The sequence below is a fragment of the Erinaceus europaeus genome, unplaced genomic scaffold (assembly GCF_950295315.1).
Source record: "Erinaceus europaeus unplaced genomic scaffold, mEriEur2.1 scaffold_846, whole genome shotgun sequence".
In the NCBI taxonomy this organism is placed as follows: domain Eukaryota; kingdom Metazoa; phylum Chordata; class Mammalia; order Eulipotyphla; family Erinaceidae; genus Erinaceus; species Erinaceus europaeus.
Genome location: NW_026647694.1, coordinates 1 through 55,392, shown reverse-complemented (window position 1 = coordinate 55,392; position 55,392 = coordinate 1). Strand labels below are relative to the sequence as shown.

The following is a 55,392-nucleotide window of genomic DNA, read 5'->3' as shown; positions in this document are numbered from 1 at the left end:
AGACCACAACTCAGTCCAGAACTCCAGCTCAACCCAGTTGAGAAAATTCTCTAAAGAACAAGGAATATCAAAGATCACTTAGGACTGCAACAAGACAAGACTGAGACTTCTTTGGGAAACCACCAAGTCACTAGTGAGTGAAAACATGTGTGGCTTGTGGACAGAGAGGAGCCTAAGGAGAGATCCCTAGGGCTAAAACCCATATCTATTCCCAAGAAGCTGTTAATAGTCTGGCAGTTTGCTAGCTGAGGAGCCACTTTCAGTATGTTTTACCAATAAAATACTGCTGAAGGGAGGAGAGGACTCCACTAAGACTCACCAAATGCACTGTGAGTCTCCATTGCTGCTACCCTTAGAAGCTGGAGCAGCAGGGAGGAAAGCCCTGTGCTGATATATGGAGGCAGAGTACTGACCAGGAAACTCAGGAGAAGATCTACACACTGGTGATGTAGTGGTGGGGTTGTATAGTGGAAGCCTTTCCACACTGTTCTCCTGATGAGAACATGGTGAATAATTGCCTCAGAACCTACAGATTATAAACAGTACTTGTTTAGAAACTCACAGGGCCCATCAGTGCTGCCCAGCTTGTCAGAAACTGAATTGAGCCCAGAGCTTTGGATCCTTGGGGTATGCGAGTCTCTTTGCATAACCACTGTGCTCTCTCTCCCCCACCCTACTTTATCTCTTGGTCAGGAGTGAGTGATTAAGCTAAGAAGCCTGCTTATAGTTTAAAAGCCCTCAGGCTACCATAGCCTACAGGAAAGAAAAAGAACAAAAGAAGCTTTAACAACCACTGTGCTCCAACTCAGGGATTGAAATAATATTGAAACAACTGTTAATTTCCACAACTGTAAATGCTTTAAGTAACTTACTTAGACACAAGTCAGTCAAGGCAAGAGTGATCAGTGGACTGAAAAGTACTGAGAGAAGGACCTCATAACACACTATAATAATGGTTAAATCAAGGAGAAACATTGGAGAAATGAATCAGGACAAAAGTACAGCTAAAAAGCCCCCCAAAGGTAGAAACACAGACAAATGAGATCAACATCCAAACTCTAGCTAAGGAATTAGTCACAGGAATGAGGAAAGAATGTGAAAGAATTGTCATCAGAAATGCAGAAACAACAAATGAGTCTCTGAAAGAAAGCACTATCTCAAAGTAATTAGAGAGCTGGAAGCTGAAATAGCTGAGCTAAGACAACAACTAGCTGAACAAGCTAATACAGTATCAGAAGAGGGCAACAAAATAGCTAAGCTACAGAAAACAAGAGAGGGGAGAAAGAATAGAATGAATGAGACTGAAAACAGAATTAGCAAGATTGAGGATGAATTAGAGACAACTAAAAAAGAAGAAATCTCAAAGAGAGATTAAGAGATACTGAAAACAACAACAGAGACCTATGGGATGACTTCAAAAGAAATAATATACGCATTATAGGCCTATCAGAGGAAGAAAGAGTGGAAGGAGAAGAAAGCATTCTTCAGGACATAATAGCTGAGAACTTCTCTAGTCTAGACAACATCAAAGACATAAAAGCTCAAGAAGCCCAGAGGGTCCCAAACAGAATTAACCCAGACTTAGAGACCAAGACACATCATATTTAGAATGGAAAGGAATAAGGATAAAGAAACGATCCTGAAGGCTGCAACAGAAAAACAAAGAGTAATCTACAGAGGAAAACCCATAAGATTAGCAGCAGACTTCTCCACACAAACACTACAGGTCAGAAAAGAATGGCAAGATATCTATTGAATGCTCAATGAGGAAGGCTTTCAATCAAGACTACTGTATTCTGCTAGAGTGTCGTTCAGACTAGATGGAGGCATAAAAACCTTCTCAGACAAGAGACAGGCTGGGAGTATGGATTGACCTGTCAACGCCCATGTTCAGCGGGGAAGCAATTACAGAAGCCAGACCTTCAACCTTCTGCATCCCACAATGACTGTGGGTCGATACTCCCAGAGGGTTAAAGAATAGGAAAGCTATCAAAGGAGGGGATGGGATACAGAGTTCTGGTGGTGGGAATTGTGTGAAGTTGTACTCCTCTTATCCTATGGTTTAGTCAATGTTTCCTTTTTACAAATAAAAAATTAAAAAGAAAAAACTTTTCAGACAACAGTTGAAGAAATCAGCTATTACCAAGCCTGCCCTGAAGGAAGTTCTGAAAGGTCTCCTATAAACAATCAGATCATCATAACTACACCATATATCAAAACACTCTAGAAATCTACAATAATGGCATTAAAATATCTTCAATCTATAATATCAATAAATTTCAATGGCCTGAATTCACCTATTAAAAGGCACAGAGTAGGAATATGGATCAGAAAACACAACACAACCATATATGGTCTGTAGCAATCCCACCAAACTCAACAAGATGACACACAGACTCAAAGTGAAAGGATGGAAAACTACCATACAAGTCAATGGACCACAAAAAAGGGCAAGAACAGCTATGCTCATATCTGATATGATAGAACTTAAAATAAATAAAATTGGGAGTCGGGCTGTAGCGCAGCGGGTTAAGCGCAGGTGGCGCAAAGCACAAGGACCGGCATAAGGATCCCGGTTCCAACCCCGGCTCCCCACCTGCAGGGGAGTCGCTTCACAGGCGGTGAAGCAGGTCTGCTGGTGTCTATCTTTCTCTCCTCCTCTCTGTCTTTCCCTCCTCTCTTCATTTCTCTCTGTCCTATCCAACAACGACAACAACAATATAATAACTACAACAATAAAACAACAAGGGCAACAAAAGGGAATAAATAAATAAAATAAATATTTTAAAAAATTTTTTTAAATAAATAAAGAAAATTTTAAAAAATAGGGATTGGCATTACCTAGTGCTCAGAGGATCAATCAATCAAGAAGACTTAATGATTATCAATATCTACATGCTCAAGGAGAAGCCATCTAAATACATCAAACATCTACTGAAAGAGCTACAGCAATATATTAACAGCAACACAGTAAGAGTAGGGGGCTTAAACACCCCCCACTCTCTCAACTTGACAGATCATGCAGGCAGAAAATCAACAAAGAAACGAAGGAGCTTAATGGAGAAATAAATAAACTAGAACTATTGGACATTAGCAGAATAAAAATGGCGATTTCACCATTTTCAGCCCATCTTGGATGGAGCTTGAAGAAATTATGTTAAGTGAAATAAGTCAGAAACAGAAAGATGAATATGGGATGATCTCATGCACAGGCAGAAGCTGAAAACAAAATCAGAAGAAAAAACACTAAACAGAATTTTGACTGGAGTTGGTGTATTGCACCAAAGTAAAAGACTCTGGTGTGGGTGAGGGGTGGGGGGTAAAGTTCAGGTCCTAGAACTCAGGATAGCAGAGGACCTAGTGTGGGGTTGTATTGCTCTGTGGAAAAACGAGAAATGTTATCCAAGTGCAAACTATTGTATTTACTGTCGACTGTAAAACATTAGTCCCCCAATAAAGAAATTTAAAAAAAGAAGGAAAAAAAAAAACAGCTAAAATGTGTACAAGTCTGCCAGTGCAAGCAAACATTGATGAGGACACAAAAAAAGATCAGTATTTGAGCTTTTTAGCAAAGAAAAAAAAAAAAATCAGTGTACTGAACAAATGCAAAGGACTCTGGGAGGTTTGTTGTTTATTTTTCTTTCCTTTTTTTTTTTTTGAGTAGGGAGAGGGCTTTGGGCTTCTGGTGCCTGGCCTGGTGGTAAAGGTGAACATAAGTTGTGGGAAAGAATGTTTTGCAGCTACCTATCATGAGGAGATGAGAAATAAGAGACTGTGCCCCTGTGTCAACAGCTGTACTGAATCCTCCCTCCAATAACGTAATTTTTTTTAAAGAAGCAAAGAAAAAAAGTTAAGACAAGACGTCAAACACAAGCAATTTATTTGAATCTGGCTCCTAGAAACACTAGTTTTAAAAAGGGAGAAAAAGAACTATGTAAGAAATGAGAGAGTGGTCCGGGAGGTGACACAGTGGATAAAATATTGGATTCTCAAGCATGAGGTCCCAAGTTCAATCCCCAGCAGCACAGGTATCAGAGTGATGTCTGGTTCTCTCTCTCTCTCTCTCTCTCTCTCTCTCTCCCTCTCTCCTTTCTCATGAATGAATAAATACATTATTAAAAAAAAAGAAATGAGAGGTATATGACAAATTATGAACAACCAAGCAAGTTATCACTATGAGAGTGAAACTTAATCTCATGGGGGACTCTGCCTCAGAGGGGTCTTACCCAGTGGGTGAGGGCACTGGAGAATTTATTTCCCAACTTCTTTCAATCACCATTTGAGAACTACTCCTAAAGACAATAAATAACCGTCTAGTATTTCAATCTGCCAGTTGCATGGGTTCTAGCCTTCAGAGAAAGTCCACAGACAAAAAGATATGCCGGGGGAGTGGGGTGGGTGATGTGGCAAGCAGTGGCACACCTGGTTAAACACACACATTATAGTGCAAAAGGACCCAGGTTCAAACCCCTGGTTCCTACCTGGAAGGGGAAAGCTTCATGAGTGGTGAAGCAGGGCTGCATGCGTTTCTGTATCTTTCCCTCTCTACCTCCCTCTTTCCTCTCAGTTTATCTCTGTCTCTATCCAATAATAAATAAAAATTTTTTTAAAAAGAGAGATGCAGGCAGGAGAAGCTTCATGATGGTGAAGCAGGGCTGCAGGTGTCTCTCCCTCTCTATCTCCCTGCCCTGCTCAACTAGTCTCTGTCTCTATTCAACAAGATAGATAGATAGATAGATAGATAGATAGATAGATAGATAGATAGATAGATAGGCAGATAGAAGGATAGATGGAAGGATACAGGTACTAGCAGCTGAAACGGAGGGGTTATAAATTACAATTCTTAGTGACCACGCAAAGGAACATCTCTCTGTCTGTCTCTCTTTACATCCCCCTTCCTCTCAATTTCTGGCTGTCTCTATCAAATAAATAATAATAATTTTAAAAGGCTGGAATATTACAGATGAAGATTTGGGGATCTCGGTTTTGGAAAATACTAGTAGGTCTATTTTATATATATTCCAAGAGGCCCATGACTTTACTAGTTTTTGCCTGAACCTGACATCTAATATACAGGTGGACCCAAGTTATTGTCTGGGGGAGATAATGTCATGGCTGGAAAAAGGGCTAGAAATCTGGATCAGGGAAGAGAGTAGCTCCCAAATATGGGGAAAGTGCTGTGCCGTTTCTTATTTAATATACTTCCAAGCAAACTGAGTCAATATAATTCCAACATAACAAAGACTCAGAATAGCCAATTCATGAAGATCAAATGAAATAAACATACAAAGTATATAATTCAGTAGAAAGATGATTAATACACACTTAGAATAACAGAGGGTTGATTGACATTTCTGGCAATATACCAGATTGGAATAACTGAGAGCACCCACCACTTCAAAAGGATAAAAAGCATTTAATAAATGGTCTTTTGAATATGCAATTTGATACACAAGAAAATACCCAGGAACACAATCAAATATCAAATTTGTTTGCCTTGATGAATTTTGTTGGGCTTAACTGACAAGGGGTTATCACTTTAATATCCGTGTTTGAACAGGCAATAAAGTCTTGGAACTATGAAAGGAAGATGGAGCAGAAGTCTTAATCCAGAATCAGAACCTTCAAAGGCTAAAAAGTTCAGTAAAACTTATCACTATGCCAAAAGAAAGAAAAGAAATCATCAAAGACATGTAACAAGTTAATTTCTTGGTCTTGTCTTGTGCTAGGAATTTAACTGATTCTAGAATCAATACTACTCCAAAAGTTCTGACTGTGGACCTTTTCTTATCTGTGTTTGCAGCTCAAATTTATACTGCCTTGTGTTCTGGATATATCCATACTAACAATAGTTAGTAAAAAGATTCATATAAGGGAGTCCTGGCGGTAGTGCAGCGGGTTAAGCCCACGTGGCGCAAAGCACAAGGACCAGCATAAGGATCCTGGTTCGAGCCCCCAGCTTCCTACCTGCAGGGAAGTCGCTTCACAGGCGGTGAAGCAGGTCTGCAGCTGTCTATCTTTCTCTCCCTCTCTCTGTCTTCCCCTCCTCTCTCCATTTCTCTCTGTCCTATCCAACAACGACAGTATCAATAACAACAGCAATAATAACTACAACAATAAAACAAGGGCAACAAAAAGGAATAAATATTAATATATATATAATAAATAAATATTTAAAAAGAAGCAAGTCACATATTCTTGTCAATAACAACAATAACTACAACAATAAAACAACAAGGGCAACAAAAGGGAACAAATAAATAAATATATTTTTAAAAAATTACTGAAGTCATGGGCCCCTAAAACAGACTTCCTAGCTTCTTTTCACCCTAAGATCCCTATTCACACTTCCTCTATTCCTGCTCTCTGGTTCCTATTTATTAAACATTTTGTTCTGCTTTACGTCTTAATGCCATCACCATCTTAATGCACCACCATCAGCCAGAGCTGAGCGGTTCTACGGTAATAAGTACATAAACAAATAAACAAAATGCACACAAATGCACGCCTATTATAATTTTATGTAGTACTCAGATACATAGTTACAATGCACATGTGAATATAGTGACATATAAATCCCATGAAAAGATGACAGCTTCCTAGTGCATTTGTTTTCTGTAACCACTATAACAAATTACCACAAAATTGGCTAGTTGCAACAATACATACTTACATGGTTCTTGGGATCAGAAATCATTATCATTGGCCAAAGTCCACATGACTGTGTTCTCCCTGAAGTCTCTGGGGTAGGGAGTGGGGGAAAACCATTTCCTTGTTGTTTTTTGTTTTTCAGTTTCTGGAAGTTTCATTCCTTGGTTCATAGTCCTATCCTTCATCCTTTAAAGCCAGCATATTGTTTCAGTGGTGACTCTGCCTTCCTCTTTCATGTCAAATTGACATCTGCTTCTCTTTATGAAAGACACTGTGATTGCATTTATGCGCCACTAGATGACTCAGACTAATCTTCCCACTTTAAGATTCTTAGGTTGCATCCTTATAAGAAGCATAGTCACATATTCTTGTTATTAAGGCATTGACATCTTTGGGGGGAAGGGTCATTCTTCAATTTAACTGCACATTGATGGATAGAAGATACAACAAAAAGATGGAATGAAATAAAATAAAACATTTCCAGTAGCTAAATGTAGATCACAGAAACATGAATTACTTTTCCTTATATGTTGATGCAGGTTTTTGAAATGGACACATTTGTTGTTAAAATTTCGGACGGCTCTTGCTGGCCGAGTAGCTTCACGGGCGGGTAACAGAGACGCGGAGACAACGGCTGGGCAGGGAAGCTGTATTTCTTTATTCAGGAACAACGATTCATAAACTAAGACAAACTAATCACCAAACAGAACTCTGCTGTCTCTTTGCAGCGGCGCAAGCACTCTCTCTCTTACTCTCCAACTCAGGAACTCAGGAACCCTCCAACTCTGGCACTCTGGAACTCTGGCGGGTTTCCTAGGGGCGGGGCCAAGCGGGCCCGCGAAAACTAACTGGACTGATCTAATTCTCTTGGTGGGGGAGGGCTAGAACAAACCAATGTAAAGCATACGACACACATTAAAATATTTTATTTATTTTTAATAAGCGAGACAAAGGAAGGAGAGGGATAGAGATAGAAAGACTAGAGAACTACTTAGCTCTGGCTTATAGTGGTGCTGGGGACTGAACATGAGACCTCAAAGCCTCAGACATGGAAAAGTTTGCATAATTGTTATTTCTCCAGGCCAAATGAACACGGTTTATAATAAAAAATTCTTGTTGTAAATAGGATTTTGAAGTGGAAATAGAGGCCTGGCTAAGCACTCACATTACAGTGTGCAAAGACCCAATTTTAAGCCCCTGGTCCCCCACTTGCAGGGGAAAAGCTTCATGAAGTGGTGAAGCAGGGCTGCATGTGTCTCTCTGTCTCTTTCCCTCTCTATCTCCCTCCACTCAATTTCTATCTGTCTCTATCAAATAAATAAATAAATAAATTTTTAAAAAGTGGAAATACACCTTAATGTATTGGGGGTGTTTTTCCTAAGGAGGGGGTGTAGGATTTCACCAACCACCAATCATGTTTGTTGAATTCACCTGATGAACAGAGGAAGTCATTCAAAATATGTCAACTCTGAAACATAAAAGTTATTTGTAATGATAAAGACAAAGAAAGAAAAATATACACTGCAACAGAAAGCCTGTTGTGGATCCCTTCCTGCTAGAGGTACTTTTATTGATATTTTGTTGTAATAAACTATCCTTAAACAAACAAACAAAAAAGTTATTTGTAATTATAAAATCAGAATAAGTTGACTACTTATGACTTTATCGGGAATTAAGCCATCCAAAATCAAAATAAAATTCCTATGTAGGGGGAGTAGGGCGGTGGCACAAAGCACAAGGACTGGGGTAAGAATCCCGGTTCAAAATGTGTCCTTCCCCAGAGCCCCACCCTACTAGGAAAAGAGAGAGACAGGCTGGGAGTATGGATTGACCAGTCAACACCCATGTTCAGCGGGGGAAGCAATTCAGAAGCCAGACCTTCCACCTTCTGCAACCCACAATGACCTTGGGTCCATACTCCCAGAGGGATAGAGAATGGGAAAGCTATCATGGGAGGAGATGGGATATAGAGATCTGGTGGTGGGAACTGTGTGGAGTTGTACCCCTCCTATCCTGTTTTGTTAATGTCTCCTTTTTTAAATAAATAAAAATAATTAAAAAAGAATCCCGGTTCCAGCCCCCGGATCCCCACCTGCAGGGGAGTCACTTCACAGGAAGTGAAGCAGATCTGCAGGTGTCTATCTTTCTCTCCCCCTCTCTGTCTTCCCCTCCTCTCTCCATTTCTCTCTATCCTATCCACCAACAACGACATCAATAACCACAACAATGTTAAACAACAAGGGCAACAAAAGGGAAAATAAACAAATAAATATAAAAAAATTAAAAAAAACTTCCTATGTAGGGGTTAATCTTGAAACTATGATGCTGTAGTTGTGATAAGATACTTGACAAAACTCACTTTCACTCAATTCACATCCTGGCTTTGATTCACCCCAAATATTGCTCATATATACAATGCTTATAGTTCCCTCTCAAAAAATGCTAGTCTGACCAGTTGGGTTGTCTGTTCTCAAAGTGCCCTCGTGCCACTAGCATCCATAATCGGATTTAGACACTTTGTCTATAAATGAGGTGTATTTGACATGGTGTCACATTGGTTTTCTTGGAGAGTATGGTGAAGAACTGAAAAAGTCACATATCCTTCAAGTGTCATTATTACTCGTTAAGTAATACATTTTAAAAATAAATATTCTGGGGGTCGGGCAGTAGCTCAGCGGGTTAAGCGCACGTGGCACAAAGCGCAAGGACCGGCAGAAGGATCCCGGTTCGAACCCGGCTCCCCACCTGCAGGGGAGTCACTTCACAGGCGGTGAAGCAGGTCTGCAAGTGTCTTTCTCTCCTCCTCTCTGTCTTCCCCTCCTCTCTCCATTTCTCTCTGTCTTTCTCTCCCCCTCTCTGTCTTCCCCTCCTCTCTCCATTTCTCTCTGTCCTCAACAATGACATCAATAACAACAATAATAACTACAACATCAATAAAAAATAAGGGCAACAAAAGGGGGGGAAAAGTATAGGAATGCTTCCAGTGGAGGGGATGGGATATGGAACTCTGGTGGTGGGAAATGTGTGGAATTTTCCCCCACCCCCCACCCTGTGGTTTTGTCAGTATTTTCTATTTTTTACTTTGTAAATTAAAAAAAATACAACATAAAAACTGAGGAAGGGTCAAGATAACCTGAGCTGTGATAACGGTGGAGTTCATCCTGGAGGGTGTGTAGTGGTTACAGGCATCTATCTTTACAAGACTTTTGAGGGTAGAATGACTTTAATAAGACAGACAGACCTACAGTCTGTAGATTTTACTCACCATAAATTTCTCTTAATGACTTAACTAAAAAAAAAAAAAGATGTTTTAAGGTTAGGCAGAGCTGTTTTGTTTGTTTGTTCATTTGTTTTTTTTTTTTAGAATTGGAGTCACTGTGAAATTACTAACACTTTGGTAAACCGCAACTCAAAAAGCCTATTTTCAGAGAAGAAAAACAGGCGGAAATAGAAGGGGATTTTGATTTAGAGCAGTGGTAAGAAGACGAGCTGCATCTATACAGCTCTAAAGAGCAGTTTGTTAACTAAATGGTTTCTCGATGGAAGGCTGATGTTTATCAGTATGTACTCCTCAGAAGTGCAGCTTGTTAATCTACAGGGAAAGATATCTGGGCACTTTTGTTCCCCAAATGTGGTAAGGAGGAGGGAAGCTTGACAGCTACTCTTGGATCTGTATTTATAAAACAATAATGAACTGTACTTCTGCTTCTGGCTAATCACAGACCTTTCTTTCTAAGATACAGAGTCATGCAAGTTTACACATGCCCACATGCCCATTTCACCTGATTCTGGCACAGCTGTCAGGAGATACATATCAGCAGATGTCAGTGTTCTGAAAGAGCTGGTTCACAGGGCATTCATTGCATACTTCAGTCCTCAGAAAACATCACCCCACTGTTACTGGGAACTGCAACTGTAATCCTGACAATTCACACACACACACACACACACACACACACACACACACACACACACACACACACACACACACACACACGTACGCACGCATGCACGCACGCACGCACGCGCGCGCGCAGTGAACAACAAAAATGGAAGCACCCAAGCCCGAATAAAACCAATGAGTCAGGAAGTTGTTATGGTTGGGTCCCTGCACCTCCACATGCCTCCTGCTTGTTGAGGTTTGCCTTGACTTGTCCACCTCAAAGAAGAAACTAGAAAGAGGCTTGCTGACCACAGACTCCCCAGGACTGAAAGTTGACCAATCATTACATAACTGGACTGACTTGAAGCCCCAATTTGCACAGTGGATGTGATGGTGAACTATCCTGCCTTTCTTTGTACTTAGACCTGCTGCCCAAACTGGGCAACTTGGGCAGACAACTCAAATACTTCTTGGCCTTTGCCCTGGGACCACAATTCTCAAAACCAGGTCCTTGCTGAAGTTTAAAACTGGAGGTGTGTGTGTTTTAATATTTATTTATTTTCCCTTTTATTGCCCTTGTTTTTAATTGTTGTTGTAGTTATTGTTGTTGGTATTGATGTCATTGTTGTTGGATAGGACAGAGAGAAATGGAGAGAGGAGGGGAAGACAGAGAGGGGGAGAGAAAGATAGATACCTGCAGACCTGCTTCACCACCTGTGAAGGGACTCCCCTGCAGGTGGGGAGCCGGGGGCTCGAACAAGGATCCTTACACCGGTCCTTGTGCTACGTACCACACACGCTTAACCTGCTGCGCTACCGCCCAGCTCCCTGGAGATGTGTTTTATATTGGGTTGATCTCAACTGGGCTAACTACCACCTTTATGTGGAGATTTCACTTTATGATTCAGGCCATTTGTAGTATAATTACAGTGTAATGTTACTGCACACAATTCAATTAGCCATAAAGGGTGGAAGGAGCGTAAAAAGCACTTTGACATGGATTCAGGGGACTAGATGCTGTGGAGTGGAAGCAGCTGAGAGTCCCTGCAAGAAGGGAAGGGAAGGGCCACTTTTCCTGGGTGAGGGTACAGAAAGTTCTTGAAGATTTCTGCACCAAGGGTGGAGTCCAGAATATATCTCAGTTCTGGACCTATTTGATACCCAGATTCATACCATATTTCAAAGATGTGTTATCACAAACACCTGTGGATTTATTGAGTTGTCGGAGAAGTCATGATGCACTTTTTCATAGAAAAACAGAAAATTGGGGGCCGGGTGGTGGTGCACTGGTTAAGCACACAAAGTACTATGTGCAAGGACCCAGGTTTGAGTCCCCACTCTCCATCTGTGCCTGGGATGCTTCATGAGTAGTGAAGCAGGTTAGCAGGTCTCTCTCTCTCTCCCTCTCTCTCTCAAGTGTTTATTGTTGAACAGAGACAGAGAAATTGAGAGGAGAGGGGGAGATAGAGAGGAAGAGAGACAGAGAGACACCTGCAGCACTGCTTCACCACTTGTGAAGCTTTCCCCTTGCAGGTAGAGACCAGGGGCTTGAATGTGGATCTTTGTGTACTGTGATGTGTGCACTTAACCAGGTGCACCACCACCTAGCCCCAATGTCTATCTTCCCCTCTCCCTCTCTATCTCCCTCTCCCCTCTCAATTTTTCTCTGTCCTGTCAAATAGAATAGAATGGAAAAAAATAGTCACCAGGAGCAGTGAATTCGTAGTGCCAGCACTGAGCCCCAGCCGATAACTCAAAAACAAAACAAACAACAAAACAGAAAATACGTCATGACTTTTCCAACAACCCAATAATTTAGGTGGGTTTACTAGCAAGTGTTTCCTGTTCTTACTTCTTTAAGTTGCACTTTTGACTGTTGTCACTCTCTGTTCTATCCCCTTTTCTGTGCTAGTGCAGAGCTGTTAAGTAGCCTCCATGTTTCCACCAGTTTGAGTTATGATGATTATTATGTGTATACAAATGCACACTATGATCTGTCAGGATTATTATAATAGCCATACAAATGACAAGGTGGTAAGGAAGCAAAGTGACAAGTCCAAATTTCCTAACTACTAGTAGTTGCACTCAGAAACTGCAGACACTATTGTTGTTGCTTCTAACTTTATTTATTTATTTATTTATTTATTTGGTAGGACAGAGAGGAATTTACAGGGGTGATATAGAGGGACAGGGATAGACACCTGCAGCCCTGCTTCACTATTCATGAAACTTTGCCCCTGCAGGTGGGGACCAGGGGCTTGAACCTGGATCCTTGTGCATTGTAATGTAATGTGTGCACTTAACCAGATGCACCACCGCCTGGTCCCCACTACTATGATTTTTCTACTCGCTGAAAGTAGAACATTGGAACCACACAAAGTGAAAAAGTGATTACCACGATTTTACATGGCAAAATTTTAAAGTGCCTCCAGACTGCTAAAACAATCTACCAAACCATACAGAATATTACTTAAAATAACACTAATGCAGGGGCAGAGTCAAGATGGCGACTTGGAGACAACACCTGGTGTGAGCTCCAGAAAGAAGCAGCTTACAGCCTGGGACTCTCTGGAGAGGCCACCAGGTTCAAGATGCTACCATGATGCCAACTGGACTTCTCTGGACACACAACCCCACTAATGTGTCCTGGAGCTCTGCTTCCCCAGAGCCTCGCCTCACTAGGAAAAGAGAGAGGCAGACTGGGAGTATGGATCGACCAGTCAACGCCCATGTTCAGCAGGGAAGCAATTACAGAAGCCAGACCTTCCACCTTCTGCACCCCACAATGGGTCCATGCTCCCAGAGGGATAGAGAATGGGAAAGCTATCAGGGGAGAGGAAGGGATATGGAGTTCTGGTGGTGGGAATTGTGTGGAGTTGTACCCCTCTTAGCTTATGGTTTTTGTTGGTGTTTCCTTTTTTATAAATAAAAATTTTTAAAAAACAATAACACTAATGCAAAGTAAAAACAGAAAAGTTCTCAAGGGAAAGCAGGCAAGTGCTTGTTGATTGGGTTGTACACTGCCTCTATCACAGCTGCCGCAAAACTAGTACTGAGTAATACTGAATAACAATGCTTTTTGCTTTTTATCCTAGAAGAGAAAAATTCAGAAGCTGTAAACAGATTCTAATGTACATATTTCATAAACTCTCGAACATTCACACAAAAAACAAAAAACAAAAACACCTGGGGATTGGAACTGGGCATTGGCACACCCCATAGGTAGGTGCACAGCACACGTGCTACAGAGTTCAAGGACTTGGGTTCAAGCACCTTGCCCCCAACCTGAAGGGTGGGAAGCTTCACAAGTTGTAAAGCAACGCTACAGGTGTGTGTGTGTGTGTGTGTGTGTGTGTGTGTGTGTCCTTCTATCCCCCCTCCATCTTTCTCACTCTCTGCCTCTCTTCCTCCCTAGCTCCCCCTTTCCTCTCAATTTCTCTCTATCCAGAAATAATAAAAACATTTTTTTTTAAAATCATGGTTAGTTGCTCAACAATTTGTTTGGCTTCGTATGTTAACTCTCTTTTCAGTCACCAGGTTCCAGATGCCATCAGGATGCCGGCCAGGCTTCCCTGGATTGAAGACCCCACCAATGTGTCCTGGAGCTCAGCTTCCCCAGAGACCCACCCTACTAGGGAAAGAGAGAGGCAGACTGGGAGTATGGACCGACCAGTCAACGCCCATGTTCAGCGGGGAAGCAATTACAGAAGCCAGACCTTCCATCTTCTGCAACCCACAAGGACCCTGGGTCCATGCTCCCAGAGGGATGGAGAATGGGAAAGCTATCAGGGGAGGGGGTGGGATATGGAGATTGGGTGGTGGGAATTGTGTGGAATTGTACCCCTCCTACCCTATGGTTTTGTTAATTAATCCTTTCTTAAATTAAAAAAAAATCAGGGGCTGGAATATGACTTACCCAGTAGAGCACATACTTCACCACATGCAATGACCTGGACTGGAGCCCCTAATCAACACTGAAAGCACCTACGTGGGAGAAGTTTCAGTATGCAGTGGGTCGATGCTGCTGTGTGTCTCCTATCTATCTATCTATCTATCTATCTATCTATCTATCTATCTAAAAAGAGTCCGCAGAAGGCTGGGCAGTGGCACATTTAGTGAAGAGCACAGGTTCAAGCCCCTGCTCCTTGCCTGTGGGGGTGAAGGGGGTTCATGAGTGAGTGAAGCAGGTCTGCACATCTCTCTCCCCTTCTACCTGTTCTCCCTCTCAATTTGTTTTGTCAAATTAAAACACAAGAAAGAAAGAAAGAAAGGAAGAAAGAAAGAAAGAAAGAAAGAAAGAAAGAAAGAAAGAAAGAAAGAAAATGGATTCATAGCAGTGGATTCATAGTGCTGGCACTGAACCCCAGCAACAACCCTGGTGGCAATTAAAAACAAACAAAAAGCCTTGAGAAGCGTCATCGAGGAGCAGAAGAGTCATGCAGATAAGGAGCCCCAGTAATAACTTTGGTGGCAAAATTAATTAATTAATTTAATAAACATAAGAAGAGAGATTGTGGTATACACGGGTGATAAAATACTCCTCAAAAGAATGTACACGAGACCAGGAAATGCTGCCTCTGCTTTTACACCCACAGTAGAAGATGAATTTAAGGCTTGAATTATACAAGGTTTTTCAAGAGTCAGCTGATGGGGGTTGGGCAGTAGTGCAGCAGATTAAGTGCATATGGTGTGAAGTGCAAGGATGGGTGTAAGGATCCAGTTCAAATCCCAGGTCCCTACCTGCGGGGCGGGGGGTGTCACCTCACAAGCAGTGAAGCAGGTCTGCAGCTGTCTATCTTTCTCTCCCCTCTGTGTCTTCCCTTCCTCTCTCTATTTCTCTCTGTCCTATCCAACAACAACAACAGCAATAAGAACAATAACAAGGGCAACAAAACGGGGGAAATAGCCTCCAGAAGCAGTGGTTTCATGGTGCAGGCACCCATCCCCAACAATAACCCTGGAGGCAAATAAATAAGTAAATAAAAAAAATAAAGCCAACTGACTACAAACTCCACAGAGAATGTTACTTTCCATGGAATTTGACTTGGGCAGTTCAGGCCTAGAACAGGATTTGATCCAACAAATACTGGAAGAATGAACATATAAAAAGAGTGAATAAAACAAGTAGAATGAACTCACAAAGGCATGTAAAAGCAAGTATTGGGTTGTTAGAAAATATGCAAAAATGTGTCATGACTTTTCCAACAACCCAATATTTCTCTTCTAAGGGATCCCAGCCAAAGCTAAAGGAAAGGGATTTGCCCAGCCGACAAATTGTTTGGGCTCATGGGAAGAGAGGCTAACGGGCTAAGTGCTCATCTACTGCTACAAGTCTTAGGAGATCTTACTTGCAAGGTACTAATCAAATTAACAAAATAATAAACATGTTTCCCCCACAATTTGACCAAAAAGGAGTAATTGAAAGTCTGTATTCATAATATCAAAACAATTGGACAGTGTCTGGGAAGATGGCGTCAGAGTTGAGACTAGGACTAGAAAGCTGAATCAGGGCAGAGAGACGCTCCCAAATGTGGGAAAAGTATAGAAATACTGTTAATTATAAACTCCATTGATCAATCTGACCGAGGGTCCATGTCTATTCATATTTAGCACAGGAGCCTTTGTAACCTCTGCATCCCTGTTGGTCTGAGCTCACATTCCATGGTCTAGGCTACACTCATTCCAGGTCCAGTCTTCCTTAAATGGTAGAGTGTGTTGACCCAGCCTCCCTTCAGAGAGTGGGGTAATTTCTATCATCGTTGTTCTGCACTGAGGGCAAGGTCCTGCAGAGGCCCACAAGAGGGTTTATGATGCTGTTCCTGGTGGAGATGACCTCTTCCGAGACAATTCTCTTAGCCCACCTGCATGTTAAGCTTTCGGGCTCAGGAAAAAACTAGTAACGTCATGGGCCCCTTGGAATATACCTAAAAGACTTCCTAGCTTCTTCCAACATGAAGATCTCACTCTCATCTGCTGTACTTTTACCTTTAGGTTCCTGATTATTAAGCCATTTGTTCTGCTGTACCTCAACACTTTTCAGCCACCAAGTTGCAGATGCTACCATGACACCAACCTGACTTCCGTGGGCAGATGACCTCACCAATGTGTTCCTGGAATCCCACCTCTGCAGAGCCCTACTCTGCTAGTAAGGATAGAAACAGGCTGGGGGTATGGATTGACCTGTCAATGCTCATGTCCAGTGGAGAAGCAATTACAGAAGCCAGACCTTCTACCTTCTGCACCCCATAAAAATCTTTGGTCCATACTTCCAGAGGGATAAAAATAAAAAAGCTTCCAATGGAAGGGATGGGATATGGAACTCTAGTGGTAGGATTTGTAAGGTATTGAATCCCTGTTATCCCACAGTCTTGTCAATTATTAATAATAATTGGACATACTGCACCTATCCCACCAGAATAAGTATACATAATTTTTTCCTACAGAAGGTGGGTCTTACTTATTTTTTAAATCATATTACTTGGGTGAGGGGTAATGGTTTACAGTGCAGTTATTAACACGTGGGCATAACTTACCATCTCCCCATTAAAGTTTTGTGCATGAGACTCTCATCCACAATTAGGTCCTTTTCCAACATCATGTAACAGAACCTCAAGGTTCTCTTCAGCCCTCCCTGTCCTTTCTTCCCCAGAGTCCTTTGCAATCTACTGTATTCAGTCCAAGTTTTGCTTTGTGTTTTCCCTCTCTGTCCTTATTTCTAAAGTTCTACCTATAAGTGGGATACTTTGGTGTTTTCCCCTTTTTGACTCATCTCACTTAACATGAAGAAGAGAGTTTTTATCTCTAGTGTTGATAAGAAAATATTTAGGTAAAGTCCTTCCCATTTCCTTCCCATTTTAGTTACGACACTGCTATCTTTCTTATACCTTTTTTTTCTTGCCTCTCCTTCCCAATGTACCTACAAATATTCACTGCTTTTATTATTAAACCCTTCGTAAATTTTTTCTTACTCATCACCCAGAAACCTCAATGTCACCCAATCCCATAAACTTGTCAAGTACAAAATTTACACGACATCCAAAACCAAGCCTCAGCCTTTACTTAAGAAAACCCAATAATTACTTGGCTCTCTTAACTCAGATATTTCATCTAATCTGGTACCAACCACCCCAAATTAGCATTTTCCTACCCCCTCCTTGTCAACAGCATTAAATGACTCAGCCCGGGCATGCACCAGTGCCTTCAGCACCCAGGGTCTGTGCTGGCATCCTTGTCATGTTAACTCGTTTTCTAGCGCTTTTCTTTGGTATTCGTTCATTTACCCTGATGATCCCTCTCCACTTTAGCCGTCTCTCTAGTTTAAAGGCTATCAAGTTTGGTTCTTTTGCCACATAGTAATGATGACAGAATATAACCCATTAGATGACATGATGTGGAAAGAATTTCCTGGATGTGTAATGGTTGAGAGAAAGATTACCCATCCTAGGTGGCCAGTCTTCAAATACACACTTTGCATAGGGAAGTGTACTTAATACTAAATTACACTGAACTTTAATGAGTCTTTGATGCCTGAGAATGCACTGCAGGGCTATTGCAATATTTATGACTCATCAGGAACACCCATGATAACTCGATTGTGCATGCTGGGATGGCTGCTGATGGAGGCATCAGGTTTACTTCCACTCAGTGGCTTCCTGGCATTGGACAGGTATAACTCTCTGAATGTCTGGAAAAACTCTAGGAAACCCCAACTGGCTTCTTAAGACGTAAGTCTTCTAAAATGATTTCATTCATTCAATGAATGTTTTAAGGTCTTATCATGTGCCTGACAGAATTTATAAATGTTGGAAGCATGATTTCCTTCCTTACGTACCTTATCACACAGGATAGGTATTCTATGTCCAAACTTTCTGGTTAAGGTTCATTTTTGCCATGTTTTTTTTTTTCTTTTTCCCTCCAGAGTCATCGCTGGGGCTCGGTGCCTGTACTACGAAGCCACTGCGCCTGGCGGCCATTTTTTCCATCTTTTATTGGATAGGACAGAGAGAAATTGAAAGGGGAGGGGAAGGTAGAGAGAGGGAGAGTAAGATAGAGACACCTGGAGACCGGCTTCACTGATTGTGAAGCAAGCCTCCCCGCCCCCACAGGTGGGGAGATGGGGACTTGAACCAGGATCCCTGCACTTTGTACTGTGTGTGCTAAACTGGGTGTGCTAGCAACCGGCCCTCGCCACTTTCTCTACAATGATAAATTGTAGCAAACGAAGTTTAACATTTCAGAGGGTCTTCCTCTTAATTTATGTTAGGTTATAATGCACAATGTAGAACTTGAGAATATGTTCTCATATATATTGAGATTATGATATGGATTTTAAAATTATTTTCAGTTTATTGTTCATTTTTCTAATTACAAAAGAGAACTGTACCCAAACTTACTCCTATATAAAGCTGAGATGACCTCAAAAACTGATATAAAGACGTGGCCCAACTCCTTTGGCATGTAACCCGTCAATTTTGTTTTTTTCTTGCAAGGGGATAGACATGCATTCTCTTATTTGATCCCTTAACTTTACTTAAGATTTAATTCATTTAAAGGAATAATGGAGAAAAATGGAGGGAATGGGATTCTACAGGCCAGGAAGTACTCTTGGCTCTGTTAGTGACTAAGGTCCCACTTATATTTCCCTGACTTCAGCTTCCTCAACAGCTTTAAAATGAATGTGTTAGTACTCTGTCCACTTCAATTAAAAGAGAAATCAGAATAACTGGGTGAGACTTTACATGAGATATTGAACTATATCTTAGTTGCTACATTTTGAAATTACATTTTAAAAAATGCACTTTTACCCCACTGATATGTCCTGGAACTCCACCTTCCCAGAGCCCTATTCCACTAGGAAAAGACAGAAACAGGCTGGGGGTATGGAGTGACCTGCTAACACCCATGTCCAGCAGAAAAGCTATTACAGAAGCCAGACCCCCCACCCTTTGGACCCCTTAAAGATCTTTGGTCCATACTCCCAGGGGGATAAAAAACAAAGAAGCTTCCAATGGAGTGGGTGGGATACGGAACTCACGTGGAGGGAACAGTATTCCTCTTACCTCCACAATCTTGCCAGTCATTATTAACTCACTAAAACAAACAACAAAACCCCTGCACTTTTGACATTAAGCTGTCAATGGAATTCTTGACATTTTCCTGATGTGCATTTCAACAGAATTAAAAAAAAAAAAATCTACCACACCAGGTTAGATGAAATACATTTTTTTAAAGTTTTTTTTTCTTAGTATATTTTATTGGATAGAGACAGTAAGAAATCAAGAGGGAAGGGGGGAGAAAGAGACCTGCAGCCCTGCTTCAACACTTGCAAAGCTTTCCCCCTGCAGGTGGGGACTGGAGGCTTGAACCCAGGTCCTTGCGCACTGTTACATGTGCACTCAGGTGTGCCACCACCCAGCCCCGAAATACATCGTAATGGCATTTCATATAATCTTGTTGAAAACACGCAAAAAAAATAAATACCTCTTTTTTCTATTGTAGGATAAACAGTACCTTGTGATGAAAGCTAGGTAAGCACTAGCATCCTATCTGATAAACTGAAACGAATGTCTCTTTTCTCTATTATTCCTTATCTCTTGACAGAACACACAGAGCTATAAGAAGTTCAAAGTGTCTTTCTCAGTTGCTGCAACCTTTATACTCTGCAGGTTACTACATGTATTTGCATTATGAAGAGCTGAGACTGTGATAAACATCATTCGTAAGTCTATTTGATTCCTTTTTCCACTTCATGGAATACCTAATCTCAATATATACAAGAACATATATTCTCAATTCCAGTATTCTCTCTAGGCAATCATAATCACTGTTTGCGTGAGTCTCCAAGAGGTTGTAATAATATTTAAAAGCAAGGGATGAGGCAAAATCTACCTTTGAGAATGACATCTGCAGAAAAGGACATGTAAAGAGAATTTATTAAGCAATGGAACTGAGCTTGGTGGTTAGTTGGTTTAAACTCTTTACTTTCCATTCGGATTATCTAAAACAGCATCTACTTCAAGTTGAAATGTTTTGCCAAGCTAATCATTAAAAAATATAGTAATTCCTAACTTGGGGGAAGTGTTCTGCAGAGAATTTTTTTTGCGGGGGGGGGGGGAGTTTGAGAGATTGCACTCATATGTTAAAGAATATATATAGCTTTCCTAAGCTATCAGGGGAAGAGATGGGATACGGAGTTCTGGTGGTGGGAATTATGTGGAATTGTACCCCTCTTATTCTATGGTCTAATCAGTGTTTCCATTTTATAAATAAAAAGTAAAAAAAAACGCTGCATCGCGGGGGTCAGGCAGTAGTGTGAAGTAGAGGGACGGTGCAAGGATCCCGGTTTAAGCCTCCAGCTCCCCACCTGCAGGGGGATCACTTCACAAGCAGTGAAGCAGGTCTGCAGGTGTCTATCTTTCTCTCCCACTCTCTATCTTCCTCTTGTCTCAACAACACTAGAAAAAAGATGGCTGCCAAGATTAATGGATTCGTGGTGCAGGCACTGAGCCCCAGAGATTACTCTGAAGACAAAAATAAATAAATAAATAAAAGGCAACAGAACAGGGAAGATTTTGAACAAATGCTTCCCACCCACTTTTTTTTTTAAATAGATAAAAGTACGTAACTCTTAAAGGAAATAAGATTGATTTCATGTCAGAGCCCCAGATGTTGCTGAGGGTTGGGAGTACAGACACTCACAGAAAAAGACCCTGAACTGAGAATGGCCACCTGTTTGTCTTTCGAGCCACCTGACATAATAAAGGGTGTTTTAAGTTATACTTTATAACCTCTAATGCATATCTAGGCAATCAAGAGTTGTAAATTTACTTTTGTCTTGAGGGAAAAAGGCATCCATTATGCTGGAACTAGAAGTGATTTTGCTGACTGAAGTAAACAAGGAAATGAAAGACAACTACTGGATGGACTTTTTTTTAATTGTTGTTGGATAGAACAGAGAGAAATGGAGAGAGGAGGGGAAAACAAAGAGGGGGAGAGAAAGAGAGACACCTGCAGACCTGCTTCACCGCCTGTGAAGCGACTCCCCTGCAGGTGGGGAGCCGGGGGCTCAAACCGGGATCCTTAATGCTGGTCCTGTGCTTTGTGCCACGTGAGCTTAACCCACTGCTCTACCACCTGACTCCCTGGATGGACTCATATGTGGAAGACAGAGATTGAAAACACATGAACTTGTAATATATACACAAATCGATATATACATGTAGCTAACCCGTCTCTGAGACCTTAGGAGAACTGTGGTCAGGGAGCGGTATGGGGAAAGAGACACAGAAATTTGGTGGTAGGAGTGGTGTGGACTATACCTCTATTACCTTATAAACCATTATTAAGTTACTAACAAAAAATTAAATAGGCACCCATCATGGGGTTTGATTGACTATATATATCTCTTTAGATCAACAATATATTTAAGGAAATCCTTTCACCAGATAACCAGTTGAGAAAAAGAGATGGTAAATATTTAATGAAATTGGAAAATTCTTAGCAACTGAAATTCAGATAAAATACATTAAAATATTTGAAAGAGGGTATTCTTTCTCAAATAACATACCTGCTATGAGACAGAAAGTCCTCCAAACAAGTGTCTCAGACAAATAACTTGCATTCTCAATCTAGCACAAATTAAATGTACCTAAAGAAAGCCTACCTGTCTTCAGTTTAACAGCAAGAGAATCCTGAAAAAGTATGTTGCTCTGTAACTTGTACATACCACAGATGTGTAAGATAATCATTTCCTAAGCTGCTTCCCTTGTTCATGTCCCTTATTCAAATACATATATATATATATATATATATATTTCTATTTTATTCTATATGACAGAGCAAAATTGAGAGGGGAGGGGAAGATAGACGCCTGCGGACCTGCTTCTCTGCTTATGAAGTATCCCTGCTGCAGGTAGGAAGGGGGAGCTTGAACCCAGGTTTTTGTGGGTCCTTGTGCACAGTACTGTTTAACTGGGTGTGCCACCACTCGCCCCTTACCCGAGTATACATTTAATCTAACTGCTGTATCTACAGCCATGTCACCTGGGGACAAGACCAGCTTCTGATATGAGAGGTAAGGGGTGAGGAGGAGACTGTCACAGAGACAGTGAGGACTGATGGTGTTTGTGACACAGGAGGCCGCTTCTCATTCCCCATCACAGTGTTATATGAAGTTGTTATCCCAGGAAGAGTACCTAGCAATACTTAATCTAGTCATCACCATGTGCATTTCCCTAATCTCTCTTCACCTCCACCACTTTCTGTTCCATTTCTTTTTTTAAAAAAATTTTATTTATTTATTCCCTTATATTGCCTTTGTTTTATTGTTGTAGTTGTTGGATAGGACAGAGAGAAATGGAAATAGGAGGGGAAGACAGAGAGAGGAAGAGAAAGACAGACACCTGCAGACCTGCTTCACTGCTTGTGAAGTGACTCCCCTGCAGGTAGGGAGCCAGGGGCTCAAACCAGGATCCTGACACTGGTCCTTGTGCTTTGAGTCACGTGCGCTTAACCCGCCATGCTACCACCCAACTTCCTTTTTATTTTAATTTTTTAAATATTTTATTTATTTCCTTTTGTTGTAATTCTTTGGGTGTTTTATTTATTTATTTATTTATTTAACCAGAACACTGTTCAGTTCTGGCTTATGGTGATGCGGGGGGATTGAACCTGGGACACTGAAGTCTCAGGCATGAGAGTCTGTTTGCATAACCATTATGCTATCTCCCCTCCACTTTCTGTTCCATTTCTAAGAGCATCTATAAGAAGCTGCCTATTGAGCTCTACAAAAGCTACTAGCTGCCAATCACTTGCTTTGTGCATGATTTTGTATCTTCTGCCTTATGAGTGCTATTTTTGGCTAATTGGCTCATGTCCAGAAGGTAGGAACTAGCACCACTGCCTCCCCCACCCCCAGGTTTGTTGTTGTTGTTGCTTGTTTGCTTTTTTGTTTAGATGAGAAAATAGTATTGGAGACCTTATGCTTGGGGCTTGTAGCAGTTAAGTTGCAAAGCTAAAATTTGAACTCAGGTATGTCGACTTCACCGGAAATAACTGAAGAGAGATGGTTAGTCCGAAGTTGTTTGAGTCATGCTGAGCCAGGGCAGAAAATGAAGAATTGGGTGGAATTATATACCATTCACCTGTCCAGCTCTGAACACAACAGCTCAGTCAAGAATGTGTTCAATTTTGTGAAAACAACTAAAAAAAAAAGGTCAATTACCCTTAACAACCACACTCTTCAACCTTCCTGCTGTTTTCCTTAGGCAAGAAAGTAGGAAATGACGAAAGGACAAACAATGCTTAGAGAACATCACTGTGTTTCACGACACTGGGGCAAACAGCTTGATAGTTCAGATAAGCCACAAGTGGGAGCGTGCCTTTTGCTAAAGGGGCTTCTGCAACCATTTAACTGACCCTTTAGAAAATGAGATTTTTCGAGGGGGGGGCACAGTTACACTTTCATCCCTGTCAGAGTTCATTGTTCTAACCATTTAGATGAAAATGCACCATTTCGTGTGGCGTTATTTTGTCACAGGGTCACATTTCTCCGTGGAACTGTTTCCGGATTTTTTTTTTTTTTCTTTCCAGAAATGAGGGTGGAGGAATAAATTAAAAAGAACAAATGATCTTCTAGGGCCAAAGGAAAAAGGTAGCTGACTTGCTATGAAATGTAATAGTATCTTCTGTTCGCCCCAGTCCCTGAGGGACCAGTGGCATCATGGGAGTTCTCTTTGCTGCTCTTCATTCAAGGCCCCTTTAAAAAGAGTCCACTCCTTTCCAAGAGTCACAGCAAGGTCCTGCTTCCTTTGCACAGATCCACCAAATAGTCCTTCAAAACCTAAAGCAGGCAAGTATCAGCCAGATGCAGATGCAACTGTTATTTTGTAAGGCACTCTGGGCAATATACCTTCTTGAGAATCATCACATATAGAAAAGTTACAAATAAAAAACCAAAAACTTAGTCTGTATCATATCCCAAAATTGGGCTAAGCCATTTTTCAACTTCAGCTATAGACATGTTCTTCCTCGAAGCATAATCTTCAACCTGCAAAAGAAAAGCAGTTTATTAAACCCAAATGGTAAAGGACTTCTCAAACAGCGATTCCCACAGAATTTGCCAAGAAACATTAAGTATTAAGAAACATAAAAGGATTGGGCGGTAGCGCAGCGGGTTAAGCACATGTGGTGCAAAAAGCACAAGGTCCTGCCTAAGGATCCTGGTTCAAGCCCTCGGCTCCCCACCTGCAGGGGAGTTGCTTCACAGGCGGTGAAGCAGGTCTGCAGGTGTCTGTCTTTCTCTTCCCCTCTCTGTCTTCCCCATCTCTCTCCATTTCTCTCTGTCCTATCTAACTACAACGACATCAATAACAACAATAATAACTACAACAATAAAACAACAAGGGCAACAAAGGGAAAATAAATATTAAAAAAAAAAGAAACATAAAGACTACTCTTGTCTTATAGCCATCTTAGTGAGCTGAAGACAGATAAACATTCCTCTAAGTTGTCTCATTCTCTCATCAAGAAAACAACATGTAGTAAATATCTAAAAGTTTAGGCGCTGGCTAGGTGTGTGCAAATGTACTGGCGCGCGCGTGTGATCTGTGTGGAGATTCATGGTAGGGGCTGGACTAGGATCATGTGTTGAAATCACAGATATTAGGGTAAGTTTCTTCATCCTATACCTTGCACTCTCTCTCACAGAGAAAATAAAAAAGTTCCAGTTAAACAAACAAAAAAAAAGACTGGTTTCTAAGGAATGAAACAGTTAACTTACCTGGTCCTTGGAAATTTTCCCCACAGCAAAATATTTTGACTTCAAATTGGAGAAGTAAAGGCCAGATACTGCTGATGCAGGGGCCATTGCTAATGACTCCGTTAACCGAATGCCTAGAACAACAGGGGAGAATGTCCATTTATTCAGTGCCCAACACAGGGGCTGGTAGTTAGTGAGCACCCAATAAACTCCTGTCAAACAAATTAATGTAAGTGGATTCATGTTTTGTAGGTAGACACAAGACACAGCATGAAAGCTGTGACCAAATTAATCTAGCAATTCCTGCCAAGGGGGTATAAGCAAATTTAGGTTATGTAGATTTCTTGAGCCAAGGGGGGGAGACCTAGATAAAACTCGATAATCTTATCTCCAGGCTGCTGAATTACAGAGGCCCTCACCCATATGTTCCCAAGTCCAAGTCTTCTCAGACAAGCTGCTACAACTCTGGAGATAAAGTACCACACTTGAATGATTGTTCCAATGGTTCCTGCAGGGTCTGTGTCACAGAGAATGACCAAATGTCAGACTCCAATAAGGAGCCCACAACAGTACTTGGAAAAAAAAGGTACTTATTCTTAGGAACTTAGAATTCAGGGAGAACATCAGGCTACCTCGGCTAAGCCATTCATTTTATGGACAAAGAAACAGCAGCACAAAGGTTAACTTCACTGCTGAAGGTCACCCAGCTAGTTTATAATAGAAACAGAATTCAAATCCACAGCTCACAACTCCTGAACAACTCCTATGTTTTTCATAATGACCCAGTTTCAACATAGCGCCAGAGCCCTTACATGGAATGTAAATTCCTTTAACTTGACAGTATTAATGACTTGTTTTTGATTAGGATGGACTTAAGTCTGAGCCACCTCAGACACATGTATTTTGCAGTAAGTAATAGAATCTACGTTATGGACATGACAATGCACAGCCAGAACTGTGATTGATTCTGGTTTGGGCCAAGAAAGTAGAGGCTGGGTGCCCAAGCCTTCTGTCTCAAAATGACACAAGCCAGCTCTGACTTCCAACTACTAGAATAAACCCAAAGACAAAAATGTAAGAATTCTGATTACAGGAATATGCACACATGAGTAACAGAGTGAATATAGAGGAGAGAGCTAATGGGAAGGGTGGGTTCTGTGAGGCTAGCATCCAGAATTACTGAATATTAGCAATGGAAAGAGAATATAACTGGAGGTTACAAAGGCCTCTAATGATAAAGACTGACACACTCTTGAAGTCGAAAAATAGGGTACAAGAGTTACAGGGGAGGATGAATAAAGCCATCCGTTATAAGTTAAGAGAAAATAATTAAAATGGTGTGCTCTTCTGCCATGTGTGAGACCCAGGTTCAAGCCCAGCCCCTACCGCATTAAAGGAAGCTTTGCTGTTGTGGTCTTGGTTGGCCTGCCTGCCTAGCTAACTAAGATAAATAGCAAATAAATAAAAAAATTAAAATGAATAAATCCAACTATGGTGACATAAGGCTACCCACTACTCAATAAAGTAGCAGTAAAATACTGGATTAAGTGGGTAGTAGTGAGCAAGAATGGAACTAGGAATGATATGACTATTTTTATGTTTAGCTGTTGTTTGCTTCCAGGGTTATTGCTGGAGCTTGGTGCCTGCACTACGAATCCACCACTCCCAGAGGCCATTTTTTCCATTTTATTGTTGTTGGATAGGACAGAGAGAAATTGAGAGAGGAGGGGAAGGTAGAGAGGGGGGAAGAAAGATAAGACACCTGCAGACCTGCTTCACTGCTTGTGAAGTGAACCTCCCCGCTCCCCACAAGTGGGGAGCTGGGGGCTCGAACTAGGATCTTTGTGCTTCATACTATGTAAGCTTAACCCAGTGTGCTACCACCCAGCCATTTTTACTTTTCTTTAAAAAAAATATTTATTTATTATTGGATAGAGATAGAAAGTGAGAGATTGAGCGGGATGGGGGAGACAAGAGAGACACCTGCAGCCCTGCCTCACCACTTGTGAAATTTTCCCCCTGTAGGTGGGGAGCAGGGGCTTGAACCCGGGTCCTTGCACACAGGAATATGAGTGCTTAACCAGGTGCGCCACCAGCTGGCCCCGATGTTTTTACTTTTCTAACTGCATGTGCCACTACTTTCTTTTTCCCTTTTTCTTTTTCTAATTGGGGGAGATTAATGTTTTACAGTCAACATTAAAAATGGTAGTTGGTCTATGTGCAAGATTTCTTGGTTTTCTGCAAAACACTCTATCCCCACACCTAGGCCTTCCTGTAGGCCAGGGCTGCCCACTACCGCTGCTACTATGCAACACAGTGTTAGAAGTTCTTGCCATAGCAATAAGATAAGAGCAAGCAAGGAATTATAGGGATGCCGACCAGAAGAGAAGTCAACATGTGCCACTACTTTGATTAAAGCTCGCCTACTGAAGCTGAGTGCTTCCCACTCCCACTAGTGCCCACCTGTACACTGCTCAATGTCTGCGAGCTTCCACATGGTGAGCTTCTCCGTGTGGTCGGGCTGGCTGGGGTAGCCGGGAGCTGGGCGGATGCCCTCATAGCGCAGCCTTCGAAGGTCCGCAACATTCAGCTGCTCACAGTCACAGTAAGCCCACAATTCTTTGCGGACCCTTTCGTGGAGCTCCTCCGCGAAGGCCTGGAAACCCAGGACAAAACTGAAGGCAAGAGCCTTCACTTCAAGGCGCCCCACCACCCTCTCAACCAAAACTTCCAGAGTATCTCCCTCACCTGGACGACAGCCATGGAAAACCTGGCAAGAGGGAACAGGCTTGATTCTTGGCTAATCTGGAGTTTCATTAGCTGCCCTGATGCTCAATTTTGGCCTCATTCTAGGCTCTGAGGCATAGTATCAATGACCTGAGGATTATGGGCCTTTTAATTTGAAACATGTCCTGAGGGCCAGTCTTAAAAGGCTTATAATAGCCAGAAAGAGAAGTTGAAGCCATTGGATCTGCTAATTCTTCTACTACTAGCCTGAAGAAAAGGGGAAGGGAGCTCCCCAATGGGTGAGGTTATCACATTCCATGTACAGATAGATGAGGAAGCTACAGAAGCTACCAGCAGTAGAATGAGAAGCTCTAAAAGAAATGGAAATTTGAGGAAGTCGGGTGGCAGCGCAGCGGGTTAAGTGCATGTGGCGCAAAGCGCAAGGACCAGAGTAAGGATCCCGGTTCGAGCCCCCAGCTCCTCACCTGCAGGGGAGTCGCTTCACAGGTGGTGAAGCAAGTCTGCAGGTGTCTATCTTTCTCTCCCCCTCTCTCCATTTCTCTCTGTCCTATCCAACATAGACGACATCAGCAACAATAACTATACCAATAAAACAAGGGCAACAAAAGGGAATAAGTAAATTTAAAACGAAACAGAAAAAAAAAAAGGGAAATTTGATTACTGCACTTCCTCAGGAAAATGTTACAGCACAACAAGCCAAGGGAGATAGTTAGAGTGACCTTGGGCAAAGAAAGAAAAAAAAAGTCAAGATTCCAAGGTTGACAACAAAGTGGGACCCAGCTAAAGGTTTCCCTTTGCTCAAAAGACAATGTTTGAGAGCAACTTATAAACGCACGACTAAGAGTATGATAAAGCTGGTCTCATTTGATATGGATTGAAAAAAACAAACAAACAAACAAAAGGACGGTTCTAATGGCTTTTCTGGAGTCTGTCTTGTGTGCGAGCACCCCGAGTTCTGCCTTCACTGCACTACTGCTCTACCTCGGCCAAACGGTCCCCCAGCGCCTTGACCATGATGCTGCTGTAGTCGTCACAGTCCTCCTCAAAGGCCTGGCTCAGCTCTTCCACCCCAAAGCAGGCAACAGCGAACAGGCCCAGGTAGTCGGGGACACCCGAGTGTAGAGGAGCAATGAAGTCAGCGAGGCAGTAGTATGGATCTGTGCTGGCAGAGTCCTTCTGGGCCTTAAAATCCACGGAGTGGGCAGAGAGGTGATTAGCATCAAAGTGGCACCAGCACATGAGCATAGCTACCCAGTATTTTCGAATGGATATAAGCTTCAAATAAGATGGCTGGCTGTTTTGTTTCCTGTTACATCTCGAGCACTTAGACTAACTCAATTCATGCGTAATGAGTATTAATAAATATTTGTTGAATCAACAAAATTAGATGTATAAGCAATCAAGAAATCTGTCAATATGTTCACTTATGTAACAATCAACATAGTGAATGCCTACACATACAATGTCAGGAACCGGAAGCCTGCAGTCATATAAAAACACTTTTTTCCCTCGTTGAGGATGCAACTCAGTGGCAAAGCACTTACCTCACATGGGGAAGGCTTGGGTTTGATCCTAGCACAAGAGAAGAAAGGGGAGAGAGAGGGAGGGAGGGAGGGAGGGGAGGGAGGGAAGGAGTGATGGAGGAAGGGAAGGAAGGAAGAATAAAAAGAAAAAAAGACAAATTCTCCCAGAGTGTTTTCAATTCAAGATCAGCACTAAATCCTAAAGTTATGTTTGACAGGGTTGCACTAAATGTGCCAACTCTACATTGCATTGACAGAAGCAGCTTGGTAGCTGCCGAGGTGAGTAACACAGGGGCACTGTGCCACCCCCCCATACGCATTGGCTCAGGAGAGTTCAGCATACCCCTGGGTCAGCCTGAAACCAAGCAAAGAAGCCAGCAAGATCTGCCTTTTCCTTTGATGCAAAATAAAGTATGGATTCTCTCCACAAGGCTAAGGGACTTTTCTCTGCCTGTCTCTCCTTTTCAGGTACTGGCTGCCTCCTAACCTACTATTTAATAAGCTAATGAATAAGCTCTTGCCCAGATTTCACAACTTCCAAATATTATCTGAGAAGGTAAACAGTAATTTGTATTTATTTTGTGCTTACTATATGTTAAGTGTTATCCTTGGTGCTTATCCTATGGATTAAATGATTTAATCCTCTGTTACCTTGTCAAGTAAGCTATACCTTACTCTATTTTATACAGCGAGGCCCCAATAGATTAGCACAACATAAGAGACTGGCAGACTCAAGGGTCTGATAACGTGACCAACACTTTTGACTACTATATGGCATGGCTTAGCATTGAACAATTAATGAATGAGTGGCCAACCCAGAAGTTTCAGAACTCTTTGCTGGCTGCCTCTAGGGTGAGTACGACTTAATTGGTACTAGGCAGGAAGTAGATAAATGGCCACAGTATAAAGGTATTTGATGATGGTACACGGAAATGTCACAGAGCTTAGGGACAACTAGATAGGGCAAGAACTGCTTTTTCAGTTGGACTCTGTTCATCCACTACTCTTTGCTCACAAAAAGCCAGACAAGATATAAAGATTCCCAGCACCACAAGGAGAGACAGGTCACAGAACCCCACGGCATAGAAGAGACAGCAATCAGAGTCACTCAGAACAGAAGACGCCCAGAGTGATAAATCATTGAAGTCAGAATTTTCCAGAGTCCGCTGGACAGTACCTCCTCAGAAATAACTGAGTAGGTGACCTATGTACCTTGAGAGTCGTTTTATTAAATGTCCTACCAGTTTGCCATGTGAATAGAATTGTAGAGAAGAGAGATCAGAGGACATGGGACTTGGATGATAAATCAAGCCAGGGCGGGTTCTTTTTTATTTGAGTTGTAACTGTGAAAGAGAAGTCACTGACTGTCTAGTGAGGAAGGGCTTACATTGTAACTTCACTGCTTCTAAAGCCATTACCACCCTGAACATGCCCAATTTCGTTTGATCTTGGAAGTTAAGCAGTGTTGGGCCTCGTTAGTGCTGGATGGGAGAACTCTACTGCCTTGGATTCTATGGTCTTTGAGCCTGAGTACACACAGCAAGGATCTACCGAGTCTGCATGCACACAGAGATGACCAAGCTGCCCTCATTTAACTTGCTACCATACTGTTTAATGCCGCAAATTTAAGAATCCCTCCAGATGTTGTTACCATTAATATATGTCATTGGCAGTTGTACTCCAGTTACAATTAAAAGCAATACTAACAGTTCTGAATGCCAAAAAAAAAAAAAAAGGCAGTAAGACTTTGCAAAAAAAAAAAAAGTACAACAACCCTTTGTTAAGGACCAGTGAATGATTCTTGATGCAATTCTTGATTAGCACAGCTGTTTTTTTTTTTTTTTTCTCTAGCAGCAAAAGGGACATGCCTATGATATGTGAATTTTTAAGGTGGGGACATATGAGTGAAGGCCACGCTGAGAAGGGTATCCCCTCATTACACCACAGGCAGGCAGTGCAGTGGGAGAAGCACCGCAGGGAGTGAATAGGCTGGGCCCTCCCCATGTGGCTGTGGAACTTACCACGATCTCCACCAGCTTTCATTGTCTGTGTCAAACAGCAACATGACCTACCTGCCTGCCTGACAGCAACACTGTGTGATGACTAGATAAAGTGGCCCATCAAGCGCCTGATTTAAAACACCTGGCAGACATTCAGCACATGCTTCCCCCCACCTGTCTCCCCCGGGAGGAAGGAGCCACCCGTCTATTCTAATAATACACAGGTGTGCAAACCCAGGGTTTTATACAGTTGTATGTCAACACCCAAGACAGCAGCAGCAACATTTCTCAACAGCCCACAGGGCACAACAGTAAAAACCTCAACCCTGCTGCAGTTACTCTGACACCTCTCCGGCTTCCACACAATTGCCTTGAACTTGGGTCTGTGAATGGTCATTGGTGGGGGGGGGGGGGCAGTGGAGCAGTCATTCACACAAAGTTCAGGCTCACTCAAGCCTTATTACATCTTCTCTCTCTCTCCCTCTCTCTCAAACCAAGAAGCATAAAGCAGGGTGCTTATTGTCAGAGGTCTCGTTACCTGTTGCCTTAGCCCATGAAAGATGGCAACGGGCTCTGCTGTCTGGAGCACCGAGCCCTCAGCAAAGAGGTGAACGTCGTCCTGGACACTCTGTGCTGGCCAGAACCCAATCACGCCCCGGGCTTGGAGTTTCTTCTGATTAATCAGCACTTTCAGCATACTCTGGGCATCTTCATAGACTTTTTTGGCTTCTTCACCTAAGGGGAAAATGTTGTTCAGAATTCACTTGAAGAAACTGCTAATAGTGGCTGGGGAAATAGCTCATTGGCACAGCGCAGAGCCTGTAAGATCCAAGGCTCTGGCTTCAATCCCGGGTGCTGCACATGCCAGAGTTGTTTCCTGGTTTCTCTTCTCTTGCTCATATGAAATTCCCTCCATTATATGAAATAAAAAATAAGTGAATTTTGGTGTATTGCACCGAAGTAAAAGACTCTGAGGTTGGGGGGAAGGGAGGCACTCAGGTCCTGGAACATGATGGCAGAAGAGGAACTAGTGGGGGTTGAATTGTTATCTGGAAAAACTGAGAAATGTTATGCATGTACAAACTATTATATTTTACTGTTGACAATAACACATTAAACCCCCAATAAAGAAATTTAAAAAAATGAATGAATGAATGAAATAGATCTGTTTTTTGGGGGGGAAAGGATCTGCTAATAAAGAGACATGAAGAAGACTTCTTTATGGGAGTCGGGCCGTAGCACAGCAGGTTAAGTGCAGGTGGCGCAAAGCGTAAGAACCAGCATAAGGATCCTCGTTTGAGCCCCCCGACTCCCCACCTGCAGGGGAGTCACTTCACAAGCGGTGAAGCAGGTCTGCAGGTGTCTATCTTTCTCTCCCCATCTTCCCCGCCTCTCTCCATTTCTCTCTGTCCTATTCAACAACGACAACAACAATAATAACTACAACAATAAAACAAGGGCAACAGAAGGGAATAAATAAATACTAAAAAAAAAAAAAATCTTAAAAAAAAAGACTTCTTTTTAAAACCTTCTTTTCCCTCCCCAGTTATTTTCTCTTTCCCTCTTGATTATTTTATCAGTGTTTGCATCAGCACAACCAAAAGTAGCTATGAGTTTACTGGTTCCTGTTAAGTGTGGTTCCCGTGGTCTGTTTTCCCAGCTCAAACCACTTAAATTTTTCCTTTTAACAAAAGGCAGATGGCCAAGCCCAAAAACAGTTCTCCAAAGCAGACTGTCAGACAGAAAGTGAAACAAAGCAGGCCAAGTCCTCTATCATCCAACATATAGCTCCATTTTCCTCACAGTGACTTCTGGGGATATGAAGTTGAGGGTTGAGTGTGGCCTCATGCCACTGAAATGATTTTAGGACTACCGCTGAATGTCTCTGACAGGCTGTTACCTGCACAACGGAAGTCACCCTCTCCTGTCTTGCAACAATATGTATGTGACACACTCCACAGTGAGGGGCCACTGGGGTCTTTGGTGCCTTCCTCACAGGCCTAGCCAGTCCAGCATGTCCATGGCCACTTATCCATCTGAGATCACTCAGGAAACAATCTCTTTCTCGCTGCTGTACTCCAGTCTAGCTTATAGCAGCTGAATCCCTCAATGCTAACATGCACATCAGGAAACCCTCACAGGAAGTTGGCACAGGACTGGTTTCCTCAGGTTATTCTCCATCTAATTTCAATTCACCTGTCCACCTCTGACCTGGGAAGCACCTAATCCTTTGAGTGGCTCAGCACTGTGATCCTACCTATCTAGGGGTAGGCTTCGGAGGTGGGTGTACAAGTGGAAAGTGGGGCTAGTGAGTTATTTGGTTTTTTCACTCAACAAATCTCCCAGTTCATCATTGCAAATCCTCCTCCCCAACGCTCCAGGTAGAATGAATACCCTGCAGTTCTGTGAGTCTCTGCCTCCTCACATCTTATCTTCTTGGCCTAGAATAGCCTCTTCTTCAATCCCCCCCTCACCCCCTTAATCTCTGAAAAGCAATTTCAGATGTCAACTCCTCCAGAAAGTGTCCCCCGGCCCATGCAGTCTGGAGCTAATCTATTGCATCTGTCTGTATCCACGTAAGCCTCGGAATGACTGCAGAGCAGGAGCGCAGCACGCTATCCGGGAATCACCTACCGCCGTTGGCTGCACTGACTGGTCAGGGACCAGAGAGCAGGGATTAAGCATTCTTTTGCTTATCTCCAGTGTCCAGCACAAAGCCCAGCATACAACTGATGCCAACACATTTTTACTAAGAATGAATAAATGAATGGCCACATTTAGCTGATAAGTAAGAACTGATTCAGCAGTTCAAAAACCATTAAAGAGGTGAACAGGAAAACAATACATTATATACCTGCTTTTTTTTTTTTTTTTTTTAAACCAGAGCACTGCTCAGTTCTTGTGGTATGGGAGGACTGAACCTCCCATTATGCTACCTCCCTGGCATGACTGCTTTTCATGTCTGAGGTCATGAAGTCGATCTCTGTCACCACATGGGAACATTGTGGACAACACCAAAAATAAACAAAGAAACATACTAACAGGTGGAGTTCTACAAACAACAGAAAAATTCTTTGGCCTTGCTTCCCCTCTCCCTGAAATTACAGAATAAACACTGGGTGGGAGAAGGAGGAGGGAGGTGGTGACACACCAGGTTGATTGAACATGTCACCCATGAACATGCTAGAAGCCAGGTTCAAACCCCGGGGCACCTGTAGGGGGCAAGCTTCAAAAGCCGTGAAGGAGGGCTGCAGATACCTTTTTCTCTCCATCACTGTCTTCCCTCCTCTCTCAATTTCTCTGTCTTATAAAAAAAAAAAAGAAGGAAAGGAAGAAAGAAAGAAGGAAGGAAGGAAAGAAGGAAATAAGGAAGGAGAAAAGAAAGAAAGATAGGAAGAAAGAAAAAAGCTACTGAAAACAGTGGATTCATCATGCAGGCACCAAGCCCCAGCAATAACTCTGGTATGGCAATAAAAAGTAAAAATTGGGATCAAGAAGCAGCTCACTAGTATAGTGAGTCCCTGGGCTGATTCTCAATTCTGAGAAAAGAAAAAAAAAAATTAAATGATACCTTGGATAACCTAAACTCACTGTTTACCACCTGGTCTTATCTTCAAAGTCTGAAGACAGTCTGAAATATCAAAGCAGGAAGGAAGCACTTAATGAACTAACCTACAGTTTTGTCATTAAATATCTTGGGAAAGCCACGATTTGGGTATTTGCCCCGGAGCTGCCAGACATCAAAGAAAGGCTTCCAGTCAATGTAGTCCACCAGCTTCTGCAGGTCATACTCTTCGAAGACCCGGGTCCCAAGAAACGTGGGCTTCACTGGAAGAAATAAGGGTAGACGTTAACACAAATAACAGGCACCCCTCACCCAAGGCCACTGTCTCCTGGCCAACTCTTTCCTGCTATTGGCTTCCACATTCTGAAGCCTTCCTGTCATCCACAGGAGTTGTTTTTACAAAGAAGCAGGCTTTCAATTAACACGGAGAAGGAATAATTCTGCACAGAGTGATATACTCTTCCCCATGCAGCTGGCTGACCACACTGCCCTTGGAAACTCTCCCCACAACTCTTCTTCCCCCAGCCAAGAAAAGCAAAAGCAAAAGCAAGCAAACAAACAAACAAACAAGAACTAGACTCATCTTTGCTTGTTATAGTCATAAATAAAGACCAATGTAGAAAATCTTATTTAGCATGCCACATCTATGATATTTAAAAAACAAGAGACATCGAATTCAGGACTGTGCAGGTGACAGAGTGGTATACAGGAACTACTTCATGTGTGCTACTTTTTAAAAACCGGCATGTTATTGCTAAAGTGGCTTGTGGGTGTACATGGGTGTTCACTATATTAGTCTTTACACCTTCTTGTATGTCTCAACTGCAACACTGAAACCAACGTGGTAAGCTCTGTTCAGAGTCCCAAGTGAGGACTCTGCTGGTGGTTCGACTCTGCCGCCATCTTCCTAGCCCCCGTTCCCTCAATGTCCTCATCTTTCATTTGTGGCCAGAGAACTCACACAAAACTTTTCAGGTGCTTTGTGAGCACACAAGACGTATCAAGAGTATTTTTCTCTCATTAGATAGGAAAAGTGAGAAGAAAAGTTTGAGAAGCTTCTTAATTTTGCTTGGGAAATCTCTACCTTTTCATCTATGTTTACAGTAATTCTGTTGCATTAGTAAGTAATATTACACAGGACAACCCAATGGTCTATTATGTTGACTTCTTTCTAGAAAGAAACTAGAACTATCTTATTAAAGTTTCCTCTGATCTGGGAGACAAAACACAAGTAGAACCTGAACTGGAATTGGCGTATTGCACCAAAGTAAAAGACTCTGGGGTGGGGTGTGTGTGTGGGGGGAGAGAATACAGGTCCAAGAAGTATGACAGGGGACCTAGTGGGGGTTGTATTGTTATATGGAAAACTGAGAAATGTTATGCATGTACAAACTATTGTATTTACTGTCAAATGTAAAACATTCATTTCCCAATGAAGAAATTAAAAAAAAAAAAGTTTCTTCTGATCTGTAAAGTCGAGGACAAATGCCCTGCTGCAGAATGACTGGAAGGAAGCTAATTTAGAATAAGCTGATCTTCCATAGTTTAAGATTTGTTTGAAGTTTTCGCACCACGGACCTTAAGAACAGAATCCTTCTTTCTCCCTTTATTGACTTTCAGCAGTTGCCTTAACTAGGTTGTTCACTTTTCAGTCAGGCCTTGGAACCTCAATTCTCCTCAGATAATAGGTTCAGAATTGTGAAGAGGCCACGTGTGGGAGGGTAAAATGCTCACTATAGTCTTATTGATATTTTAATAAATAAATTTTGACGACCATAAAAAAAGTCACTATAAAAGTATCGTCACAAGTCCCTGGCATCATGGGCTTCCAAAATATTGTTACTATGAGGTTTTTGGTTGTCTGGCTTGGTTAAAAATCACTTTTGATTTCATAGTAAATGAGAGGAGGATAAATGAATGATAACGGTGAAAGATAAATAGTTTGGACTAGAACGATTTATACTTTTCAAAACTTTCACCTATCACCTTAGACTTGTCACATTCCCATAAAGCAACTTTTAAAAATATATAATAGAAACCACTAGACATAGATTAAGATGTTCAAGGTCCCTCAATAATTCAGAGCCAGGAGACAAGTTGGGATTAAAATCCAGGTCTCCCTCCAACTTTTGATCTCACATTCTTCCCATTAGACCACGTGGAAAAAGTAGAAAAAAAAAAATGAGAACCAAGCTCTAGCAAAATAAGTAAAGGGATGAAAGACAACTACTAGATGGTTTCACGCATGTGGGATTTAGAGAACTGATACACATGAACTTTAGAAACAAACAAACAGAAGTGAGAAGACTGCTTATAAGACTTGCAAGAGCTATTGTGGTGATCTCTGGAAGGTGGGAGAGTGGGGGTGGCACAAGTCTGGTGGTGGGTGTGGTGTGGCACTACACACTGTAATCTTATAATCTGTAACCTACTATTAATCACAAATAAAAAATGAAAAATAGAAAATAAGTGTATTGCACAGAAAAGCAGGCATGGGGAAAAATATCAGCAACAAGCTCCTCTACATTCCCAATTTAAATCTTTAAGCCATTGAGCCATCCGAAGAACACAGATATCATAAGCAATGAGAGCTGATTTGAGATGCTCCCATGGAAATACGGATTCAATTCATATAATCCCCATTCACTGTCACAGTTTCGTATTTGTAGTACCTCATGCCTCTATGAGCCTGCCAAAACATCTTAATATTTTCTCCCTCATGAATACCCATGCAAGGCAAGAAAGGCAGATGTAAGGGCAGAAACCAAATAATTGAAAAGAGAAAGAAGCACTGAGAGAGAATAAGTGAGACTATGTAAGAAAGTGAGGGTCCTGTTTGGCTGAAATACTTTTAAAAGTCTGTGCAACATGAAGTCATTTTCAAACTTGGTTAGACTTGGGCCTGTCTAGAGCTCAGATCAATTCAGTGACAATACCATCCAGGCTAGTCTCTCTCTCCCTCTCTCTCGAGAAAAGAGAGAGAGAGCTTGCTTCCAGGGTTTGGAAGTCTACTTAACTATAGCACAAAGAAGAGAAGGCTTATAAGATAGGTCAGAATCTATCATATGGTTTCACTTGCATGTGGAATATAGAAAACTAAAGCAGGTGGAACACGCCCGATTAAGTGCACATGTTACAATGCTCAAGGACTCGGGGACTCAGTCCCTGCCTGCAGGGGGAATGTTTTCCAAGTGGTGAAACAGTGCTGCAGGTGTCTGTCTCTCTCCCCCTCGATCACCCCCTTCCCCCTTAATTTCTGGCTGTCTCTATCCAATAAATAAATAAAGGCAAATTAAAAAAAAAAAAAGAAAACTAAAGCAAAGAACTGGTTAAAGAAAGGATGAATTGAGCACACGTTACAATACACAAGAACCCAGGTTCAAGCCCCTGGTCCCTACCTGCAGGGGGAAAAGCTTCACGAGTGGTGAAGCAGTGTTGCAGGTATCTCTCTGTCTCTTTCTCTATCATCCCCTTCCCCCTTTATTTCGGACTGTCTCTATCCAATAAATAAATGAAAGATTAAAAAAAAGAAGAAATAAAAAAAATAGTAACCAAACTTTCTCTGAGACTTTATGAGAACTACAGTCATTATCAAAGGTCATAGGAACTCTGATAGGGCAACGATGTGGTGAAAAATTTGTAAACCACTGTGAAATTACTAATTAACAAAAAAATATATTTAGGGAGTCGGGCGGTAGCGCAGTGGGTTAAGCGCACATAGCATGAAGCACAAGGACCAGCGGAAGAATCCCAGTTCAAGCCCCCGGCTCCCCACCTGCAGGGGAGTCACTTCACAGGCAGTGAAGCAGGTCTGCAGGTGTCTATCTTTCTCTCCCCTTCTGTCTTCCCTTCCTCTCTCCATTTCTCTCTGCCCTATCTAACAACGACGACATGAATAACAACAATTATAACTACAACACTACAACAACAAGGGCAACAAAAGGGAATATACATATATATATCGTATTTAAAAAGACAGGTAAAAAAATGGGAGAGAATCCTAATATAACCTTTTTAAGCTTCTAACCAAAACTTCATTTCTTCAAGTTACAATAGTGAATATTCATTGCAGAGATGTGTCAAGGATTCAGAAACACTGCAGATCAAGCTAAACAAAGTGTTTGGTTCTCCTTTCAAGAAGAATTACTTACTTTTAGTTTAAATCATCATCTCCATTCATATCATTATTAGACATAATTGAGAGTTTCTGGCTACCTGTTTTGATATTGTAGTCATGTAAAATGCAAATATCTTTTTAGCTCACAGTTCTCACACTCAGCCTTTCTATAACCAACAGCCAAACAGACCTGGGTGAGGCTCTGACAGCCAATCAATATGGAAACCGTTTTTTCTGGCTTGACTTAAGGTTAAGTATCTTCGCTCCTAAGAAAGAAAAAGTTATTTAGTAAGAGACTCTTAGCCTTTCAGCTGCTTCTACAAAAGCATATCCAAGAAAGCTAGTCATACGCTTTTGTAATGAATGCTTTCATTAGTAAAAGTCTGTATCCAAGAAGCTCCTCCTTTTATATCCAACATTATTTTTGGTTTAGCAGAATGATAATGAGTAAGGATTCAATAAATACCCATTGAATATAAGGCTGACCTGCAACTTCGACTAAGAGATCATAGGGAAATAGAGCAAGTTCCTGCCTGACCGTGTTGTCCCCCACTGCCCCCACCCCACCCCCAAACTGTTCTATTATTTTAGATGAAAACCCTGAAAACCTGGTCTCCTTTTTTGGAATCTATCATCAGTCATTCAGATGTTTCTTCCTAATGAAATAACCGATCTATTTCCAAAGTTCTGAAATGGTGAACAGACCATAAAGATACTTCTTTAGGCTCCGGCTTGAGAGCCTGTTTGGAGGTTCTAGCTACTCGTATACGCTAGACTGAAGACCAGTCCCTCTCTATTTGGGGAAGGCCTTCCTCTTCGGGAGGGATGCACATGGAGTGGTGAAGGAGGAACGGGACACTCGCCTAGCCAGCCAGATCAACAGAATCAACCCTGACGATCAATGGGGTGACAGATGTCGCAGCCAGACCGCCCTCAAATCCTAGGCTCCTGCTTGAAACCAACAGTTCCAACAAACCTACTGGCCTTGATTAAGGGCCAATCTGCATTTCGTATTAGAACAATGAGGCTGGGTTAACTACCTCGCCATTGAAGCTCAGATGGCAAAACCAAAAACTGTCAAGCACAGTTCGGGTGGTAAGGTGTCCTGAGTTAACCTCAGTCTGTTTTCTTCACATCATTCGTTATTTCATTGCACTTTATCTAGCCAACTCCCAAAATACTACCTGCTCCTAACAAAGCCCAGCAGGCAGATACCAGGAAGAACTATCCTAGTGGCTTTTTTTTTTTTAATTATTTCTTTACTGGGGAACTAATGTTTTACATTCAACAGTAAATACAATAGTTTGTACATGGATAACATTCCCCAGTTTCCCATTTAACAATACAACCCCCACTATGTCATTTATCATCCTTCATGGACCTGTATTCTCCCCACCCACCCACCCCAGAGTCTTTTACTTTGGTGCGATATGCCAACTACATTTCAGGTTCTACTTGTGTTCTCGTTTCTGATCTTGTTTTTCAATTTCTGCCTGAGAGTGAGATCATCCCATATTCATCCTTCTATTTCTGACTTATTTCACATAACATGAATTTTTCAAGGTCCATCCAAGATCGGCTGAAAACGGTAAAGTCACCATTTTTTACAGCTGAATAGTATTCCATTGTGTATATATACCACAACTTGCTCAGCCACTCATCTGTTGTTGGACACTTGGGTTGCTTCCAGGTTTTTGGCTATTACAAATTGTGCTGCTAAGAACATGTGTACACAGATCTTTTTGGATGGGTGTGTTGGGTTCCTTAGGATATATCCCCAGGAGAGGAATTGCAGGGTCAGAGGGTAGGTCCATTTCTAGCCTTCTGAGAATTCTCCAGACTGTTCTCCACAGAGGTTGGACCAATTGACATTCCCACTAGCAGTGCAGGAGGGTTCCTTTGCCCCACACCCTCTCCAGCATTTGCTGCTGTTACCTTTTCTGATGTATGACATTCTCACAGGAGTGAAGTGATATCTCTTTGTTATCTTGATTTGCATTTCTCTGACAATCAGAGACTTGGAGCATTTTTTCATGTGTTTCTCAGCCTTTTGGATCTCTTCTGTGGTGAATATTCTGTCCAAGTCCTCCCCCCATTTTTGGATGGGGTTATTTGCTGTCTTGTTGTTGAGTCTGGCAAGCTCTTTATATATGTTGGTTATTAAACTCTTATCTGATGTATGGCATGTAAAGATCTTCTCCCATTCTGTGAGGGGTCACTTGGTTTGGGTAGTGGTTTCTTTTGCTGTGAAGAAGCTTTTGAATTTGATGTAGTCCCATAGGTTTATACTTGCCTTAGTCTTCTTTGTAATTGGATTTGTTTCATTGAAAATGTCTTTAAAATTTATGCAGAAAAGAGTTCTGCCAATATTTTCCTCTAAGTATTTGATAGTTTGTGGTCTAACATCCAAGTCCTTGATCCACTTGGAATTTACTTTTGTATTTGGTGAAATACAGTGATTCAGTTTCATTCTTCTGCATGTTTCAACCCATTGTTTCCAACACCATTTGTTGAAGAGACTCTGCTTTCCCCATGTAATAGTCTGGGCCCCTTTGTCAAAGATTAGATGTCCATAGGTGTGGGGCCACAGAGTTGCACTTCGTGAGTTGCACTTGGTGAGTCTCTGGGGAATCCTCTCCTCCCTTCAGCTGTCCCCTTGTTGGTGAAGCAGACTGGAGGTGGTGTCTCAACTGATAAACTGCTGAACTGTTAGCAGTCAGTTAATCTCTCCTTGTGCTCCTCTCTCTGCTCTGTCACCAGCCACACGTGTTTGTACTCACCGGTGATTTAGTGGGTTCCTGTGGTCATTCAAGTCCTGTCTTGTTTCGTCCCGGGTGGTCTCCTTTGGTATTCCTAGTTGATCCGGGAGAGGAGTGGAGAGGAGAGGAGAGGAGAGAAAGCGATCTGCTGCTGCTTGTAGCTCCGCCTCCGGAAATCTCTGTGACTTTTTATTTATTTATGTATTTATTTATTCCCCTTTGTTACCCTTGTTGGTTTTATTGTTGTAGTTATTATTGTTGTTGTTGTTGGATAGGACAGAGAGAAATTGAGAGATGAGGGGTAGACAGAGAGGAGAGAGAAAGACAGACATCTGTAGACCTGCTTCACTGCCTGTGAAACGACTCCCCTGCAGGTGAGGAGCCCGGGGCTCAAACCGGGATCCTTAGGTGGGTTCTTGTATTTTGCGCCAGTTGTGCTTAACCTGCTGCGCTACCACCCAACTCTTCCCTAGTGACTTCTAAAGAGTAATTACATCAACTATTGATGGACTCCTGACAGTTATGGGAGACAGAGTTCTTGATATATTACTCTCCAGTCAATCTTGGATCATCAGGGAGAGAGGTTCACAGTGGCCCTATCTAATGCCTTCATTTTCTTCCACTATTCCACTATTCCCACAAAAATAAGGATTTGTGGGAGTCATTTCAATACACTGTTATAGTTCCTGTTATCCTGCTGGCTTAGAGTTCATGTTTTAGATATTGTGCTAGCTACAGAGATATGAGAACATCCCGTACGTGCTTGGCAGAAAAAAAAAAATTTAAAATAAAAACTATGAAGGACTTAGTGAAGAACTTCAATTTGAACTAAAAATGAGGAGTTCCCTAAAATGTTTCTAAACCATAGCCCTCCTCAAAACAGTCAAGTCAGACTAAAAGTTGTAGAATCTTTCAGTTATCCAAACAAGCAGGGATTCTTTTTATTTTCTGCTTACCTTGAGAGACTCATAATGGTCCTGTCTAATATCTTCATATTCTTCTGTGATCTCTTCAAAATAGTCATCCTTTAAATTCTCATCTAAAAGTTGAGAACACTGAAAATGCAAGATTGAAGCTGAATAGTAACAGCAAAGGATAAAGATATGTACAATACCTGGTAATAACTCTTTGAGGGAGTTTTTCTGTGCTAATAATTTCTTTTCCCTTTCCTAATTCTTGCCTGTAGAGGTACAAAGGGTTATAGAAAGTTTAAAAAGAAATTGTAGGGGGGCCGCGTGGTGGCACACCTGGTTGAGCGCACGTATTACCATGCACAAGGACTGGGGTTCGAGCCCCCGGTCCCCACCTGCAGGGGGAAAGCGTCATGGGTGGTGAAGCAGGGCTACAGGTGTCTCTCTGTCTCTCTCCCTCTCTATCAACCCATTCCCTCTTGATTTCTGTCTCTATCCAATAAATAAAGATAATTAAGAAAAAAAAAGAAATTGTAACAAAGTTTATTTGCACATGTGATCCTAACCAGATTTTATATTATCCTTTTTAATAAAGAATTATTAAATATTAATGGAAGCAATTTAATGTAACACAACATAAGACTATATTTAAATCTCCTACTTGACGCCTGAATGATGCATGACCGCCTTCAAGAATTACTAACCTCAGGGGGCCAGGCAGTGGCGCACCTGATCAAGCACACACACAGAAAGTGCTCAAGGACCCAGATTTAAGCCCCTAGTCCCCACCTGCAGGGGCAAAGTTTCATGAGTGGTGAAGCAGGGCTGCAGGTGTCTCTATGTCTCTTTTTTTCTCTCTCTCCCTCTCCACTTTCAATTTCTGTCTCTATCCAATAATAAAAATGTTTATAAAAAGCAATAATTTTAACAACTGGGTGGGGGAAGGGTAAATTAGCATAATGGTTATGCAAAGAGAATGTCATGTCTGAGGCTCCAAAGTCCCAGGCTCAATCCCCTGCATCACCATAAACCAGAGTTGGGCAATGCTCTGGTAAAAAATAAATTAAATAAATAAATAAATAAATTCATGGATTTGGGAAGGTTCTTCTGGAATGTGAACAGAAAATATGCTAACACTGATGTACGCTGCATGTCGCCTATTATCTCCCAAAAGCCACCACACCCTCCATCACATACAGAATGCGAGGGCTGGACGAGGCCAGTCGTTCTCCAATTATGCTATCTGGATGAGAGCTAGAAAACAGTGAGGAGTGAAGAAAGGAGCCAGCCAGCTCTTGATTGTACCATACTGAGTTTCCAGGCAAGCTGAAAATAATATTTCCATAGCTAGAGCAAACTTACAAACCATGGGACTACAGGGGAAAAGCACTTCCGTAAGTTCTTTATTATGTGACTGAGGAAAGGAAGCTATTACTCTGGGTACTGAACATCTAAATGACTATGTTTTGGTCTTTGGGTAGGGTAAGTAAGTGGCCCATTCCCATACTAAATGCTTTTCTTTCTGGAAATAGGTCGCTGTATTAAAGTCCTGTATTCCTTTGACTTCTGGCATGGAGTTGCATTAAATGCATACTCATTATCTTCAAGTGGGTGGTATGTGTCTTTCGGTTGGTGTCAAGGTCAAAGGGGTCTGGGTAACCATTTCTGTGTTAATTCAGGCCACCACATCCACTGCCTGGCAAGGATGTGATCTCTAAAAGCATACAACATGCTTGGCCCTCCTTCCAGCAATAAAAGTCACAGCAACTATCATAAGTCTTAGATACACGTGGTTCTTTCACATATTTTTGAATAGCAGTGGACAAAAATAAGTAGCATATGTGGGCTGATGCCCTCTTAATGTTCCCTTTGCTCTCTCTTTAAGTGAAATAATATGAGGCTCCACACTTACCACCACCACACTCTTGGATGCGTCCAGGACATGGATTACAGGTGCACTGTATCGTGGAGCTATTTTAACTGCTGTGTGGGTTCTGTAAAAGAGGGGTCAAAAGAAAAGCACATTCATCAGTGCTGACAGTTCCTACACGACTCCTGTTCAGAACCACTAGAGATAATGTGTTCCTACAGCACTTTCTAGAAAAAGATTCCGCTTTACCAGAAGATGGCGGACTGAGAAGCTGCTAGTGGCTTGAGCTCTGATCACATCTTCTGGAAACGGTAGGATTTTCTGCCTTTAGTAGGCCAGTCAATAAGGGGTCCTAGCGGGAACACCAAGGAGATGACTATAACTTAATTTGGGTCAAGAATTAGAGTAGAGGTTGTCATATGCTTTACATTGGTTTGTTCTAGCCCTCCCCTGCCAAGAGAATTGCATCAGTCCAGTTAATTTCGCGGGCCCGCTTGGCCCCGCCCCAAGGAACCCCGGGAGAGGGTTCCTGAGTTCGAGAGTGCCAGAGTTTCAGAGGGTTCCCCAGTAAGAGAGTTCCAGAGTTCCAGAGTTGGAGAGTTCCTGAGTTCGAGAGGAAGTGAGAGAGGGCCAGAGGGTTCCTGAGTTGGAGAGTTTCAGGGTTACAGAGTAAGAGAGAGTTCCACAGTGGAAGAGTTTCAGAGGGTTCCCCAGTACGAGAGTTCCAGAGTGTCAGAGTTGGAGAGTTCCTGAGTTCGAGAGTAAGGGAGAGTATTTGTGCCGCCACAAAGAGACAGCAGAGTTCTGTTTGGTGATTAGTTTGTCTTAGTTTATGAATCGTTGTTCCTGAATAAAGAAATACAGCTTCCCTGCCCAGCCGTTGTCTCCGCATCTCTGTTACCCGCCCGTGAAGCTAAACCGGCCGGCTAGAGCCTCCGAATTTTAACAACAAATGGCGCCCACGTGGACCTGACCTGCGCATCTCTCAGATAAGTAAAGACAATTTGGCTACCTATGCACTATGGCCTTCTCTTCTGCTTGTGAAGAGATCTCCAAAGGCCTCTGTTCTTTCTTCATGAGACTGTTTTGCTGTTTCTGGAACATTTATCTCTGGACCACTCTGTGGTTCCCACTCGCTCGGGCGAACTCAGAACAGCCAGCGGGAAGGAGGTGAGGCGCGGAGCTGCTGTTTCCACCTGGTTAAACAGCCAGCCAGCCGGCTGCGCCCAGACAACCCCGCGCACCGCGCCCGCAGCCCCGCAGCCCCGCAGCCCGCAGGAGGCCGACGCCAGCACACAAGAGCCCCAAGAGCCCGACGCCAGCACACAAGAGCCCCTGGAGCCCGAAGCCAACACGCAAGAGCCCGAGGCCAACACGCAAGAGCCCGAGGCCAGCCCACAAGAGCTGGCTCTCCACCGCGTGGCGCAGGGCACTGGACGCGTGATCCCTCCACGCTGCTCGGCCACTGCGAACGGGGCAGCAGACATGGCAGGGCCATGGGGCAGGGCCGCGGCGGCCTATCATGGCCGCCACCCCTGGGCACCTAGGCTCACGCCTTCTACAAAGATGGCCTGCCTGCCCTCTTTCTATAAATTCTGGAACCATCCCGGGCCTCCCGGACCCCCGGGCTCCCTGCCGAAACTGGGCACAAGAGATCTCCAGCCGCCGGTCCGGTCTGAAGGCAGACAAGCTGGAGTACGCAGAGATTCGTGCAGAGATCTCAACCTGCAATTCCTAAAAGTGAAGCTGCACGGGAAGCCACCTCCGGATGGTGAACCCCCCCCCGCAACAACTAAGACAGTATAGATTTAAATTTGTGTTTAAAATGACATGTCTTTATAACAAAGGTTTCTCTCCTTGTATATTAATGACCATGTTTATGTGTATGTTTAAAGTTTGGTAAACAGTAGCTTTAAGGTTAAATTCTTACTAGTCAAAGTTAAATGAAAAAGGTTTTCAATGTAATTCTCATAAAGATAAAATTAACTTACATTTAAAGTCTAAGGTAAAAATTAGTTAACAATCAATATATTTTAACTAAGTTAGTCTAAACAAAAGGTTAAATAAACTTGTTGATATGTAAAACTCTCCATTACCTTCTCTATTAGAAATGGTAGATCACATAATGGCTATGCTAATTATTCTCATGCCTGAGGTTTCCTCTCTGGCCCACACCTAGGGTGTGTCTCCATCTTGAATGGGTGTAACAAAAGGTTAAAAGACGTTGTTGATATGTAAAAGTCTCAAATTCCTTCTCTATTAGAAACGTTGGATCGTGCAGTAGATATGCTAATAACAAGTTTTGTTTCATAGTAAGTGGCAGCAAGCTGCCTTTGGGACTCTAGGCCGTTCCCCGCCCCCATGCAAATGCCCATCGAGGCAAGTAGCCCCCCAGAGGCAAGAAATGTTTTTTTTTAAGCTGATAAAGTTTAGTTTGTGCCAGTTTCTTTTTTAAAAAATGCCTGTACGATATAGGTTTCTGTTCACCCCACACCCTTGATACTGTAGCCATTTAGTTAAAAGGGGAAACTGTTGTATGCTTTACATTGGGTGCTAGTTCTCCCCCGCCAAGAGAATTAGATCAGGCCTGCTAATTTCGCGGGCCCGCTTAGCCCCGCCCCAAGGAACCCCACCAGAGTTTCAGAGTTCCAGGGTTGAAGAGTTGCAGAGTTCGAGAGAAAAGGGGGTTCCTGAGTTCGAGAGTATGAGAGAGAGTGCTTGCGCCGCCGCAAAGAGACAGCAGAGTTCTGTTTGGTGATTAGTTTGTCTTAGTTTATGAATCGTTGTTCCTGAATAAAGAAATACAGCTTCCCTGCCCAGCCGTTGTCTCCACGTCTCTGTTACCCGCTGTGAAGCTAGACCTGCCTGGCAAGAGCCGTCCGAATTTTAACAACAGAGGTGGTGTGGACTAGCGGGCGGGCTGCTCCAGACTTCCCAGGCGGCGGCAGGCAAGGCGGGTGCGCCGGCACTCTCCTCGGCCCGGGAAGGCGGCTCCTCCGCCGGTTGCAGAGCGCTGCTGGGCAGCTGGCAGAGGACCGGGAGGGAGCACTGTAGCTCAGGGGCTTTCTCTTGGGAGTCTCCGGGCACCACCGCGACCCTGAGGGTGGATCCGAGGACAGCCTTCAGTACAGCTCTCATTGGATCGAAAGGACTTGGAGCTAGTTTTCATCTTTGAGAAATCCTTTAAAAAAGCTTCGGGGGGGGGGGGGGGTTTCCCAGAAGATGGCGGACGGAGAAGCTGCTAGTGGCTGAGCTCTGACCACATCTCCTGGAAACAGTAGGATTTTCTGCCTTTAGCAGGCCAGCCAATAAGGGGTCCTAGCAGTAACACCAAGGAGGTGACTATAATTTAATTTGGGTTAAGAATTAAAGTAGGGAAAAAAGGGGGGAAAATATTTTTTTCCTTCCTTTTAATTTTCAAGCATACCTCCTTCCCACCCCCACCCCCCCACCCTCCCTAACCAGTCCCTGGGGACCAGCTCCTAGCAGGGGAGGGGAGCTCCTTTTCTTTACCAAATTCCTGCCCCACCGGGGAGTATCATTAATTCTAAGTCTATACCCTTCTGAAACCTCTGGCCTTTTTTCTTTCTAAGTAGCCAACCCCCCCCACCTCACCCCGCATAGCTAATTAAATAATTAAAAATAAATACAAAAAAACCCTTTCCTTTCACTGCCCTTTTCTGACTGTTCTTTTTCTTATCTTTTTCTTTTTTCTCTCTCTTTCTTTTTTTTCTTTTTCTCATTCTTGTCATCCCTTCTTTCTTAATCCTACAGCTTCCAAAGTCACAGCCCCCAGCCCCCACACCACAGTGTGCTTTTTTTAATTCACTGATACACATTTGGGAATTTCCTTTCACTGCTCTTTAATTACAACTCTTTTTCTTATCTTTTCCCTTTTCTCTCTCTCTCTCTCGTCTCTCTCTTTTTTTCTTTTTAATCTTGTCACACTTCTTCCTTCTTCTCTGCCTTTCTGAATTTGTGAATTATTTTAGGGAAGAAATCTGACTCAGAGTGGACTCTCTATGTGTGTATCTCTGCTCTAGTTCCCTTTGCCCTCTTGTTACCCCTAGAATATACAGTGGATAGTAGATTTGCATAACTGTCTATTCTTGCTATCCTTTCTTTTCTCTTTCTTCACTGGGATTTGGTTACTATTGTTTCACGGATTGGAGAAATTGTTTGGCTAACTGGTAAGGATTAAACTACTTCAATACTTGCTTCAGTTGCTACTGTATTTCCTGAGGTTGGTGAGTGCAATTGTCATAAAGGTATTTAGTTAAGTGTTACTTGTACTCAAGACACAACAACTGAGGAACAACAGAGCATAAAAAAAGAAACACATAAATCAAAAAAATGGGTAGATCAAAAACAAATAAAACTGCTACTCCAATGAATGAAGACAAGAGCCCAGAAGAAACTACAAATCAGCCAGAAGTAACCATAGATAAGAAAAGTATGCAAGCAATAATAAACTTATTAATCATAGAAATGAAAACAACATTGGAGGAAAGGAATGGCTGTATTAGGGAAACAACAGTTGAGACCCCCAAGGAAAATACTGATTATCTTGAGGCAATTAGAGAACTGAAAGCTGAAATAGCTGTAATAAAGAAAGAAGCTGAGGCAAGGGAAAGCAGACTAACAGAAGCAGAAAACAGAATTAGTCAGACAAAGGATGAGTTAGAGAAAACAAAGAAAGAGGTGAAAGAGCTTAAAAAGAGATTGAGAGACACTGAAAACAACAACAGAGACATATGGGATGATCTCAAAAGAAGTAACATTTGTATAATTGGCCTGCCAGAGGAAGAAAGAGAGGAAGGGGAAGCAAACATTCTAGAGGAAATCATAGAAGAAAACTTCCCAGACCTGAATAACAGAAAGGACATCAAGATTCAAGAGGCCCAGAGAGTACCAAACAGAATCAACCCAGACCTGAAGACACCAAGACACATCATAGTCACAATGAGAAGAAGTAAGGATGAAGAAAGGATCCTAAAGGCTGCAAGAGAGAAACAAAAAGTCACATACAAGGGAAAACCCATAAGATTATCTGCAGACTTCTCCACTCAAACTCTAAAAGCCAGAAGGGAGTGGCAAGATATCTATCGAGCCCTGAATGAAAAAGGGTTTCAACCAAGGATAAAATATCCTGCTAGACTTTCATTCAAACTAGATGGAGGGGATCAAAACCATCTTAGATAAACAACAGTTAAAGGAGACAACCATCACCAAGCCGGCCCTGAAAGAGGTTTTAAAAGACCTCTTATAAACAAGAACATCACTATAATACTTGCAATATATCAGAGCAAACAAAAAAATTTTTTTTGAACAATGGCACTACAATACATTAAATCCATAATATCAATAAATGTCAATGGCTTAAACTCACCCATAAAAAGGCACAGGGTGGGGGGATGGATCAGAAAACATAACCCAACCATATGCTGCTTGCAAGAATCCCATCTGTCCCATCTGTCACAACAAGATAAACACAGACTTAAAGTGAAAGGGTGGAAAACTATCATACAGGCTAATGGACCACAGAAAAGGGCAGGAACAGCCATTCTCATCTCAGACACGATAGATTTTAAATTAAATAAAGTAATAAAAGATAGGCAAGGACATTACATAATGATTAGAGGATTAATCAGCCAAGAAGACTTAACAATTATTAACATCTATGCACCCAATGAGGGACCATCTAAATACATTAAGCACCTACTGAAAGAATTTCAAAAATACATCAATAGTAATACAATAATAGTGGGAGACTTCAATACCCCACTCTCACACTTAGACAGATCAACAAAGCAGAGAACCAATAAAGATACAAGAGAACTGAATGAAGAGATCAACGGACTAGACTTCTTGGACATTTTCAGACTCCTCCACCCCAAAAAACTGGAATACACCTTCTTTTCAAATCCACATAACACATACTCAAGGATAGACCACATGTTAGGCCACAAAGACAGCATCAATAAATTCAAGAGCATTGAAATCATCCCAAGTATCTTCTCAGACCACAGTGGAGTAAAACTAACATTTAATAACAAACAGAAAATTATTAAAAGACAGAGAATTTGGAAACTAAACAACATGCTCCTTAAGAACCACTGGGTCAGAGACTCACTCAAGCAGGAAATTCAAATGTTCCTGGAAACTAATGAAAATGAAGACACAACCTATCAAAATATTTGGGACACAGCTAAAGCAGTACTGAGAGGGAAACTTATAGCCATACAATCACATATTAAACACCACGAAGAAGCTCAAATGAACGACCTTACTGAACACCTCAAGGACTAAGAGGAAGAAGAACAAAGGAACCCTAAAGCAACCAGAAGGACAGAAATCACTAAAGTTCGAGCAGAAATAAACAACATCGAAAATAAAAGAACCATACAAAAGATCAATGAAGCCAAATGTTGGTTCTTTGAAAGATTAAACAAAATTGACAAACCCCTAGCCAGATTCACCAAACAAAAAAGAGAGAAGACTCAAATTAATAGAATTGTAAATGATGGAGGAGATATCACAACTGACACCACAGAAATCCAGAGAATCCTGCGAAACTTCTATAAAGAACTATATGCCACCAAGCTAGAGAATCTGGAAGAAATGGAACAATTCCTAGAAACCTATGCACTTCCAAAACTGAACCAAGAAGAACTACAAAATCTAAATGCACCAATCACAGACAAAGAAATTGAAACCGTTATTAAGAATCTCCCCAACAACAAAAGTCCTGGACCAGATGGCTTCACAAACGAATTCTACAAAACTTTCAGGAAACAGTTAGTACCCATACTTCTTAAGCTATTCCATAAGATTGAAGAAACAGGAATACTCCCTTCCACTTTCTATGAAGCCAACATCACCCTGATACCAAAAGCTGATAGGGACAGAACAAAAAAGGAAAACTACAGACCAATATCTCTGATGAACATAGATGCCAAAATATTAAACAAGATCTTGGCCAACCGGATACAGCAACATATCAAAAAGATTGTTCATCACGACCAAGCGGGATTCATCCCAGGAATGCAAGGCTGGTTCAACATCCGTAAGTCAATCAATGTCACCACATCAATAAAAGCAAAGCCAAAACGCACATGATTATCTCAATAGATGCAGAGAACGCCTTTGACAAAATCCAACACCCATTCATACTCAAAACTCTACAAAAAATGGGAATAGATGGGAAATTCCTCAAGATAGTGGAGTCTATATATAGCAAACCGACAGCCAACATCATACTCAATGGACAGAAGCTGAAAGCATTCCCCCTCAGATCGGGGACTAGACAGGGCTGTCCACTGTCACGGTTAACTCTTCAACATAGTACTGGAAGTTCTTGCCATAGCAATCAGGCAAGAGAAAGAAATCAAAGGAATACAGATTGGAAGGGAAGAAGTCAAGCTCTCACTATTTGCAGATGATATGATAGTATACATAGAAAGACCTAAAGAATCCAGTAGAAAATTACTGGAAGTTATTAGGCAATATAGCAAGGTATCATGCTACAAAATCAATGTACAAAAATCAGTGGCATTTCTTTATGCAAACACTAAATCTGAAGAAGAAGACATCCAGAAATCACTCCCATTTACTGTTTCAGCAAAATCAATCAAATACCTAGGAATAAAGTTGACCAAAGAAGTGAAAGACTTGTATGCTGAAAACTATGAGTCGCTACTCAAGGAAATAGAAACTGATACCAAGAAATGGAAAGATATCCAATGCTCATGGATTGAAAGAATAAATATCATCAAAATGAATATTCTCCCCAGAGCCATATACAAATTTAATGCAATACCCATCAAAGTTCCACCAAGCTTCTTTAAGAGAATAGAACAAACACTACAATCATTTATCTGGAACCTGAAAACACCTAGAATTGCCAAAACCATCTTGAGGAAAAGAAACAGAAATGGAGGCATCACACTCCCAGACCTTAAACTATATTATAAATCCATCATCATCCAAACAGCATGGTACTGGAACAAAAATATGCACACAGACCAGTGGAACAGAATTGAAAGCCCAGAAATAAATCCCAACACCTATGGGCATCTAATCTTTGATAAGGGGGCCCAAAGGATTAAATGGAAAAAGGAGGCCCTCTTCAATAAATGGTGCTGGGAAAACTGGGTTGTAACATGCAGAAGAATGAAATTGAACCACTTTATCTCACCAGAAACAAAAATCAACTCATGGATCAAAGACCTAGATGTCAGACCAGAAACAATCAAATACTTAGAGGAAAACATTGGTAAAACACTTTCCTACCTACACCTCAAGGACATCTTTGATGAATCAAACCCAATTGCAAGGAAGACTAAAGCAGAAACAAAAAAATTGGGACTACATCAAATTGAAAAGCTTCTGCATAGCCAAAGAAACTATTAAACAAACAGAGAGACCCCTCACAGAATGGGAGAAGATCTTCACATGCCTTACATCAGACAAGAAACTAATCACCAAAATATATAAAGAGCTCAGCAAACTTAGCACCAAAAAAGCAAATGACCCCATCCAAAAATGGGCAGAGGATATGAACAAAACATTCACTACAGAGGAGATCCAAAAGGCTAACAAACATATGAAAACTGCTCTAGGTCACTGATTGTCAGAGAAATGCAAATTAAGACAACACCAAGATACCACCTCACTCCTGTAAGAATGGCATACATCAAAAAGGACAGCAGCAACAAATGCTGGAGAGGATGTGGGGACAGAGGAACCCTTTTACATTGCTGGTGGGAATGTAAATTGGTACAGCCTCTGTGGAGAGCAGTCTGGAAAACTCTCACAAGGCTGGACATGGACCTTCCATATGATCCAGTAATTCCTCTCCTGGGGTTATACCCCAAGGACTCCATAACACCCAACCAAAAAGAGGTGTGTACTCCTATGTTCACAGCAGCACAATTCATAATAGCTAAAACCTGGAAGCAACCCAGGTGCCCAACAACAGATGAGTGGCTGAGAAAGCTGTGGTATATATACACAATGGAATACTATGCAGCTATCAAGAACAATGAACCCACCTTCTCTGACCCATCTTGGACAGAGCTAGAAGGAATTATGTTAAGTGAACTAAGTCAGAAAGATAAAGATGAGTATGGGATGATCCCACTCATCAACAGAAGTTGAGGAAGAAGATCTGAAAGGGAAACTAAAAGCAGGACCTGATCAAATTATAAGTAGGGCACCAAAGTAAAAACCCTGTGGTGAAGGGGAGACATGTAGCTTCCTGGGCCAGTGGGGGGTGGGAGTGGGTGGGAGGGATGGGTCACAGTCTTTTGGTGATGGGAATGGTGTTTATGTACACTCCTAGCAAAATGTAGACATATAAATCAGTAGTTAATTAATATGAGAGGGGGAAAATCAATTGTATGTCTCAAAGTTTCTCAAAACACAAACTGAATCTTTTTAATATATAGGCTGTGTATTTGATATGCGGACTCTTTCAAAAGCCTAGACCAAGTAGATCAGAAGCATCCAATAGCATAGCTATATACAAGATACTGGATACTGTACAGCAAACCATAACAAAAGGACTTTTCAAAGTTAACCCAATTACCAAATAATGTGATGACAACATTAACTATCGATTGTCTTTTTGAACCCTAAGACAGCAGGAACCTCACATCTCCACTATAGAGCCCCTACTTCCCCCAGTCCTGGAACCCTTGGATAGGGCCTACTTTCCCGTATGCGTCTCCCAATCCATACCAAATAATACTGCATCCGCCGATCACAACCTAACCAACGCAACGATTGCCACCTCAACATGCTTCACCTCAGACTGTGTCCAGAGACTTCACGTGTGGAATGACAACCCTTCAGCTTCATTACTCGGGTGAGACCTTTCCTTTTATAGTACACTCTAATTTCATCTCAGGTGGTTCACTTTCTAACAAAGTCCCATAACCTAGATATACACCAGTTTCTGTGAGAGAGAGCTTATGTTCACATGTATCCATAAACTACTGCAAAATATATACCTGAGAGCAGAAGTACACTAGAGTTTGCAGTGAGTACATCCCTAACACTTCCTCTCCACTATTCCAAGCTTTGGGGCCATGATTGCTCAACAATTTGTTTGACTTCGTATGTTAACTCTCTTTTCAATTACCAGGTTCCAGATGCCACCAGGATGCTGGCCAGGCTTCCCTGGATTGAAGACCCCACCAATGTGTCCTGGAGCTCAGCTTCCCCAGAGACACACCATACTAGGGAAAGAGAGAGGCAGACTGGGAGTATGGACCGACCACTCAACGCCCATGTTCAGCGGGGAAGCAATTACAGAAGCCAGACCTTCTACCTTCTGCAACCCTCAATGACCCTGGGTTCATGCTCCCAGAGGGATAGAGAATGGGAAAGCTATCAGGGGAGGGGGTGGGTTATGGAGATTGGGTGGTGGGAATTGTGTCGAGTTGTACCACTCCTACCTTATGGTTTTGTTAATTAATCCTTTCTTAAATAAAAAAAGAAAAAGATTCCAAAGCACTTCTAAATATTGAACTTCAAATCTCCCTTGTAAAATAAGAACAATTTTCTCTCTAGCCCAACACAGAGAAACCAATGGGGCAAGACAA

The 55,392-nt window shown here is 42.1% G+C and overlaps 1 protein-coding gene across 1 annotated transcript; it reads right to left on the bottom strand.

The window, feature by feature from the left end:
- Positions 1 to 21,994: 21,994 nt before the first annotated feature.
- LOC132536418 (methionine synthase-like) lies at positions 21,995 to 44,909 on the bottom strand (the record flags this gene model as incomplete). Its single annotated transcript, XM_060184248.1, has 9 exons — positions 21,995 to 24,581; positions 25,314 to 25,426; positions 27,756 to 27,948; positions 29,022 to 29,222; positions 32,102 to 32,298; positions 35,236 to 35,391; positions 39,436 to 39,511; positions 42,961 to 43,059; positions 44,828 to 44,909. Coding segments are annotated over 9 exons (1,204 nt in total), but the record flags the coding sequence as incomplete, so codon positions are not given.
- Positions 44,910 to 55,392: the final 10,483 nt, after the last annotated feature.